General features: G+C 41.0%; 4 protein-coding genes across 5 annotated transcripts; all 4 read left to right on the top strand.

Annotated features, from left to right (window-relative positions):
* Positions 1 to 18,331: 18,331 nt before the first annotated feature.
* LOC134842961 (small ribosomal subunit protein uS19-like) lies at positions 18,332 to 21,196 on the top strand. The gene is made up of 2 exons (XM_063859504.1): positions 18,332 to 18,649; positions 21,071 to 21,196. The coding sequence occupies exons 1-2, from the start codon at positions 18,332 to 18,334 to the stop codon at positions 21,194 to 21,196; spliced, it is 444 nt and encodes a 147-aa protein (XP_063715574.1).
* A 16,229-nt stretch (positions 21,197 to 37,425) lies between these two features.
* LOC134842960 (uncharacterized) lies at positions 37,426 to 38,340 on the top strand. Its single transcript, XM_063859503.1, has one exon. The coding sequence runs from the start codon at positions 37,426 to 37,428 to the stop codon at positions 38,338 to 38,340; it is 915 nt and encodes a 304-aa protein (XP_063715573.1).
* Positions 38,341 to 39,262: 922 nt separating this feature from the next.
* On the top strand, positions 39,263 to 40,753 carry LOC134842959 (uncharacterized). Its single transcript, XM_063859502.1, has one exon. It carries the CDS (start codon positions 39,263 to 39,265, stop codon positions 40,751 to 40,753), a length of 1,491 nt encoding a protein of 496 aa, XP_063715572.1.
* Positions 40,754 to 54,398: 13,645 nt separating this feature from the next.
* LOC134841251 (ADP-ribose glycohydrolase MACROD2-like) lies at positions 54,399 to 68,196 on the top strand. Of its 2 annotated transcripts, none has more exons than XM_063857108.1 (6): positions 54,399 to 54,561; positions 55,666 to 55,827; positions 56,279 to 56,392; positions 66,154 to 66,240; positions 66,654 to 67,009; positions 67,234 to 68,196. In XM_063857108.1, exons 2-6 carry the CDS (start codon positions 55,674 to 55,676, stop codon positions 68,008 to 68,010), a joined length of 1,488 nt encoding a protein of 495 aa, XP_063713178.1. In that variant the 5' UTR covers positions 54,399 to 54,561; positions 55,666 to 55,673; the 3' UTR covers positions 68,011 to 68,196. The 2 variants fall into 2 exon arrangements, with proteins under 2 accessions (XP_063713178.1, XP_063713177.1); XM_063857107.1 differs by having other exon boundaries at positions 54,399 to 54,592.
* Positions 68,197 to 72,089: the final 3,893 nt, after the last annotated feature.

The following is a 72,089-nucleotide window of genomic DNA, read 5'->3' as shown; positions in this document are numbered from 1 at the left end:
CATCAATTCGTCCAAGTTGAAATTATCCATTCTGTTCTTCAAGTTCGATTCGGAGTGATTCAAAGGTTTGACTCAAGTGAGTAATTAAACGATCAATCAGGATCTAGAAAAAGGTTCACGAATATCACACTTGTCAGTTTTGCCTTAACTTCTCGTTAAAATTCATTTAAAAACAGTCAGCTAAAAAGATTCTGTTCTTAAATTTAATTAGTATCAATCAGCCTCTAAAATGTTGGAATTCGACCTAAGATTGGACAGTCCACACTTTTGATCTATTCCCAAGATCGTCATCCAGTTGTTCATGGTCACTAACCCCTTCTTACCCAAGATCTTAATAACATAACACCTAACATAACATAACACACATATCACACATATCACCCACTACACACAACTTAGTCTTTAGCCTAACACTCTCTTGCACGTCACTCAGCCTATACTTAGGTAATATTTCTTATGCAGATTTACTTGTATTTTAGTATCAGAGAACATCACGTGTACAAGCGCGTACAATTCCCGAGGATGCAGTCGTCCACTGTTTGGATCGTACACTGGAAGCGAGAGCTCCTTCAGGTCCATTTCCACGAGGAAATCTCTCAACCTCGTCAAGGACAAGACTAGGTTCTCTGGGTCCACGTGCTGCTTTTCCGTCGCCCTCGTTACCAAGAAGCATAGGTGTTTTCCCGGTATTTGTGACGCCGCGGGAGGTAAGGCTGCTACGCCCCCTACTCCTGGTCTTTGCCTTCAAAGGGATTCTACGTTTTTGTATTCTTTCTTAAAATTTGCCGCTAACGCTGTCCTAAAACTCATGTCTGCTGTGATTGCTATCGCACATGTTCTATTTGTGAGTATGAAATCACTGTCTGTTAATAATATGTTACTTGAATTTTCATTTGGTAGGTTAAAATATGACTCAACTACCCTCCCTATGTCAGGTTTCTTAGGTTCTTTGCCTGTTTCTGCTTCTAAATCTCCTGTCTCTCTCGCTATTCTTAATTTTTTTTATCAGGTTATCAGTGTGGGTAAGTCCCCGGACAAAAATATCCTTCGACGTCCCCGTCGATCGCATACCGGATATCAAGTCGAGGTTAGAAGCTGGAATGAGTAGTTGTCCTTCCTGGGCAGCCCAGGAAGGATCATCTCGTTCGGTCTTGATGTATTTCATGCTTTCACCATCTACGTCTTGAATCGTGACGCTGGTCTCCTCTGGGTCCGACTTCATTTCGTTCAGCCATTCTAAGACACGCAGGTTCGCCAAGTCTTGTTCATATGACTGCTGTTGCTCGTCGTCGAATTCTTCCTCTGGTTTCGACCGATCGTCGACCCACTCATCGTCGTGATAATCGACTATGTCAATGTCTTGTGACACAGTTATATCTTCTAGCCCCACTACTTCCTCCACTATCTTCTTCAGATCTATCCTATCCACTACAAAGTCGTCACCGTAACGGTTGTATTTCTTTCTGGGTCTTCTCCCGTCGCCTTGTCGAGTCTGTATCGTGAACGGGAGATCTGGTTCCAACTTTCTGGGAACCTCCGTCTGTTCGGGATCCTGCCAATCTTCCTCTGCGTAGGGTAAGGTTTCATCGTCCGCTTCGATCACCTCGTTTGGATCCAGGTCCAGCGGTGTATTCGTTCCTTCCTCCACGACTTCGTTTCCATCGTTCTTCTCCCTGGTGCCCTTCTCGTTGACCTCACAAGCAGGATCCATCATTAGATAATCCCCTTCTTCCATGTCTGCAGGTATACACCAGTCTTCTGTCGATGGATTGTGTGGCTTAATGTTCTCGTAGTGGGCGGCTCGGCCAGTACTCAGTCTGTAAAAGCGTCCCTCCTGATGCACTTCCGTAATCATGAAGGGTCCCCTCCACTTTTTAGGAGGTTTTTTGTTCCTTTTGGTGTTATAACGTTCTTAAATACCCATACGTAATCTCCCACCTTGTAAGCTTTTGCACCAGCTGCTTTCTTGTCGAATTTTTTCCTCTGCCTTGCCTGTGCTTGCTGAGTATTTCGTCTACATAAATCGTTCAACTCCTGTTGACGTCTGATCACATCCCTCACGTAAACCTGTGGAGACGTTTTCTTTCCCTCATATTCTGGGTAGAAAACGGTTGAGGGTAAAGACTTTTCGTGTCCAGTTAGCATCATGTGTGGACTGACTCCGGTGGTGAAGTGTTGCGTGCTATTATAGGCTCCCATCACCTGTGGAAGTTACCTGTCCCAATCGGTCATGTACCTGGAACAATATACCCTCAGCATCGATACTAACGTTCTATTCTGTCTTTCCACTAAGCCATTTGTCTGAGGGTGGTATGTCGTGGAGTGTGCTTGAGCAACCTGTGAGCGTCTCATAAGCTCTTTCGTAAGCCCTCCTCCGAAAGCTGTTCCATTATCTGATTGAAACGTCATCGGACAACCATGTCTCGCTATCCACGTATTGATCAGGTGGTCGCATGTCTCCTCCGCCCATCTGTTATGCAGGGCACGGCCTCTGCATACTTCTCGAAGTGATCTATCATGACCAGGACTTGGTTATAACCGCTGTCTGTCATGCATATCTTTTGGTGATCTATCTGCACCACCTCGTTGAATTCAGACGACTCGATCGATTGTAAAGGAAATCACAATTTCCTTGGATCATTGACCTGTTGGCATGACAGGCACGCTGTTACCCACTTCTCACATGCCTTTTTCATTCCAGGCCACTCAAAGCGCTTCAGGATCCTCTGATACACTTTGTCGATCTCTTGATGGCCCATCTGATTATGCGACCTGAATAATAGTTCTGTCTGATAGAGTTGCGGCAACACTATCGCGTTATACTTGTATAGGATTTTGTCTTCTTCTCCTCTCTTGCAAGCCACAATCCCGTCCTTGTTCAAATATAACCTCCCTTCCTTCTGCATGAAGTACTGTCTCAGGATACGATAACTATCTTCCTCGAGGTCCCCTTTATCCGGAGAACAATTCTCGATCCACCTTTTCAGGTTGCTTGATCATTTCTCTGCGCCCTTAGAAGATCCTAGAGTCTGTATCTCGCCTTCAAGTACGTCTTCATGACCCTCATCTGACTATTCAGCTCATTGGGCTGGTGTGTGTCTTCTTCCAACTTAACGCACCAAATCTTCGCCAACGGCTGTGTTTCTTGATTGAACGGCTGAAGATCAGCCCTGACTACCTCTTTTTGTGGCAACAGACTTATCGAACGTTTCGATACCGCTATCGTTTCCAAATCAACCGCTGCGTTGTCAAAGACTCTTTCGCTCGGTATGAGGTAGCGATCACTGTCAGGGTCCTGGTACACCTCTCTATCCAGATCCCTTGCTCGAATTTCCACTAGTAGTATGTGGATCGCTAGTTCTGACAGTTCTGATCCCGAGCTCGAGTTCCTGTCTGAGTAGGTATCAATTCCTGAGTTTCGGGAATTGTCATCTGTTGAAGAGTTTTTGATGGAGTCTGCACGCTCCTCCAGATCATGTCTGTGCCTTCTTCGCATCCATCTGAACTTCCCGGACAAAACCTTGTTCTCCAGGTCCTGTATCTCATCAGGAATTTTTTCATCTATCTCAGCCTCCCCGGACAAACTTTCTTGTCCCGGTTGCTGATCTTGTACTCGCTGGCTCTTCTCATCATTCGTCTTCCCGGACAAACAATCTTGCTGCAGGTTTTTTTCTACCTTCTCACCTTCTTTATCCTGGTCCACAAAGGTAACGGTTTTCCTTCGCGTACTGCTTCCCTGTTTTTTCCGTCCGTAAGAAGTACTGGTTAAAACCTTGTGTGTTATTGAGGATACTAGTTGCTGAACTATTGTCCTACAATCCCTCTCGTTCTCTTCGTGTTGTCGTCTGGATGGCATGATCTTCATCTTCTCCCTGATTGTTAGCGATGCCACTGCTGATGTCCACTCGGGGTCATCTCTGGTCACTTCTCTTTCTAACAATCCACCCAGCATCCGCATCACTTGCTGTGTGACCTGCACCGTTTTATCCAATAATGAGAGGCTGTTTATGTTCATGCGAGAGAGTTCTTGTTGGACCAGGTTTGAGCGCAGCAGCAGATCCAAGGGGACCGGGTCCTCCTTGGATAGGATCTTTATCTCGGCTGCTTTCTCTACAGGTAACTCAGGATGCACTGGAATTGGATGCCCAGACTTGTCCAACCATCTCGTTAAGGGAAGCGCTTCATAAGTTTTGATTGTCCAGAAGCGAGAATCCTTCCTTTATTTCTGCCTGATTGGCTTGCTTCTGTTCCAATTTTTCATAGAACTCAGTTTTCTTGCTGAGGTTGTCTGCATTCTGGTGTTTATCACGCATCCTGTGTTCGATTATCATATGGTAGCCATCCAATCTTACTATCCATCTACCAATATAACTCTGATCCATCGAGTAGGTCCTCAACCAGGATAACGCTCTGTTGTCCACGCGTAACGTAAAGGGAGCGCTCCCCAAGTATCCGCAGTATTTATCCACAAATGTGACCACTGCAAACATTTCTGCTTTCGGTGCACCATATTTCATCTCAGTGTCACTCAAAACTTTGCTGCCATATGCAATGGGACGGAGAACTGTTCTTCCGTTCCACTCTTGTTCCTGATGCAATATTCCTGAGATGGCTACTACCGACGCGTCTGTGTCAAGAACATACATGCCCTTTTCTGTAGGCATGCCTAGTACTGACGCTTCGCACAGTTCCCGCTTTATGTTCTCGAAGGCAACCTGTGCTTCATCGTTCCATTCGAACTTCTGTCCTTTGTTGCGCACCAGCTTCTGTATTGGATACACCTTGTCTGCATACCCTTTGATGAATTCACGGTAATAATTGGCAAACCCTAGGAAGCTCAATAGCTCAATAGCTGTGTGTCCATTCTCGGAGCCTTCCATGTCAACACAGCCTCTACTGCTTCCGGATCTGGCCTCACACCATGCCTGTCCACCATTCTTCCCAGGTACTTAATCGAATCCCTAAGGATTTCACCGTTTGATGGTTTGCACCTTTTGATGGATTTCACCTTTTGATCATTCGTCTCGCGCCTTCGCTGTGCGGAACGGCACCTTCTTCCAGTTCAGTTTCGTGATCGACGAAGTTACAGCAACCGATATCCGCTTTATGTTTTGAAAATACAACCGCGTTCCGATTTAAAACGTCCCGCAATTTTTGAAATCTCCCTCACCTATTTTCCCTTTTAAATGTTCTATCTCTGGCAAAACCGGTTTGCCAGATTCTAGTTCGTATGACGAGGGGCGTTCCGGAAAATTCGAGAAGCCGTCGTCCGTTTCGGATTTCATTGAAAACAATTTATGAATAGATTTTAATTCATCAACCCTCTTTAAAATTTTATCTTTGTTGGCATGATAAGGACAGTCTTTCGCATTATGTTTCTTCAAGTTTTGTGTCTCCTCATAGTCGGTCCTCATCGGCAAAGCGTAACCAAGCTTCTTTCCACGCTGGATTGAAACCGTGGTGTCCAGTGTGTTCAATAACACACTGACACACAGTCCGTTTCGCGTTACCGAGAAGCTCCGGCCTAAAATCATCGAACTCTGACTATTTGGATTCAGTACTAAGCAAACCTGTTTACTATCACTTAACGAATTCAAATTTCTCATTCTAAAATTTGCCACCACAGCTTGTCCTGGCTGTAGTTTTACTTTTCTATATAAAAAATTGGCACCTTGTTTTCGTCTGTTATTATTCTATTAATTGGTTTCTTAACATACTTCCGGTCCGGGTTTCTAATCCGTATCAGACCGTTGTTCAAGTCAATCATCACTTCAAAATTCCTGACAAAATCTCTGCCCAAGATGAATTGGTCGGCGTCGTCTAAATTCTCTACAACCAGGACGCTCATCCATAGATCTCGTCCACCCATGTGGAGAACTGTTATCGGCGTTCTTCCAGCTTCGTAAATCGCCTCTCAATTGGCGGCGGCCAGTCGGAGATTCGTTGGAATCAGATCTTTCCTCGTGAAGCCCATTCTTTCCCAAATTTTTATTGGCATCACACTCACTACCGCTCCTGTGTCCAGAAGCCCTGTGACTCCCATTTTCGTTCCGTTGGTGTCGAGCAGATGTGCGGTCACATCTGCTTCATACCCAATGTGTACTGCATCCTGTTCCATCATGGCGTCATGGCTTATCCTGCGGACTTTGAGTTCCTCCTCACCCAAATAGATCTGCCCTATCTGGTCACTGTCTGTTGTTACACAAGTCCTAGTGTAGATACTGATCCCATCCACGTTCAGCATCACTTGATACGGCCCATAGACCTCCAGGTAGCGTCCATGAAGTTTCTTTGTGCGAGGGCCACCTGTTATTAGTAGTGCTCGCACAGCTCTCGACTCAGTGCGTGGCTCAACCTGCCTCAGATAGTCTGCATATGTGTTCAAATGCATCAAAGTGAACTCGGATGGTTCACTCAGATTTCTGATTACCTGGTGTCCAGCCACTGAGATTATCGACTGTATCTTACTTCCTTGTGGCACCATGCCGAACCTCTGATCGGAGATCACATTAAGTTTCATGCTCAAACTGCTTGGTGCTTTAGTCTCCTCGACCTCCGTTGCTTCGAAGGTATTCAATTGCTCCTGTAGTTTCTCATTCTCCAGTTCGAGTTTCACTTTTTGTTCGATCTCTTTCGTCACCAGTTCCTGCAGCACTCTATTTAGAGCATCCCTCGCGGCTGCCCTATAATCAATCTTGAAGTCATCGGCCGCAGTCACTGGTTCCGGTTCACCTGTCTCTTCAGTTACCGCTTGCATTTTCTTCGTCGCCAGTTCCTGAGGTTTGTCTTTTCTGCGTGCCTCCGCTTCATTCAACAGGCGAGCCTTGCTGGCTTTCACTACTGACAAAGCTTATTCAATCCTTGGATGCTTGATGTCTGCCACTGCATCCCAGAATTGCGGACAATCTGATTTAAAATGACCTTCCAAGTTGCAAAAGAAACACCTCGGGCCGAATTTTGCAATTACTCCTCTCACGAACTCCTCCTGGTCCAATTCTGACGCATCTTCACTCTCGAGGCTGAAGCCTATTGCTTTCATGCCTTGTTTGTAAGTTGGGCATGCCGACACATGATGGTCTGTTGAACTGCAATTGGCACAAGAGCGTCTCTTGTCCATATCATCCCTTGGTTTGTACCAGTTGTTCCCTTGGTTTGCTGGCCCATTGTTAAAATTGCCATAATTGTTCTTATAATAACCAGATCTCGAAGGAGGTTTCAATAAAAGATATTCTTTTGAGTTGAGCCTCAACTCCTCTGGTGTTGGCGCATTGGTTGATAGTGGCGTGTAATGCGTTGCCAGCATTGTCCGAAGTTCATCATTCTTCACACCATCGATGAATTTTGAGGCTACTGCCAGGTTCATCCTTCGGTTTGACTCATCCGGTTGGCTGCGTCTTCTCAGCATTTCCAAGTCGTCTAGAAACTTGTCTATCGTTTCATCCTCTCGTTGCCTCCGTTTCTCGAAGCGCATCATCATCTGGTGCCCCTGCACCCCTGATCCAAAACGGTTTAACAAGATTTTGACGATTTTCTCGGCTGTGTCACGCTGATATTGCTTCTTGACCGTGACACAGTTCAGGGCTGTCCCTTCCAAATAACTGGTGAGCGCACTGCATTCTTGTCTTTCCGACAACTCCTCTTCCTCGAAATGCAGTTTCATTACTTCTATCCAGGTATCAATACAGCCATCAGATTCGTCTTTATAGCATCTTGGTTTCTTAAAGACTCTTCTGGACTTCTCTCTGCGTTCATTGGTTCTGGATAACCTTACAAGGAATGTCTCCAAAGACCTGTTTAGGGGTTCAAAGGCTGTGGCCATTGCCGTAGCATCACTTGAGTGTCCCGCCTGAGTGTCCTCACACCTTGTCAAAGGCTCTGTATTCGGTGCATCCCTGCAATCCGAATCGCCGTGAGTGTTTCCCCCTTGGCCCATATGACTCCTCCCTGGGCTCGCATGTCTCCTGTTACCGGAATCACTTCTCCCAGTCGCATGTGTGCCTTGCGTTGGTCGTTCGTTAGAGGTCTGTCTGTTCCCCGTTGAACTTGCTCTACTGTTCGGAACCCCTGTGTTCTATTGTCCCTTGTGGCATAGCCTGATGAACTGCCCCTACCTCTAGTGGATCTATATGTCCTCCTCCTTTTATGGTCATTGAAGTTCACCTTCGGCTCCCAGCTGGGACCTCCCGAGTTCGGTTCCCCTTCTTTTTGTCCACTCTTGCTGCCTAGTAGCCCGTCCAACCTATCCATGATAGCCTGAGTTCGCCTCTCCATCGTCGCGTCTATCTTTGTGTCAAGAGTCCCAAGAGACTGCTCTTGCTGAATTCTTAACTTCACCATGTCGTCTCTTAAGCGTAACTCTCTCTGTTCCGCTTCTCTTGTCATTCGCGACAAGTTCTTCGCTATGTGCTCGTCCGTTCTTTCTTTCAAGCGTTTTTTGCTCCTACCAACTTCTTGTCTTTTGCGGTTTATTTTTTCCCGCAGACTTTCCCTTTCAATGTGAACTGCTCTTTCTAGTTCACTCATTCTTCTAGACATCTGTTCATTTTGTTCTCCTATATTGCCCACTATGTTGTTCAAGGCTTCTTCTAATGCTGCCCCGTTATCCACGAGTGGCGTCACTAGTGGCGGTGTGACCCTGTCGGTCCCAGGTAGCTTCGTGCTGGTCGAGATTCGGGCCTAAACTCTCTGCCTCGACGTCTTTTCATTATCCACTTCAGGATCCGCCAATGCGTTGCCTAGCCCTTTATTTCTACTCTCCCCAGTTCGCGGCTCTGAATTAGTTATAAGCGCGAAACCTCTTGACTGGCCCGGTGTGTTTACCTCTTTGCTTATCGTTCTCACCACACCAAATTTGTCCATGTTTCCAGTCTCTCTTTCGACGTATGCCTCATTCTCCTGGGTCGAAAAATTGAGGCTGACTTGAGATCCAAAATCCACTTGTTCGTCTTTGTCCTCTTCTTCCTCCTGGGATTCACCTTCATTTCCTGTGCCCACTCCCATGGTGAATGGAAAGATGTTTCCTAAAGTGTTCCTCATTCTTTCTGAGAACGATGAGGACGTTGTCTGTTTCTCAGTCCCGCCTGCCATCATAGTGTTGTCTGTTGGAGATCTTCTAGCTCCCACTATTTCAGTTGAGATGTCGGACAGTTCCGACATCTCCTCTGGGTCCAATGTCCCGGTGGAAGTGGCAAAATCATGGCCTTATTCTACCGGAGTAGATTCACTTGCCAGCCTTCTGCCTCTCCCTTCCACTCCATGTACTTCCTGGTTGTCATTCATGGCATGGTCCGTATTGACCTCCACTTCTAACATTTCTTCTCGCTCTTCTGAGGACTTCTGACTCCTAGTTTCAACCATTCTGCCTGAAACCGTCTCCCCTTTGTCGGTCCGGGCTCGTTTGATCCAATCCACAAAAGGGTCGGTCATTGTTTCTCTTTGCTTTTTAGGTATGAGTTTCCTAGAGCTATTACCTCGTTTAGGTATCCATCACTTGTCTAGACTCAGTCTCAGTTTCTCACTTCTTAATGCCTATACACTCAGTCCGATTGCTAGTGACCTTATAGTTTGACTATCAATAATAATGACACAACACAACAAATTTCACAAGACTCTATTAAATAGTGACCACGAATCACTGTATATTATCAGAGTACAGCTCGTATATAATTTATTCACACTAACCGATTATCGGTCGTAAGATCTGAGTGCTAGCACAATATGATGATATCAGTCATCTTCAAAGATAGTGTACTCACTATCCAATCAAGCACAAATTACGTTGATTTTAAAATCAAAAACAACAAAAAAAATATATAATGACAGAATATGAGTACCTCTATAAAAACGTATGTGTATTGTACTTTTAGTCGATCGCAGTACAATAGTCGAACTTTTCTTCTAAAGAAAAAGCTTTCCCCGCTTGGTGCTGCACCAAACAGACAAAACTTTGAAGGCTGTAATTTTCTCAAGTGGGCGTCTATTGCACCCACCGAGTACTGTGTTACCTATCTGCCTCCGAACTGCCCGAGCTAGACCTACTAAAATCCTCAGGGCAGTCACTTCTCACAAAAACGTTTTGGGTTTCAATCCACACCAATGAATTACGCTCTTTTTGGTTTAGACTTAGTGTCGCGAATCTCCGAGTTCGGACCTGTTTTGTTTTGGTCTGGTTTTTATTGAAAGGCAAAATACCAGTGCAGTCACTGATTCCTAGCCTGTCTGCTAATAACCTATTACCTTTCACTGTAGTGTTTCTTCTGTTTACCTAAGTCTTTTAATAAAATAATAACCCTCCGGATTGGCAAAAATAGGACCCTTCCGGACTGGCAAGATTTAGACCCCTCCGGATTCGAATCCCTCCGGATTCGGACCCCTCCGAATTTGAAAAATTTTTGACCCCTTCGGGTTGGGACCCCTCTGAGTTAGCAAATACAAGACCCCTCCGGATTTGGACCCCTCCGAATTTAAAAAATTTTTGACCCCTCCGGATTGGGAGCCATCTGGTTTTGTAAAAGTAGCTTTTCGGAGATTTCCTTGTTTCAACTTATACCCCTCCGGATACGTTCTCCGATGCTATTTTGTTTTTTCAATTAACTAGGAAGGGTATGTAATGCTTTCCTAAACCCTTCCGGATTGAAGTTAAGCCTCTTATTTGACAATTCACGCTAACTGTGAAGGGTCTTATCGCTAGCCTAACTTCGGCTCGATTAAGGTTTTCCTGTGTCTTTAGCCATCCCTTTTTGTCTAGAACAGCCTAAAGTTACTTTATTCAACCGCTATTATCTTTTGGTTGGGGTGTAAGGGCTTTCCTAAAAAAAATTATAAAACGTGAAGGGTCTACCCTCCCAAATTGATGAATTTGCTAAAAACAATCTCAAAAACTTTTCCCGCTCACTTTTCCGAAAAACTTTTGTCCCTATCAGTAAGCTCGGCTAATTTCTGATCTATTGGTACCAAGATCAACTGGATATGCCCAGTAGTTCCAAAGTTATTAACCAAAACGTCTTTTTTCTAAAGTCAAGAAATTTCTCTCTTATAGGTTCCGCCTAACTTTTTCCGCAATTCTGTTCTTTTCGATCTAAAAATTATTGATCCGAGCTCAGAAGGCCTATACTTTTCTAGTTCAATGCAAAAGACCCGATCTAAAACGCTTTAGTTGAAAAATTTGAAAAAAACTATGCTACCTGTACCCCTCCGGATTGATGAATCCACCAAATCAAACACGTTAAGTTCGATTTCTCTGCAACCCGGAAGGCTTTCGGGAAGCGGGTTTTAAAACTTGTAGATTCACTAGTGGACGTTGTCCGAACAACTATTTTTACTTCCTAACTCAAAAATTTCAAAAAATTTTCTGAATTTATAGTGTTCCGTTTTCTCAAAATTCACGAAAATTCGGTTTTTGGTTCCAAAATAGTGCCAACCACTTGCGAACTAAACTTAACCGGTTCTATCTATTGTAGTAGTGCAGTTACAATGCAACACACTACTTTAGCGCTTTTTTCCGTTTCAAAAAATTATCGATATTTCAAAAATCGCGATTTGTGGGGGAATCAAAATATCGCTATTTTGACCCTAAAAACAGGTCTGCTCTCTGTGTTTTTCACTGAAAAACGATATAAGAGTATTAATATAGGTTATAAAAGTAAAAATATTAGTAACACTATACCCCTCCGGGTTTGTTCAATATACGAATTCAGGTGCTTAACTCGGATATTCGCATTTCGGTGAAGGGTCACTACAGTGCAGCACTGTCGAGGTCCCCACAGATTCCTATCTTAATTTTTTGTACCAAAAGGGATACAAAACTTGCTAACGATACCCAACAATCGATTTTTGTGGTCGTTGAACCCCTTCTTGTTACTCCTTGTACTGCTTGCCGGATCAGTCTTCTCCCAAGACCCTTCCGAATTGAGCGCAAATCAGCTGACCTTTCCGGATTGAGCGCAATTTATCATTAACGTGCTTAAATGCTCAAATAACCCTTCAGTACAAGCCTCACAAACGGGCTACAAAATTGATCGTAACGATGCTGACTGATATAAATGCCTGTAACAGCAATATATTTTTCAACAACAAACGGGTGGGGTCGGATCCCATCTTGTCTGGGGGGATGATTTCTACTGATTTTTTACTTTTTCTTATTACAGTTTTTGGTTTTTTCAGTTGTTTTTATGCTTTTTTTGTTTTTCTTGGGTACTATACTACATTTGTTTGGTTTCACATATGTCTTTAAGTGTTTTGGTCACGGACCACTCAAGAGATGACGGGACCGCGAATCACCCCACCCTTCCTGGTTCGTGACTTTTCGGTCTTAACTAGGTTAAAAAGCTATTCACGGTAATCCGAAAGGCTTCCGCGTTCCGAACTACCCTTCCACCCCGGCGGTTTCGGCCTATTAAGGGCGTTAATGTGAGCATCCGCTCGGCGCGGAGTGCTCGTTAATGTGACATTCGACCAGAATGGACCAAAATGCAGATTCAGCATATTCGAGTTTTTTAACAGCGAACCTTCCGAATTGACGGTTTTAAGCGATTAACGACGTTATTGGAACGATTAGTCAAACGGTGAAGGTCAAGATATTCTGGTCTCTTGAAATTTTAAAAATTCGAAGTATGACGTCATATTTCTGAGAAACGTCAGAAACGGCCATTTTGGCAGAAAATCGGAAGAAAAACACAACAACATTAGTTGCGATAGCGTGAACAACGAGAATTGTGCTTGAAAAACAACGACGAATTGCAGAAGTAGCAAGGCCGTTGCGAACAACGTTGAAGGGTGGAAGACAGCCTTCCGGAAGGAGAATAAAGGCCTTATTTCCCCGGATTCAGGAATCCGGAGGGGTCTCGGGACTGGAACTTTTATTAACTTATATAAACTTTTAGCTTCCCTGTCATGTCCTGATTTGAATATAATGAACATCTGAATTCATTCTACTAAGATGAGAAGCTAGGAGTTGGGGGAAAGGGTTGATCCATCTTCGATGCAGATGATGATTTTTATCTACTGAACAAAAACAAAAATATTTCAATAAATAGTAGTAGCCCTGACTTTAGGAGGGACCTCGTGGTCTGGGGATACTGAGACCCAGCCATGAGCTCACTTTTTCTGCATGTAATCTAGTTAATTTGAGTGTTTTGACCGAAGCCGAAAGCAGTAACATTTTTGTCGACCCGATGTTGGAAAGACCACCAAAAGTACTGGCTTGGGAGAGACGGTTAAAAAAATGTAAAGCAATGTTTAGACGTTAGACAGTCGTCTTAGGACTTAGTTTTATTTTCCGTCGATATGTATCTTCCGGGCGAATGTTACATAACGGTTCTGCCGGCCATGATGTTAAAAAAGAATAACAACCAGGAGCGCCAAAAAAACATCTATGTAACATTCGCCGGGAAGATACATATCGACGGAAAATAAAGCTAGGTTCTAAGACGACTGGCCAAAGTCTAAACAGAGCTCTACATGCTTTTCACCGTCTCTACCAAGCCAGTAATTTCGGTGGTCTTTCTAACATCGGGTCGACAAAATTGTTACTGCTTTCGGCTTCGGTCAGAACACTCAAATTAACTAGATTACATGCAGAAATAGTGAGCTCGTGGCTGGGTGTCAGTATCCCCAGACCACGAGGTCACTCCTAAAATCAGGGCTACTACTAATTATTGAATTATTATTATTTTTGTTCAGTAGATAAAATCATCATCTCCATCGAAGATGGATCAACCCTTTCCCCCAACTCCTAGCTTCTCATCCTAGCAAAATGAATTCAGATGTTAATTAAATTCAACTCAGGACATGACAGGGAAGATAAAAATTTATATAAGATAATAAAAGTTCCAGTCCCGAGACCCCTCCGGATTCCTGAATCCGGGGAAATAAGGCCTTTATTCTCCTTCCGGAAGGCTGTCTTCCACCCTTCAACGTTGTTCGCAACGGCCTTGCAAATATTGTAGCGACACAATAGTTGCAACTCGGAACGGTCTCTGCTAACTCTGCGATTTGTTGTGTTTTCTCCGGTTTTCTGCCAAAATGGCCATTTCTGACGTTTCTCAGAAATATGACGTCATACTTCGAAAATTTAAAAATTTGAAACACCAGAATATTCTAGCCTTCACCGTTTGACTAATCGTCCCAATAACGTTGTTAATCTCTTAAAACCGCCAATTCGGAAGGTTCGCTGCTAAAATCTCGAATCTGCTGAATCTGCATTTTGGCGCATTCTGGTCGATGGAGATGATTATTTTTATCCACTGAACAAAAACAATAATAATTAAATAAGTTGTGGTAGCCCTGATTTTAGGAGTGACCTCGTGATCTGGGGATACTGAGACCCAGCCATGAGCTCACTAATTTTGCATGTATCTAAGTTAATCTGAGTGTTTTGACCGAAGCCGAAAGCAGTAACGTTTTTGTCGACCCGATGTTAGAAAGACCACCAAAAGAACTGGCTTTGGTTGAGACGGTTAAAAGCATGTAGAGCTTTGTTTAGACGTTAGCCAGTCGTTTTATAGCTTGGCTCTATTTTCCGTCGATATGTACTTCCGGGCGAATGTTACAATGTTCGCAGTAATGTGGTGTACCAAATGGAATGTTCAAGATGCCAATCTACTACCCGCCAACTTGCCACAAGACTGAGCAACCATTCCACAATCAGTAATCCAGTTGGGGAGCACTTACAGACAGGTGGTTCTGCTCTTGAGAAAGGCGAAGTGAAGATTATAGACACAGCCAGAGACCTCTAAACTTTTGACTTTAGAAGCCTTGCATATCAAGCGGAAAAAGCCTCTGGTTAACAGAAACGAGGAGTTGTTGTTGTTGTTGTTGTGAATTTTCAGTAGGATACTGATGGGATGATATCCCCAAAGTTCTCAAAATTTTGTCCAGTTATTTCGGCACATGTTGCAGTCACAAAAGAGGACCCATGTGCACTTGTTTTGTTCTGAGAATTGATCGTCGAAAAACTTCCACATCGTCTGTATCAATCTTCGCTTTAAGCCTCGCATTTCTCGAAATTCAATTTTCTGATTTAGTCGGTTTATTAGACGGCACGTCCTGAATGTACACTCTCCTCTAGCTTTTTCAGTTCTGGTCTTGTTTAGGTTGAACATTTCTTTCGTTCTTCCTGGATATTCAATTTTTGCTGGGAGCATAATGTGATCGTTTTCTTCATGCATGAATTTCGCCATCATCAGTAACTCGTTCAGCTAGAGAAACAACGCAAGAGGCGGGATGTTTAACAAACTCAGCTGCTCTGTATAGTCAGAATTGTTTCCCGTGATCCATTCTAAGACTTTCTTTTGGAACCTTTCTAATCTCCCTAAGTCGCTTCTCGAGATATTGCAAATAATTAGACCATACGTTAGAACAGGAAGTATTAAGGATTTGTACAGACCAAGTTTTATGCGCATTTTGACTTTGAATTCTAAGTTTCTGCGGATGCAATAGAACGTTTTATTCGCTTTCGATATTCTTGAGTCAATATGGGTTGTCCATGTTAAATGTTTAGACACATGTATTCCTAGATCCTTTATCACATTCGAGCTTTCCACTGCTGTTTCACAAAGAATGAATTCGTGTTGATTTCCTCTAAATTCGACTTTAAAACATTTGTCCAGTGCCAGACTCATCTTGTTTTTGTCTACCCAGTTTTCAACGCTTTTTAGGTCCTGCTGGATGTCCTTTGTGTCTACATTCAATGCTAGTAATTTTAGGTCGTCTGCAAAGATAAATGGGTCACTAAATTTCAATACTTCAGGAAGATCATTTATGAAGATACAGAAGAATAATGGACCAATCAACGATCCTTGTGGTACGCCACTTGTAATTTCTAAAGTTTCTGATGAGAAATTGTCAGCACGAACAAATTGTTTCCTGTTGCTGAGATAGTCTGCGATTATTTCAAGGAAACAGCCTCCAACTCCAATGTTGCTCATTTTCTTTAGTAGTTCATAATGTGGGACTTTGTCGAATGCCTTAGAGAAGTCGGTATAGAATGCGATCACATGGTTTTCAGCGTTCTTGTCAATAGCTTCGTAGATTTCTTTCAAGAAAGATAACATGTTTGTAACAACTGAACGGTTTTTAACAAAACCGTGCTGACTTCTTGTGAGAAATTTAATGAAATGGTCATACAACGCTGGATACAAGCATTTTTCCAGGAGTTTACTCATGATATTTAGGAGTGACACTGGCCGGTAGTTTTCCATTAGTCGTTTGTCACCTTTCTTGTAAATAGGCGACACAGCCGCAACTTTCCATTTATCTGGTATTTTCCTTACGCTCTTGATGTTTTTAAAAACGCAATGCAAAACTGTGGTCATTTCTCTGGCCGTTCGCTGGAAGAAAATTGGTGGGAATCCATCTGGGCCCCGCGATTTTGTTATGTCCAGCTCTGTTATAATTTGGTTCAAATATGTTTTTGAGATACTGAAGTTACTCAATATCGTGTTTTCGCACTTCATATCACTGAGGTTGAAGCTTGATTTGGGCGAAAAGACAGAGTGAAAATATTCATTCAAAAAGTTCACTTTTTCTTTGGCTTTGGTAACAGCTATTTCGTCCTTGATCATAGTCTTTGGGAGAGTTTCTGATTTTTTCAGACTCTTAAAGTGTTTGAAAATTAAATGTGTGTTTTGAGAGGACATCAAGTTTTCCTGATAGTTTACTCTAACTTCCTCTACTGCTTCTTCCACCATTTTATTTAGAGATAGAATGAGATTTCTGCGGTAGCTTGTAGGTTTCAATTTGTATATTCTAGTTTGTGTTCGCAGTTTGTTCATGAGGTTTGAGGTACTTGGCGTAACCCATGGGGGAAGTGATTGGCGACGTCTCGTTCTTCCAGGCACATGTTGGTTTACCAAATTTTCCAATTAGTCGTAAAGTTCCTCGCACATTCTGTTGATGTTTGTGTGACATACTGGTGAGAAAGGCTCACTTAGTATTGATTTCTTGATTTCGTTATAGTCCACGCTACCGAAGCTTCGAAAGTTTTCAATAGCGACTTTTACCTCATGGTGAGGACATTCAATTAGAATGCTGATTGCTTTGTGGTCGGAGCAATTGTAAATTTTTGAGAAATTTTCGCCAGGAGTCGCATGAATGTGACAATTTTTGAATAATGTAATGTCTAGGGTGTTTTTGCCACAAGTTGGAAAATCTATTGCCTGTTCGAACTGATGTTGCTCGATTAGTTCAATTATTGAGTTTTCTTCATTTTCCTTGCTACTATAGTCAATCCAGTTTGCATTTGGAAAATTTACATCTCCGCAAATAATTGTTGCAGTTGATTGATTTGATTTCTCGATTTCATTTAATATTTGTGCGAAATCGCCCAGACAATAGCGATATTTGCTGCTCGAAGGTGGATTGTAAAAACAGCAGACAATAATTAGCTTATCGTTTATTTGGATGCTGCAAGTTAAACAACATTCAGGTTGCTTATTTGGCAATAATTTAGATGAAAATGTTTGTTTCACTGCCATTAGTACTCCACCATGCAAATTTTGATCTTTGGCTGTTTGTCGTTCTGATCTATAAATACTGTATTCATTTAGCATTAGTTCAGATGATTAAGGTAATCAGAAGGTCAAAAGTATTTCATTTAACCAAGTCTCGCAGAGACATATTATGTCATAGTTTGATGTTGCTATAGCATTTGCAAACTTCATTCGTCGTTCGAGATTTATGAGACTTCTTACATTCATTTGCAGGATGTTGAGAAAGCCTAGTCAAGCATCATCTGCTTGTTCCGCTTCTATCATCTCTTTTTTCCCATCATTGAACAGCTCGAAATTCCTGATTTTGATTTTCTCCTTGTGATTTTCTCCGGAGTGCAAGGCACGCGAACTTTCAATGAAGCTGTGATTACGTTGTTCCATATTTTCCTGGCTTGTTTCATCTAACACGAAGCGCTATTGTAGAGGAGGGACGGTAAAGATAAATTAATACGATGCATTTAATGCTGATATGTGACTTCATTGATACACTTTGCTGATATATATGCATTTTTATAACGCTGGCATAACCGTATCCAGCCGGTGCATTGACCGTAACTAAACGGAAGGTCCCCTTTTGCAACTTTTTTTTTTAAATAAAAAGACAATGAGGTAGTGGTTATAGGGCCTCGTTTTCTTAATCTCATATGGGACTAGAGTGAGCGACTCTTACAATGTGGAGCCTGGAGGAATATTATGTGGTGGTATTTTTATGTGGGTAGATATTAGAAGTATTTGCCTCACGTTACTAACTGGTGTCTATCTCTTTTAAGCAAGAGATGTGTGAATGAACTGTAAAACTATCTGTCATTAAGTTGCATTTCAGACTTGTCTGATTCGCGAAAATGTCTGATGCTCCCGTTGTGCGACAAAGACGAACCTTCAGGAAGTATACATACCGAGGAGTAGACTTAGATGCCCTCCTTCAAATGAAACAGGAGCAGTTGTCTCAATTGTTCGGATACCGACAACGCAGAAAGATGTTGAGGGGATCCAAGCAACGTCAGTATACGAATCTGCTGAAGAAACTGAGGAAGGCTAAAAAGAACACCAAGCCCGACGAGAAACCAGCTCCCGTCAAGACTCATCTGCGAGATATGACAATTATTCCGGAAATGGTTGGATCGATTGTTGGTGTCTACAATGGAAAGTTGTACAATCAGGTATTAATTGGATGAAATTATTTTTATTTGGGAATTAGTTGTTATTACCTTTGCGATAAGCAAGGGTATTGCAATAGGGTACTAGACTTTTTTTTTACCAGTAAAAAACTTTGTCCACAAGACGCATCTGGACTTGTGTATTTTAGGCCAATTTTTAAAGCAACTTCGTACAGTTTTTTTTCCATATTTTAACCATATTTTTTTTCAAGTGATTTAGCGCCCACAAAATTATGAGAAAAAATCATTCATTGTCTGATTAACTTAGCGAGCTCGCGAGGTCTGATTAGCTTCTTTTTTCTAACTTAACTCGCAAATAAAAGTGTTTATTTACTCGCATTAACTCTAACTTAACTCGCATCTGTTCTCTGCTTTATTTGGGGCTGGTTTTTGACGGTCATTAATGGTGGTTAGTGAGGTAGACTCATATTCTCTAGAATTGTGTTGTTGCTACTAATTGCGAAGCGCTGCTCCGCCTCCTTGTACAAAATTGATGATCTGTGAAGAAAAAAAGACGCTTTTAAAATAGTTTTTTTAAATTAAATATGTTATTGCTGTTTTAATAAATTTTATTTGAACATTATAATTATTATAATTTGTGTAGATTTTGCGGTCGACCGCAAGGGGTTCCCCTAATAAAAAGATGAGTTCAGTTCGTTAACAGTCTTCAGTTAGTACCGTCACAAAACATCTTCCAGGTGCTTGTGTGGTATTTATTAAAGTGGAGTTGGAAATGGGCCACAAATGTTCAATACAGGAATGTTTTGATTCCTGTCGTGTAGAAAATATTGACCTCTAGTATCAGGTTTACAAGACGTAGGCTACGATACCAGTAGTTCTGCTCCGCACAAGTCTTGGTTGGTCTAAAGCAATTAAGCAAATCTGGAACCACTACGGGCAGGGGCGGATTTAAGGGGGGGGGACGATACTTTTTAACAAATCCGTTTTTAGCCGACCGACTAAAAACAAAACCGTTTTTAGCCCCTATGATACTTTTTAACAAATCCGTTTTTAGCCGACCGACCCCAAAATTTTTCTAAGGGCGCCTTTGGTGCCGATATATACAAACTCTGAGGGGGAGCGCGCGCCGAAAAAACGCAATTTTTTTCGTCAAAATTTTCCAAACAGTGCCCAAAAACGTCTTTTTTGACCTGTTTTTTTTTCAATAATTTGCCTGGGCGCAGAAAGTTTGGCCAAAACAGCGTCTCTTCAGCGCTTTAGGAGAGCTCAGAAAAATAATTTGGTTGGTGTAACTACAAAAAAAGTTCGTCAAAATTTTCGAATTTTTTTTGAAAGTCCGCCCCTGACTACGGGTACTGAGCGTGGTTGAGCAAGATCGGGTGCTAATGTTATTGGAAAAGTCATTTAGTAGAAGCCATTTACTATTTTTGAGAATAGTATAAGGTCTACTGTTTGCTGGTAGTATGGGATGTGTAAGATGTTCAGGATAGTGAGGGCACCTTTATAATAAAAAAACAGATTACTTCCATTTTGATCTAGAGGTAACGCCGTCGTGCTTGCACCCTAAGTTATGCTGCTCGCGTCTCGGCCGGATGTTTTTTTTCTAAATATGTATGCAATTGAAAAAAAGTCTGGTATAAATTGAATTGCAGGACTTTAGTCTGTGTGCTTAAGTTTTGTCGCTTAGTTGCCATATCAAGGCTTTTGCTTACGCTGTTACCAACTTTCATTGTAGTTGCAAGTCCAAATGTTAGTCATTGTAATTTTAGGAGGGACTCAAAACTTGAAAGATTTTAAAAGTAAAGTCTTTCGTTTTCGGCCCAATTTGTTTCTGCGCAGATTGTAGGCTTTGTTTCGTCTTAGTAAGTTTTGTTCCGTTGCTGAGTCGATATTCAAATGTCTGGCATGGTTGCCTAGAAGGAACTTCTATCGAGACATAGAAATTTTTAAATTTTGGTAGACCTAGTTTTTATTTCAGTGTTTTGATTTCTTTTTCGACTTGTGTTTTTGTTGTGTAGCAAGTGTGCGAAGCTCCGCTTCGCCTCTGCAATTTTAATGTTTCCCCCTGTTTGCAGGAGTTTACTTGATGAAATTAGCTGCAGTTTTTTTGCTCAAAAGCATTTACTATACATATTTTCTGATTTTGGATTTTTTGTTTTGGTTATTTAATGAACTTTTAGTCACTGTTTTTGTTATTATGGATAAGCATATTGCTATCAACTGTGGCTAAATAAAAAATTGTGAAATTGTGTCTTCTTTCAGGCGAGGCTTATGGTCCAATTGAACAATTAATCAAAAACTTATCCAGATAGCTCATTATGTTTTGATTTTAAAATGTTTTAAAGAATATATGCAAGCTTGTGTTAAATTATCCCATCAGAAATATTACTTTTATTGAGTTTTATTTAATTGAAAGGCTTAAATTGTCAACTAGCAGAAATTCACCTGAAGGTTTTTTTACAGGTGGAGATCAAAGCCGAAATGATCAGTCACTACCTCGGAGAATTCAGCATGACGTACAAACCGGTTAAGCACGGACGACCCGGTATCGGTGCCACCCACTCGTCGCGGTTTATTCCATTGAAGTAGATTGGTTTCTCTGGAATTCCGTTTATTTACCCCCGTTTGATTATTGATGTAAAGTAATATGCTTTGAATTCAATGTTTAAATGGATATGTTTTGACTTCTTTGGACCCGTTATGTGATCACAGAAATGATATTATCGATTATCAAAATCCATTAAAAGTTTCGATTATTTTATGGGTTTTGAGACTTTCAACTGGATTCCAAAGTTCCATTCTATACTGAACCTCACTAAGGTTAACATGTGCAACGAACTGAGTTTTGCATGCTCATGGTTTTTTTCCGACTGCCTATCAAAACAAAAAAAAAACAACACAACGTGCCCGATAAAGATCATTACCTATGCTCAGAGCATTACTCAAGTCAGCCCATTTTAACAGATCATTACACATGCGAGCGTTTTTTGCAACTCAAGTCGCGAGTAAAGAAGCTCATTTATTTGATGTCACTTGCATCAATGAATTGAATTGGGTTTATTTTTTCTGCATAGCATTATATATCTTAATCATTTTCAAGTGACCATGGCGCAGATTATAAGACGTATGACTCGAGATCGAGGGATCGATTACGGCATACAGCAGAGTTTTTAATAAGTCTCAGTTCTTTCACTTTTACTTTTTTGCCGTTGTCTCACTTGTTCGCGAAGTAGAACTTCTCGATAAACCTCCGAAGTCTCTCGCAAACATTCGCTACTATTTGACCTGCGTGTTATTGAGTTGTTTTTACTGTGTCACTTGAGTGATGATGAGTGGTGCAACCGAATAATCGAACATTCGTGCAACGATAAACCTCCGAAGGCTCTCGCGAACATTCGCTACTATTTGACCTGCGTGTTATTGAGTTGTTTTTACTGTGTCACTTGAGTGATGATGAGTGGTGCAACCGAATAATCGAACATTCGTGCAACGATAAACCTCCGAAGGCTCTCGCGAACATTTGCTACTATTTGACCTGCGTGTTATTGAGTTGTTTTTTCTGTGTCACTTGACAGTGATGATGAGTGGTGCAACCGAATAATCGAACATTCGTGCAACGATAAACCTCCGAAGTCTCTCGCGAACATTCGCTACTATTTGACCTGCGTGTTATTGAGTTGTTTTTACGGTGTCACTTGAGTGATGATGAGTGGTGCAACCGAATAATCGAACATTCGTGCAACGATAAACCTCCGAAGGCTCTCGCGATTATTTGCTACTATTTGACCTGCGTGTTATTGAGTTGTTTTTTCTGTGTCACTTGACAGTGATGATGAGTGGTGCAACCGAATAATCGAACATTCGTGCAACGATAAACCTCCGAAGGCTCTCGCGAACATTCGCTACTATTTGACCTGCGTGTTATTGAGTTGTTTCTACTGTGTCACTTGAGTGATGATGAGTGGTGCAACCGAATAATCGAACATTCGTGCAACGATAAACCTCCGAAGTCTCTCGCGAACATTCGCTACTATTTGACCCGCGTGTTATTGAGTTGTTTTTACTGTGTCACTTGAGTGATGATGAGTGGTGCAACCGAATAATCGAACATTCGTGCAACGATAAACCTCCGAAGTCTCTCGCAAACATTCGCTACTATTTGACCTGCGTGTTATTGAGTTGTTTTTACTGTGTCACTTGAGTGATGATGAGTGGTGCAACCGAATAATCGAACATTCGTGCAACGATAAACCTCCGAAGGCTCTCGCGAACATTCGCTACTATTTGACCTGCGTGTTATTGAGTTGTTTTTACTGTGTCACTTGAGTGATGATGAGTGGTGCAACCGAATAATCGAACATTCGTGCAACGATAAACCTCCGAAGTCTCTCGCGAACATTCGCTACTATTTGACCTGCGTGTTATTGAGTTGTTTTTACTGTGTCACTTGAGTGATGATGAGTGGTGCAACCGAATAATCGAACATTCGTGCAACGATAAACCTCCGAAGGCTCTCGCGAACATTTGCTACTATTTGACCTGCGTGTTATTGAGTTGTTTTTTCTGTGTCCTTTGACAGTGATGATGAGTGGTGCAACCGAATAATCGAATATTCGTGCAACGATAAACCTCCGAAGTCTCTCGCAAACATTCGCTACTATTGGACCTGCGTGTTATTGAGTTGTTTTTACTGTGTCACTTGAGTGATGATGAGTGGTGCAACCGAATAATCGAACATTCGTGCAACGATAAACCTCCGAAGTCTCTCGCGAACATTCGCTACTATTTGACCTGCGTGTTATTGAGTTGTTTTTACTGTGTCACTTGAGTGATGATGAGTGGTGCAACCGAATAATCGAACATTCGTGCAACGTGAACCTCCGAAGTCTCTCGCAAACATTCGCTACTATTTGACCTGCGTGTTATTGAGTTGTTTTTACTGTGTCACTTGAGTGATGATGAGTGGTGCAACCGAATAATCGAACATTCGTGCAACGATAAACCTCCGAAGTCTCTCGCGAACATTCGCTACTATTTGACCTGCGTGTTTTTGAGTTGTTTTTACTGTGTCACTTGAGTGATGATGAGTGGTGCAACCGAATAATCGAACATTCGTGCAACGATAAACCTCCGAAGGCTCTCGCGAACATTTGCTACTATTTGACCTGCGTGTTATTGAGTTGTTTTTTCTGTGTCCTTTGACAGTGATGATGAGTGGTGCAACCGAATAATCGAATATTCGTGCAACGATAAACCTCCGAAGTCTCTCGCAAACATTCGCTACTATTGGACCTGCGTGTTATTGAGTTGTTTTTACTGTGTCACTTGAGTGATGATGAGTGTTGCAACCGAATAATCGAACATTCGTGCAACGATAAACCTCCGAAGTCTCTCGCGAACATTCGCTACTATTTGACCTGCGTGTTATTGAGTTGTTTTTACTGTGTCACTTGAGTGATGATGAGTGGTGCAACCGAATAATCGAACATTCGTGCAACGATAAACCTCCGAAGTCTCTCGCAAACATTCGCTACTATTTGACCTGCGTGTTATTGAGTTGTTTTTACTGTGTCACTTGAGTGATGATGAGTGGTGCAACCGAATAATCGAACATTCGTGCAACGATAAACCTCCGAAGTCTCTCGCGAACATTCGCTACTATTTGACCTGCGTGTTTTTGAGTTGTTTTTACTGTGTCACTTGAGTGATGATGAGTGGTGCAACCGAATAATCGAACATTCGTGCAACGATAAACCTCCGAAGGCTCTCGCGAACATTTGCTACTATTTGACCTGCGTGTTATTGAGTTGTTTTTTCTGTGTCACTTGACAGTGATGATGAGTGGTGCAACCGAATAATCGAACATTCGTGCAACGATAAACCTCCGAAGTCTCTCGCAAACATTCGCTACTATTTGACCTGCGTGTTATGGAGTTGTTTTTACTGTGTCACTTGAGTGATGATGAGTGGTGCAACCGAATAATCGAACATTCGTGCAACTATAAACCTCCGAAGTCTCTCGCGAACATTCGCTACTATTTGACCTGCGTGTTATTGAGTTGTTTTTACTGTGTCACTTGAGTGATGATGAGTGGTGCAACCGAATAATCGAACATTCGTGCAACGATAAACCTCCGAAGTCTCTCGTAAACATTCGCTACTATTTGACCTGCGTGTTATTGAGTTGTTTTTACTGTGTCACTTGAGTGATGATGAGTGGTGCAACCGAATAATCGAACATTCGTGCAACGATAAACCTCCGAAGGCTCTCGCGAACATTCGCTACTATTTGACCTGCGTGTTATTGAGTTGTTTTTACTGTGTCACTTGAGTGATGATGAGTGGTGCAACCGAATAATCGAACATTCGTGCAACGATAAACCTCCGAAGGCTCTCGCGGACATTTGCTACTATTTGACCTGCGTGTTATTGAGTTGTTTTTTCTGTGTCACTTGAGTGATGATGAGTGGTGCAACCGAATAATCGAACATTCGTGCAACGATAAACCTCCGAAGGCTCTCGCGAACATTCGCTACTATTTGACCTGCGTGTTATTGAGTTGTTTTTACTGTGTCACTTGAGTGATGATGAGTGGTGCAACCGAATAATCGAACATTCGTGCAACGATAAACCTCCGAAGGCTCTCGCGAACATTCGCTACTATTTGACCTGCGTGTTATTGAGTTGTTTTTACTGTGTCACTTGAGTGATGATGAGTGGTGCAACCGAATAATCGAACATTCGTGCAACGATAAACCTCCGAAGGCTCTCGCGAACATTTGCTACTATTTGACCTGCGTGTTATTGAGTTGTTTTTTCTGTGTCCTTTGACAGTGATGATGAGTGGTGCAACCGAATAATCGAATATTCGTGCAACGATAAACCTCCGAAGTCTCTCGCAAACATTCGCTACTATTGGACCTGCGTGTTATTGAGTTGTTTTTACTGTGTCACTTGAGTGATGATGAGTGGTGCAACCGAATAATCGAACATTCGTGCAACGATAAACCTCCGAAGTCTCTCGCGAACATTCGCTACTATTTGACCTGCGTGTTATTGAGTTGTTTTTACTGTGTCACTTGAGTGATGATGAGTGGTGCAACCGAATAATCGAACATTCGTGCAACGATAAACCTCCGAAGTCTCTCGCAAACATTCGCTACTATTTGACCTGCGTGTTATTGAGTTGTTTTTACTGTGTCACTTGAGTGATGATGAGTGGTGCAACCGAATAATCGAACATTCGTGCAACGATAAACCTCCGAAGTCTCTCGCGAACATTCGCTACTATTTGACCTGCGTGTTTTTGAGTTGTTTTTACTGTGTCACTTGAGTGATGATGAGTGGTGCAACCGAATAATCGAACATTCGTGCAACGATAAACCTCCGAAGGCTCTCGCGAACATTTGCTACTATTTGACCTGCGTGTTATTGAGTTGTTTTTTCTGTGTCACTTGACAGTGATGATGAGTGGTGCAACCGAATAATCGAACATTCGTGCAACGATAAACCTCCGAAGTCTCTCGCAAACATTCGCTACTATTTGACCTGCGTGTTATGGAGTTGTTTTTACTGTGTCACTTGAGTGATGATGAGTGGTGCAACCGAATAATCGAACATTCGTGCAACTATAAACCTCCGAAGTCTCTCGCGAACATTCGCTACTATTTGACCTGCGTGTTATTGAGTTGTTTTTACTGTGTCACTTGAGTGATGATGAGTGGTGCAACCGAATAATCGAACATTCGTGCAACGATAAACCTCCGAAGTCTCTCGTAAACATTCGCTACTATTTGACCTGCGTGTTATTGAGTTGTTTTTACTGTGTCACTTGAGTGATGATGAGTGGTGCAACCGAATAATCGAACATTCGTGCAACGATAAACCTCCGAAGGCTCTCGCGAACATTCGCTACTATTTGACCTGCGTGTTATTGAGTTGTTTTTACTGTGTCACTTGAGTGATGATGAGTGGTGCAACCGAATAATCGAACATTCGTGCAACGATAAACCTCCGAAGGCTCTCGCGGACATTTGCTTTTATTTGACCTGCGTGTTATTGAGTTGTTTTTTCTGTGTCACTTGAGTGATGATGAGTGGTGCAACCGAATAATCGAACATTCGTGCAACGATAAACCTCCGAAGGCTCTCGCGAACATTCGCTACTATTTGACCTGCGTGTTATTGAGTTGTTTTTACTGTGTCACTTGAGTGATGATGAGTGGTGCAACCGAATAATCGAACATTCGTGCAACGATAAACCTCCGAAGGCTCTCGCGAACATTCGCTACTATTTGACCTGCGTGTTATTGAGTTGTTTTTACTGTGTCACTTGAGTGATGATGAGTGGTGCAACCGAATAATCGAACATTCGTGCAACGATAAACCTCCGAAGGCTCTCGCGAACATTTGCTACTATTTGACCTGCGTGTTATTGAGTTGTTTTTTCTGTGTCACTTGACAGTGATGATGAGTGGTGCAACCGAATAATCGAACATTCGTGCAACGATAAACCTCCGAAGGCTCTCGCGAACATTCGCTACTATTTGACCTGCGTGTTATTGAGTTGTTTTTACTGTGTCACTTGAGTGATGATGAGTGGTGCAACCGAATAATCGAACATTCGTGCAACGATAAACCTCCGAAGGCTCTCGCGAACATTCGCTACTATTTGACCTGCGTGTTATTGAGTTGTTTTTACTGTGTCACTTGAGTGATGATGAGTGGTGCAACCGAATAATCGAACATTCGTGCAACGATAAACCTCCGAAGGCTCTCGCGAACATTTGCTACTATTTGACCTGCGTGTTATTGAGTTGTTTTTTCTGTGTCACTTGACAGTGATGATGAGTGGTGCAACCGAATGATCGAACATTCGTGCAACGATAAACATCCGAAGGCTCTCGCGAACATTCGCTACTATTTGACCTGCGTGTTATTGAGTTGTTTTTACTGTGTCACTTGAGTGATGATGAGTGGTGCAACCGAATCATCGAACATTCGTGCAACGATAAACCTCCGAAGGCTCTCGCGAACATTTGCTACTATTTGACCTGCGTGTTATTGAGTTGTTTTTTTTTTCTGTGTCACTTGACAGTGATGATGAGTGGCGCAACCGAATAATCGAACATTCGTGCAACGATAAACCTCCGAAGGCTCTCGCGAACATTTGCTACTAATTGACCTGCGTGTTTTTGAGTTGTTTTTACTGTGTCACTTGAGTGATGATAAGTGGTGCAATCGAATAATCGAACATTCGTGCAACGATAAACCTCCGAAGGCTCTCGCGAGTTTTCCTTATTTAACCTGCGTGTTATTGAGCTGTTTTTACTGGCTCACATGAGAGTGATGATGAGTGGTGCATGTTGAAGCCTAAAAAAAGACATCTCAGCTTTCTACTTGAACTAAATCTACGATTGAACTGATTTACTTATTTAAAACTGCATTTAACAAAAATCAATTGACTTCTATCTATAACTCATGAAATAATTTACACTCTTTGCGAATCACTAGTTTTATTCAGTCGGATTGGTGATTTTTCCTTTCCCAACTTTTGCTGCACAACATTTTTGGTGCAACGCGACTCACGAACGAACCAAAGATTAGAAACAAAGAGGAAAGTTAAAAATGTCATCACCTGCTAGTGACATTAGCAACGTGACGCTCACTCTTCGTGCTTTGAAGCGATCAAGAAGTGCTAACATCGGTGTCATTACCCGATCGGAAAATGCCGTCTCAGCAATCTTCAACAAAGAGGCATCTGCTCTAACCTACAAGGAAATTGGAACTCTCAAGGCCAATCTCACGATGTGCGATCGAAAGAAAAAGGAACTGGAAGAGCTTAATCAGCAAATTTCAAATGTTCTAAACGATGATGAAGATGCACTTGCAGTTGAATTGGAAGAAGCTGAGAAAATCTACCTTCAAGTAGATAGTTTGATGGAAATGATCACAACTATGTTAGATGACCGAGGAAAATTTTCAACTGAATCGGTCAAAGATGACGACAGCGCAAGCGGAACAGGATCCTACAAATACACTTCCCAACGTGGTGCTGGCCGAAACCAAGATACTTGCCTGAAGTTGCCGAAACTGAATTCGCCAACATTTAGCGGAAGGTATGATCAATGGCTACCTTTCTTAAATTCCTTTGATGGAGCAGTTCACTCAAATGCATCGCTGTCTGATGTTCAGAAACTGCAATACCTAAAGGGTGCCCTCAAGGATGAACCGTTTCGTTTGCTATCCCACTTGCCTACTACAAACGCGAACTACTCAGTCGCAAGGGAACTTCTAAAGGATCGATATGCTGATGTCAAGATGATCTCACACGCTCAATTGGAAGCAATTTTTGAATTCACTCCAATGAAGCATGAGTCATACATTCGCTACTATTTGACCTGCAAACATTCGCTACTATTTGACCTGCGTGTTATTGAGTTGTTTTTACTGTGTCACTTGAGTGATGATGAGTGGTGCAACCGAATAATCGAACATTCGTGCAACGATAAACCTCCGAAGTCTCGCGAACATTCGCTACTATTTGACCTGCGTGTTATTGAGTTGTTTTTACTGTGTCACTTGAGTGATGATGAGTGGTGCAACCGAATAATCGAACATTCGTGCAACGATAAACCTCCGAAGTCTCTCGCGAACATTCGCTACTATTTGACCTGCGTGTTATTGAGTTGTTTTTACTGTGTCACTTGAGTGATGATGAGTGGTGCAACCGAATAATCGAACATTCGTGCAACGATAAACCTCCGAAGTCTCGCAAACATTCGCTACTATTTGACCTGCGTGTTATTGAGTTGTTTTTACTATGTCACTTGAGTGATGATGAGTGGTGCAACCGAATAATCGAACATTCGTGCAACGATAAACCTCCGAAGGCTCTCGCGAACATTCGCTACTATTTGATCTGCGTGTTATTGAGTTGTTTTTACTGTGTCACTTGAGTGATGATGAGTGGTGTAACCGAATAATCGAACATTCGTGCAACGATAAACCTCCGAAGGCTCTCGCGAACATTTGCTACTATTTGACCTGCGTGTTATTGAGTTGTTTTTTCTGTGTCACTTGACAGTGATGATGAGTGGTGCAACCGAATAATCGAACATTCGTGCAACGATAAACCTCCGAAGGCTCTCGCGAACATTCGCTACTATTTGACCTGCGTGTTATTGAGTTGTTTTTACTGTGTCACTTGAGTGATGATGAGTGGTGCAACCGAATAATCGAACATTCGTGCAACGATAAACCTCCGAAGGCTCTCGCGAACATTCGCTACTATTTGACCTGCGTGTTATTGAGTTGTTTTTACTGTGTCACTTGAGTGATGATGAGTGGTGCAACCGAATAATCGAACATTCGTGCAACGATAAACCTCCGAAGGCTCTCGCGAACATTTGCTACTATTTGACCTGCGTGTTATTGAGTTGTTTTTTCTGTGTCACTTGACAGTGATGATGAGTGGTGCAACCGAATAATCGAACATTCGTGCAACGATAAACCTCCGAAGGCTCTCGCGAACATTCGCTACTATTTGACCTGCGTGTTATTGAGTTGTTTTTACTGTGTCACTTGAGTGATGATGAGTGGTGCAACCGAATAATCGAACATTCGTGCAACGATAAACCTCCGAAGTCTCTCGCGAACATTCGCTACTATTTGACCTGCGTGTTATTGAGTTGTTTTTACTGTGTCACTTGAGTGATGATGAGTGGCGCAACCGAATAATCGAACATTCGTGCAACGATAAACCTCCGAAGGCTCTCGCGAACATTTGCTACTATTTGACCTGCGTGTTATTGAGTTGTTTTTTCTGTGTCACTTGACAGTGATGATGAGTGGTGCAACCGAATAATCGAACATTCGTGCAACGATAAACCTCCGAAGGCTCTCGCGAACATTCGCTACTATTTGACCTGCGTGTTATTGAGTTGTTTTTACTGTGTCACTTGAGTGATGATGAGTGGTGCAACCGAATAATCGAACATTCGTGCAACGATAAAGCTCCGAAGGCTCTCGCGAACATTCGCTACTATTTGACCTGCGTGTTATTGAGTTGTTTTTACTGTGTCACTTGAGTGATGATGAGTGGTGCAACCGAATAATCGAACATTCGTGCAACGATAAACCTCCGAAGGCTCTCGCGAACATTTGCTACTATTTGACCTGCGTGTTATTGAGTTGTTTTTTCTGTGTCACTTGACAGTGATGATGAGTGGTGCAACCGAATAATCGAACATTCGTGCAACGATAAACCTCCGAAGGCTATCGCGAACATTCGCTACTATTTGACCTGCGTGTTATTGAGTTGTTTTTACTGTGTCACTTGAGTGATGATGAGTGGTGCAACCGAATAATCGAACATTCGTGCAACGATAAACCTCCGAAGGCTCTCGCGAACATTCGCTACTATTTGACCTGCGTGTTATTGAGTTGTTTTTACTGTGTCACTTGAGTGATGATGAGTGGTTCAACCGAATAATCGAACATTCGTGCAACGATAAACCTCCGAAGGCTCTCGCGAACATTTGCTACTATTTGACCTGCGTGTTATTGAGTTGTTTTTTCTGTGTCACTTGACAGTGATGATGAGTGGTGCAACCGAATAATCGAACATTCGTGCAACGATAAACCTCCGAAGGCTCTCGCGAACATTCGCTACTATTTGACCTGTGTGTTATTGAGTTGTTTTTACTGTGTCACTTGAGTGATGATGAGTGGTGCAACCGAATAATCGAACATTCGTGCAACGATAAACCTCCGAAGGCTCTCGCGAACATTTGCTACTATTTGACCTGCGTGTTATTGAGTTGTTTTTTTTTCTGTGTCACTTGACAGTGATGATGAGTGGCGCAACCGAATAATCGAACATTCGTGCAACGATAAACCTCCGAAGGCTCTCGCGAACATTTGCTACTAATTGACCTGCGTGTTTTTGAGTTGTTTTTACTGTGTCACTTGAGTGATGATAAGTGGTGCAATCGAATAATCGAACATTCGTGCAACGATAAACCTCCGAAGGCTCTCGCGAACATTTGCTACTATTTGACCTGCGTGTTATTGAGTTGTTTTTTCTGTGTCACTTGACAGTGATGATGAGTGGTGCAACCGAATAATCGAACATTCGTGCAACGATAAACCTCCGAAGGCTCTCGCGAACATTCGCTACTATTTGACCTGCGTGTTATTGAGTTGTTTTTTTTCTGTGTCACTTGACAGTGATGATGAGTGGCGCAACCGAATAATCGAACATTCGTGCAACGATAAACCTCCGAAGGCTCTCGCGAACATTTGCTACTATTTGACCTGCGTGTTATTGAGTTGTTTTTTCTGTGTCACTTGACAGTGATGATGAGTGGTGCAACCGAATAATCGAACATTCGTGCAACGATAAACCTCCGAAGGCTCTCGCGAACATTTGCTACTATTTGACCTGCGTGTTATTGAATTGTTTTTTTTCTGTGTCACTTGACAGTGATGATGAGTGGTGCAACCGAATAATCGAACATTCGTGCAACGATAAACCTCCGAAGGCTCTCGCGAACATTCGCTACTATTTGACCTGTGTGTTATTGAGTTGTTTTTACTGTGTCACTTGAGTGATGATGAGTGGTGCAACCGAATAATCGAACATTCGTGCAACGATAAACCTCCGAAGGTTCTCGCGAACATTTGCTACTATTTGACCTGCGTGTTATTGAGTTGTTTTTTCTGTGTCACTTGACAGTGATGATGAGTGGCGCAACCGAATAATCGAACATTCGTGCAACGATAAACCTCCGAAGGCTCTCGCGAACATTTGCTACTATTTGACCTGCGTGTTATTGAGTTGTTTTTTTTCTGTGTCACTTGACAGTGATGATGAGTGGCGCAACCGAATAATCGAACATTCGTGCAACGATAAACCTCCGAAGGCTCTCGCGAACATTTGCTACTATTTGACCTGCGTGTTATTGAGTTGTTTTTTCTGTGTCACTTGACAGTGATGATGAGTGGTGCAACCGAATAATCGAACATTCGTGCAACGATAAACCTCCGAAGGCTCTCGCGAACATTCGCTACTATTTGACCTGTGTGTTATTGAGTTGTTTTTACTGTGTCACTTGAGTGATGATGAGTGGTGCAACCGAATAATCGAACATTCGTGCAACGATAAACCTCCGAAGGCTCTCGCGAACATTTGCTACTATTTGACCTGCGTGTTATTGAGTTGTTTTTTCTGTGTCACTTGACAGTGATGATGAGTGGCGCAACCGAATAATCGAACATTCGTGCAACGATAAACCTCCGAAGGCTCTCGCGAACATTTGCTACTATTTGACCTGCGTGTTATTGAGTTGTTTTTTTTCTGTGTCACTTGACAGTGATGATGAGTGGCGCAACCGAATAATCGAACATTCGTGCAACGATAAACCTCCGAAGGCTCTCGCGAACATTTGCTACTATTTGACCTGCGTGTTATTGAGTTGTTTTTTCTGTGTCACTTGACAGTGATGATGAGTGGTGCAACCGAATAATCGAACATTCGTGCAACGATAAACCTCCGAAGGCTCTCGCGAACATTCGCTACTATTTGACCTGTGTGTTATTGAGTTGTTTTTACTGTGTCACTTGAGTGATGATGAGTGGTGCAACCGAATAATCGAACATTCGTGCAACGATAAACCTCCGAAGGCTCTCGCGAACATTTGCTACTATTTGACCTGCGTGTTATTGAGTTGTTTTTTCTGTGTCACTTGACAGTGATGATGAGTGGCGCAACCGAATAATCGAACATTCGTGCAACGATAAACCTCCGAAGGCTCTCGCGAACATTTGCTACTATTTGACCTGCGTGTTATTGAGTTGTTTTTTTTCTGTGTCACTTGACAGTGATGATGAGTGGCGCAACCGAGTAATCGAACATTCGTGCAACGATAAACCTCCGAAGGCTCTCGCGAACATTTGCTACTATTTGACCTGCGTGTTATTGAGTTGTTTTTTCTGTGTCACTCGACAGTGATGATGAGTGGTGCAACCGAATAATCGAACATTCGTGCAACGATAAACCTCCGAAGGCTCTCGCGAACATTTGCTACTATTTGACCTGCGTGTTATTGAGTTGTTTTTTCTGTGTCACTTGACAGTGATGATGAGTGGTGCAACCGAATAATCGAACATTCGTGCAACGATAAACCTCCGAAGGCTCTCGCGAACATTCGCTACTATTTGACCTGTGTGTTATTGAGTTGTTTTTACTGTGTCACTTGAGTGATGATGAGTGGTGCAACCGAATAATCGAACATTCGTGCAACGATAAACCTCCGAAGGCTCTCGCGAACATTTGCTACTATTTGACCTGCGTGTTATTGAGTTGTTTTTTCTGTGTCACTTGACAGTGATGATGAGTGGTGCAACCGAATAATCGAACATTCGTGCAACGATAAACCTCCGAAGGCTCTCGCGAACATTCGCTACTATTTGAACTGTGTGTTATTGAGTTGTTTTTACTGTGTCACTTGAGTGATGATGAGTGGTGCAACCGAATAATCGAACATTCGTGCAACGATAAACCTCCGAAGGCTCTCGCGAACATTTGCTACTATTTGACCTGCGTGTTATTGAGTTGTTTTTTCTGTGTCACTTGACAGTGATGATGAGTGGTGCAACCGAATAATCGAACATTCGTGCAACGATAAACCTCCGAAGGCTATCGCGAACATTCGCTACTATTTGACCTGCGTGTTATTGAGTTGTTTTTACTGTGTCACTTGAGTGATGATGAGTGGTGCAACCGAATAATCGAACATTCGTGCAACGATAAACCTCCGAAGGCTCTCGCGAACATTTGCTACTATTTGACCTGCGTGTTATTGAGTTGTTTTTTCTGTGTCACTTGACAGTGATGATGAGTGGTGCAACCGAATAATCGAACATTCGTGCAACGATAAACCTCCGAAGGCTCTCGCGAACATTCGCTACTATTTGACCTGCGTGTTATTGAGTTGTTTTTACTGTGTCACTTGAGTGATGATGAGTGGTGCAACCGAATAATCGAACATTCGTGCAACGATAAACCTCCGAAGGCTCTCGCGAACATTCGCTACTATTTGACCTGCGTGTTATTGAGTTGTTTTTACTGTGTCACTTGAGTGATGATGAGTGGTGCAACCGAATAATCGAACATTCGTGCAACGATAAAGCTCCGAAGGCTCTCGCGAACATTCGCTACTATTTGACCTGTGTGTTATTGAGTTGTTTTTACTGTGTCACTTGAGTGATGATGAGTGGTTCAACCGAATAATCGAACATTCGTGCAACGATAAACCTCCGAAGGCTCTCGCGAACATTTGCTACTATTTGACCTGCGTGTTATTGAGTTGTTTTTTCTGTGTCACTTGACAGTGATGATGAGTGGTGCAACCGAATAATCGAACATTCGTGCAACGATAAACCTCCGAAGGCTCTCGCGAACATTTGCTACTATTTGACCTGCGTGTTATTGAGTTGTTTTTTTTCTGTGTCACTTGACAGTGATGATGAGTGGCGCAACCGAGTAATCGAACATTCGTGCAACGATAAACCTCCGAAGGCTCTCGCGAACATTTGCTACTATTTGACCTGCGTGTTATTGAGTTGTTTTTTCTGTGTCACTCGACAGTGATGATGAGTGGTGCAACCGAATAATCGAACATTCGTGCAACGATAAACCTCCGAAGGCTCTCGCGAACATTTGCTTCTATTTGACCTGCGTGTTATTGAGTTGTTTTTTCTGTGTCACTTGACAGTGATGATGAGTGGTGCAACCGAATAATCGAACATTCGTGCAACGATAAACCTCCGAAGGCTCTCGCGAACATTCGCTACTATTTGACCTGTGTGTTATTGAGTTGTTTTTACTGTGTCACTTGAGTGATGATGAGTGGTGCAACCGAATAATCGAACATTCGTGCAACGATAAACCTCCGAAGGCTCTCGCGAACATTTGCTACTATTTGACCTGCGTGTTATTGAGTTGTTTTTTCTGTGTCACTTGACAGTGATGATGAGTGGTGCAACCGAATAATCGAACATTCGTGCAACGATAAACCTCCGAAGGCTCTCGCGAACATTCGCTACTATTTGACCTGTGTGTTATTGAGTTGTTTTTACTGTGTCACTTGAGTGATGATGAGTGGTGCAACCGAATAATCGAACATTCGTGCAACGATAAACCTCCGAAGGCTCTCGCGAACATTTGCTACTATTTGACCTGCGTGTTATTGAGTTGTTTTTTCTGTGTCACTTGACAGTGATGATGAGTGGTGCAACCGAATAATCGAACATTCGTGCAACGATAAACCTCCGAAGGCTATCGCGAACATTCGCTACTATTTGACCTGCGTGTTATTGAGTTGTTTTTACTGTGTCACTTGAGTGATGATGAGTGGTGCAACCGAATAATCGAACATTCGTGCAACGATAAACCTCCGAAGGCTCTCGCGAACATTTGCTACTATTTGACCTGCGTGTTATTGAGTTGTTTTTTCTGTGTCACTTGACAGTGATGATGAGTGGTGCAACCGAATAATCGAACATTCGTGCAACGATAAACCTCCGAAGGCTCTCGCGAACATTCGCTACTATTTGACCTGCGTGTTATTGAGTTGTTTTTACTGTGTCACTTGAGTGATGATGAGTGGTGCAACCGAATAATCGAACATTCGTGCAACGATAAACCTCCGAAGGCTCTCGCGAACATTCGCTACTATTTGACCTGCGTGTTATTGAGTTGTTTTTACTGTGTCACTTGAGTGATGATGAGTGGTGCAACCGAATAATCGAACATTCGTGCAACGATAAAGCTCCGAAGGCTCTCGCGAACATTCGCTACTATTTGACCTGTGTGTTATTGAGTTGTTTTTACTGTGTCACTTGAGTGATGATGAGTGGTTCAACCGAATAATCGAACATTCGTGCAACGATAAACCTCCGAAGGCTCTCGCGAACATTTGCTACTATTTGACCTGCGTGTTATTGAGTTGTTTTTTCTGTGTCACTTGACAGTGATGATGAGTGGTGCAACCGAATAATCGAACATTCGTGCAACGATAAACCTCCGAAGGCTCTCGCGAACATTCGCTACTATTTGACCTGTGTGTTATTGAGTTGTTTTTACTGTGTCACTTGAGTGATGATGAGTGGTGCAACCGAATAATCGAACATTCGTGCAACGATAAACCTCCGAAGGCTCTCGCGAACATTTGCTACTATTTGACCTGCGTGTTATTGAGTTGTTTTTTTTCTGTGTCACTTGACAGTGATGATGAGTGGCGCAACCGAATAATCGAACATTCGTGCAACGATAAACCTCCGAAGGCTCTCGCGAACATTTGCTACTAATTGACCTGCGTGTTTTTGAGTTGTTTTTACTGTGTCACTTGAGTGATGATAAGTTGTGCAATCGAATAATCGAACATTCGTGCAACGATAAACCTCCGAAGGCTCTCGCGAGTTTTCCTTATTTAACCTGCGTGTTATTGAGCTGTTTTTACTGGCTCACATGAGAGTGATGATGAGTGGTGCATGTTGAAGCCTAAAAAAGACATCTCAGCTTTCTACTTGAACTAAATCTACGATTGAACTGATTTACTTATTTAAAACTGCATTTAACAAAAATCAATTGACTTCTATCTATAACTCATGAAATAATTTACACTCTTTGCGAATCACCAGTTTTATTCAGTCGGATTGGTGATTTTTCCTTTCCCAACTTCTGCTGCACAACATTTTTGGTGCAACGCGACTAACGAACGAACCAAAGATTAGAAACAAAGAGGAAAGTTAAAAATGTCATCACCTGCTAGTGACATGAGCAACGTGACGCTCACTCTTCGTGCTTTGAAGCGATCAAGAAGTGCTAACATCGGTGTCATTACCCGATCGGAAAATGCCGTCTCAGCAATCTTCAACAAAGAGGCATCTGCTCTAACCTACAAGGAAGTTGGAACTCTCAAGGCCAATCTCACGATGTGCGAACGAAAGAAAACGAAACTGGAAGAGCTTAATCAGCAAATTTCAAATGTTCTAAACGATGATGAAGATGCACTTGCAGTTGAATTGGAAGAAGCTGAGAAAATCTACCTTCACTTAGATAGTTTGATGGAAATGATCACAACTATGTTAGATGACCGAGGAAATTTTTCAACTGAATCGGTCAAAGATGACGACAGCGCAAGCGGAACAGGATCCTACGAATACACTTCCCAACGTGGTGCTGGCCGAAACCAAGATACTTGCCTGAAGTTGCCGAAACTGAATTCGCCAACATTTAGCGGAAGGTATGATCAATGGCTACCTTTCTTAGATTCCTTTGATGGAGCAGTTCACTCAAATGCATCGCTGTCTGATGTTCAGAAACTGCAATACCTAAAGGGTGCCCTCAAGGATGAACCGTTTCGTTTGCTATCCCACTTGCCTACTACAAACGCGAACTACTCAGTCGCAAGGGAACTTCTAAAGGATCGATATGCTGATGTCAAGATGATCTCACACGCTCAATTGGAAGCAATTTTTGAATTCACTCCAATGAAGCATGAGTCATCCGCTGCAATACGTCGCTTGATTAATACCTACACGGAAAACACGATGGCACTGACAGGACTTGGACTAAAAATTGATCAATGCGATTTGATCTGGGTTCACGTTTTGGCCAAGAAATTAGATCCTGAAACTAGAAGACAATGGGAACTTTCCTGCGCGTGAAGTGACGTGCCAAAAATCAAACAGATGAAGAAGTTCTTGGAGGAACGATCTCGCGCCCTAGAAGCTACGAAGAACCTCCAGTTCAATTCATAGAAAAAATCATCAAGGAAGTTCAGACCAACCTGGAAACTCTAAGAAAGATGACAAGGTACAGACATACCACACAAATTCTCTTAAGACGATCATCTCCCCATGCTTCAGTGGTGATCACCGCGTGTATCAATGCTTAAAATTTCAGGAAATGTCTATTTCCAATAGAAGACAAGAAGCCAAATCAAAGCGATTATGCTTCAATTGCCTGTCCCTTGGACACCAAAATCATGAGTGCAAGTCGAAGTCAACGTGCCAAACCAGTCGAAAGGGTCATCACTCGTTACTTCACATCCCTTCAGACCCAAACAAGCAACCGGGACCTGAAAATAAGTTTGCGGGTCACGGGGGTACTACCGGTGCCACTACCATACCGGGAACTGTACTAATTGAGGTGAAAACTGCAAATGGCGGTTATCACAATTGTCGAGCCTTACTGGACAGCGAATCTGAATGAAGTTTCGTTACAACCAGCTGTGCTAACCGACTCAAGCTACCAATCAAGAAATTAACTCTTCAACTAACTCGAGTTGGCGGAGGAGCAAAAACTGTGAAATCTGGTTCTGTCAATCTGGAAACAAAGGATTCTAAGAATCAATCTCTACATATTGAAGCCTTCACTCTTCAAAAACTTCCTGGCTACCTGCCCAAAAAACGGGTGAATATACCGAACAGTTTGGTTATCACACGTCTTAAGCTCTCGGACCCAGACTTTGATAAACCAAAGGAAATCGATATAATCCTAGGCTGTGATGTCTACAACGACATTGTTGGCTGCGAAAATATTAAGCTTACAGACAAGCTTTATGCACGTGACACTCTATTTAGTTGGATGATTAGCGGCAGAACACCCGGTCCTCCAAGAACCTTCTTCAAGTCATTTCATGTGTCAATTGACGATAGTCCAAGGAAATTTTGGGAACTAGAAGAAATTCCTGATTTCAAAAAGACAACAACAGAAGAAGATCGATGTGAATCTCACTTTAAGGAAACAACCATACTACAAAATGGACGATTCACTGTGCAGCTGCCTTTCAAGCCCAATAGTCAACTTGGCGACAGTTTAGCACAAGCAAAAGGCAGATTCAATTATTTCGAGCGACGACTGGAACAGAATCCAGATTTAAAAGATCGCTATACCGCATTCATAGACGAATTTCTCGATATGGGGCATATGGAGTACATACCGCCTGGAGAAATCGAAAAGCCAGTTGATAGCGTATATTATCTGCCACATCACTGCGTTTTCAAGGAAGATTCTACTACCACAAAGCTACGTGTAGTTTTCGACGGATCTGCAACAACATCAACCGGAAAATCACTCAACGACACTTTGATGGTTGGTCGCACGGTACAAGACGACCTCTACTCGATAATCATGTGCTTCAGGTTCTACCCAATTGCTTTATCAGCAGATATCGCAAAAATGTACCGACAAGTTGCTCTAGAGGACAAATCGAAGGATTTCCATCGCATACTTTGGAGATCAAATAAATCGGATGAAATCAAGCATCTCAGGATGACACGTGTTACATATGGAATAGCTTCGTCAGCTTGTCACTCAACAAGATGCCTCAATGAAATAGCAGATCAATCTAAGAACCCAATGATCAAAGAAAGTCTCAAAAATTGTTTCTATGTAGACGACTTTCTTGGTGGCGCTAATGATAAGCATGAAGCAGAAAGACTCATCTCTGATTTATGCGAAGAGCTGAACTCTCATGAATTCCCTCTACGAAAATGGACTTCAAGCAAAGCTAAAATAATTGAAGGATTGCCAGAACATCTCCGCGAAAAATCGGATGTGCTGGAACTTTTTCCTGACGAATACCAAATCAAGGCGCTAGGAGTCAGTTGGAAGCCCAATAAGGACATCTTTTGTTTTTCAACTGCCTTATCAGAGCTGAAACTGCTTACAAAGAGGACTCTTCTGTCCACAATTTCAAAATTGTTTGATCCGATGGGATCGCTAGCTCCATTCATCATCAATTTCAAATGTCTCATGCAACAGCTATGGGTCCAAGGTTTTGATTGGGATTCTGAAGTCGATCAGAAAACCAGGGAAAATTGGTATGAGCTCACCGGAACTTTGCCTCAACTACTGGAACTACAGATACCAAGATCTATGAGCTCACATCCAATAAAGGAGGTTCAACTTCACGTATTCTGTGATGCTTCCGAAAAAGCATATGCAGCCGCAATCTATACAAGAATTACCAATGATGATGGCAAAACTTTTGCGTATCTACTGACCTCCAAAACAAAGGTTGCTCCGGTCAAAGCAATCTCTGTTCCCAAATTAGAGCTCTGCGGTGCAAGTTAAGCTACCAAACTTCTTAAATCAGTTCATTCAATTTTGAGGAAAACAAATCTCAAGATAACTTCACACGCCTGGACTGATTCAACAATTGTCTTGCAATGGCTTGCTCAACTTCCAAGAACGTGGAACACTTTTGTTGCAAACAGAGTTTCACAAATACAAGAGACCCTACCCAGAAGTGATTGGAAACACGTGCCAACAGCAGTAAATCCAGCTGATTTAGCCTCTCGTGGTGTATTAGCTGACACATTAATATCTTCCTCACTCTGGTGGAATGGACCAGATTGGCTGACCAAGGATGAAAGGCACTGGCCCAACCTACTACCATCTCTAGTTGAAGCACCTGAAAAACGAACCGTCAAAGCCAAGACTAATGCAGAAAGTGAACAAATTCGAACTGTTCTCGCAAATCATGCTCAAAACGAAGAAATGACGGATGGAATTTTTCGTTTAAAGGACTACAACACTTGGAACAAGACAGTACGCATCGCATGCTATGTACTATCATTTGTTCAACATCTTAAGCATAGAATATCGACAAACTATCGGAAGCGGCTCAGATTTAAGCGGACATCTGATGTACAACTTGAAGAAGATTGTCTTAGTCCTAAAAATAGAATCATGGCAAAAATGCTAATTCTTCGTTTAGACCAAGAAATACACTTCAAATCAGAGCTAAATTGTCTGAAGGTGAAAAGGGAGCTGAGTAAAACATCGAAACTACTCAATCTTAGTCCGTTTTTCGACAAGGATTACGATCTACTAAGAGTTGGAGGCAGACTTTCACAATCGAACTACCCAACAGACAAGAAGTTTCCAATACTCGTTTTGAAAAAATCTGATTCAGTATCCCTACGCAAATTTCATGAAGATACTCTTCATGGCGGGGGGCAATTAGTACTGAACACAATGAGAGAGGAAATTTGGATAATCGGAGGCCGTGATCTAGTTCGACAGTTCATTAGAAGATGCATGAGATATGTCCGATTTAGTCAGCAACCTACTTCTCAATTCATGGCTGATCTTCCTACAGAAAGAATAACACCCGCAAAACCATTTGCTCAATGTGGAATAGATTTTGCTGTCCCTTTCAAATTAAGGAAGCAGGGGTCTCAAAAATTTATGTTGCCGTCTTTGTTTGTCTCGCGACAAAAGCTATTCATTTGGAAATGGTTACTGGTCTAACCAAAGAAGCATGCATCCTTTCATTGAAACGATTTACTGCAGGCCGTGGCAAACCTGAGAAGATCTTAAGTGACAATGGAAGCGCTTTTATCGGGGCTCGAAATGATCTGATCAAAATCAAGGAACTGCTCGACAAAAAATGGAACGGACAAATCAGTTGTTAGTTTCGTCAATAGCCAAGGAACTGAATGGGTCAACATCCCTCCTCGTGCTCCTCACTTTGGAGGACTCTGGGAAGCAGCTGTGAAAAGAATGAAGAGACATATGCGAAAAGTTATAGGACTGCAACGTCTCAGTTTTGAAGAATTTCTTACAATGTCTTAAACTCACGACCATTGTATCCAATGTCAAGTGATCCTAACGACCCAACTCCGCTGACACCCGCTCATTTTCTGATAGGGGAATCATTGCTAACTCTTCCTTCTGCTGACATCCAACTTTCAACCAATGTACGATATCGACTATTACAGAATATGATCAAGGATTTCTGGAAAGTTTGGAAAAGGGATTACCTCATAACGCTAAAAATACGGAAAAAAATGGTTCACGGATGGCCCAGAATTTAAAGTTGGCAACCTAGTCCTACTTGCCGAAGACAATGAACGACCGCTAGAATGGAAAACTGGACGAATCATAGAAGTTTATCCTGGAAATGACTCAATTGTTCGAGTGGTAAAAGTGAAGACCACAACTGGTGAATAAATATGCCCAGTCGCGAAGCTGCGGAAGCTACCAGTATAACAACCAAGTCATATCCAATGTGCAGTTCATTTAAAACAAGAACTTTAGTGCTATAAATCGAAAAATATCAAAAATGTTCAGTTTTCAAATTTCAAGTGGTAGTACCCCCATGACCCTTTTGAAAGTAGGAACTTAAATTACCCCCTATGCAATACTTTATGGTCTGAATCGTTCATATTGACCACTTTCATGTAAATTCCCAATTTTGTAAATTCCCAGCATTAAAAATTCGTATGAGGTTATACACTCATGACCCAAAATGTAATTATTGTCTGAAAACAGCTAGGACAAACTTTCGCTCATGACTCGTACCGTTGATACTTCACTTGTATACTCCTTACTTATGGTGCAGTCACATATAGTTGATTTATTGAATAATTGTTTACATATTTACTGTTGAACAGTCATTCGCTGTCATGCGATTCGCTGTCATCTGGTCCTCTTCGCTTATTGACCCTGCAGTGTTGCTGGCAGCGCTTCCACGCAGATGCTACCAAGGAAAGTCGAGTTTGCATCTCCGCATAGTACATGCAGCAGACCCTCTCTTCGTCGCAGAGAGTCAGAACTGCATGGCACCACGCATATGGAAGATACAAACTTTTCCCCTTCTCAAGAACACCATAGCGGACCAGTTTCTTCTGCTGAGAACCAAGGTTCCTCAGATACTTAGCAGCATCAGTGAACCCCATCTCCGAATCATTGCTACCAGCCAGTGCACAATGACCCTTCTACGCTGAGGTCACTAATACGTTTAAGACCTCTAAGTTGCTTCTAAAACAAAAACAATTGATGCACACCCGCTATACTCTACTACTATGATACAATGGAATAAATGCTACTCACAGTCTCAGCTTTCGGAAACCGCAGAACTGCCCTATCCACGATTGCAGCTTCCTTCCTTGAAGACTGGATCTCATCCAACGACTTTACAGGAATCGGAGTGAAACCCAGATCTCCTCTGGTCACTGCATCGAAGAAACCCTGCAGGTCCTCCCGGTCGACAGCGCCCCGCCTACTGGACCTTCGCACCTCGCCATGTGGAGGCAGACGTGGTGCTCTACCCGACTCCGCCCTACTCTTCCTCTCCTTCGTCTCATACACTGTAAATGGGTAGTCATATCCAGACATAATAACGATCTGAAAATTGAAGACACTTCAAGTGAGGCGGAATGTTGAAGCCTAAAAAAAAGACATCTCAGCTTTCTACTTGAACTAATTCTACGATTGAACTGATTTACTTATTTAAAACCGCATTTAACTAAGATCAATTGAATTCTATCTATAACTCATGAAATAAATTACTTTCTTTGCGAATCACTAGTTTTATTCAGTCGGATTGGTGATTTTTTGTTTCCCAACTTTTGCTGCACAACAGTGCAACCGAATAATCGAACATTCTTTTGACGATAAACCTCCGAAGGATCTCGCTAACACTCGCTACTATTTGACCTGCATGTTGTTGAGTTGTTTTTACTGGGTCAAATGAGAGTGATGATGAGTGATGCAATCGAATATTCCAACATTTGTTCGACGATAAACCTCCGAAGGCTCTTGCGAACATTTGCTACTATTTGACCTGCGTGTTATTGAGTTGTTTTTTTTTCTGTGTCACTTGACAGTGATGATGAGTGGTGCAACCGATTAATGGAACATTCGATCAATGATAAACTTCCGGAGGCTCCCGTGAACATTCCTTATTTGACATGCGTGTTTTTGAGCTGTTTTTACTGGGTCACATGAGAGTGATGATAAGTCGTGCAACCAAATATTCGAACTTTCGTTCGACGATAAACCTCCGAAGGCTCTCGCGAACATTCGCAATCAATTGACAGGCGTGTAATTGAGTTGTTTTTACTGGGTCACATGAGAATGATGATGGGTGGTGCAATCGAATATTCCAAGTTTCGTTCGACGATAAACCTCCGAAGGCTCTCGCGAACATTTACTATTAATTGACCTGCGTGTTTTTGAGTTGTTTTTACTGTGTCACTTGAGTGATGATGAGTGGTGCAATTGTTAATCGAACATTCGTGCAACGATAAACCTCCGAAGGCTCTCGCGAACATTCGCAATCATTTGACAGGCGTGTTATTGAGTTGTTTTTGCTGAGTCACATCAGTGTTGATGAGTGGTGCAACTGAATATTCCAACTATCGTTCGACGATAAATTTCCGAATGCTCTCGCACTAGAACATTCGCTACTCTTTGACCTGCTTGTTTTTGAGTTGTTTTTACTGGGTCACTTGAGTGATGATGAGTGGTGCAACCGAATAATCGAACTTTCGTGCAACGATAAACCTCCGAAGGCTCTCGCGAGTTTTCTTTATTTGACCTGCGTGTTATTGAGCTTTTTTTACTGGTTCACATGAGAGTGATGATGAGTGGTGCAACTGAATAATCGAACATTCATTTGACGATAAACCTCCGAAGGCTCTCGCTAACACTCGCTACTATTTGACCTGCATGTTGTTGAGTTGTTTTTACTGGGTCAAATGAGAGTGATGATGAGTGATGCAATCGAATATTCCAACATTCGTTTGACGATAAACCTCCGAAGGCTCTCGCGAACATTTGCTACTAATTGACCTGCGTGTTTTTGAGTTGTTTTTACTGTGTCACTTGAGTGATGATGAGTGGTGCAACCGAATAATCGAACTTTCGTGCAACGATAAACCTCCGAAGGCTCTCGCGAGTTTTTTTTATTTGACCTGCGTGTTATTGAGCGGTTTTTACTGGTTCACATGAGAGTGATGATGAGTGGTGCAACCGAATAATCGAACATTCATTTGACGATAAACCTCCGAAGGCTCTCGCTAACACTCGCTACTATTTGACCTGCATGTTGTTGAGTTGTTTTTACTGGGTCAAATGAGAGTGATGATGAGTGATGCAATCGAATATTCCAACATCTGTTCGACGATAAACCTCCGAAGGCTCTTGCGAACTTTTGCTACTATTTGACCTGCGTGTTATTGAGTTGTTTTTTTTTTCTGTGTCACTTGACAGTGATGATGAGTGGTGCAACCGATTAATGGAACATTCGATCAATGATAAACTTCCGGAGGCTCCCGTGAACATTCCTTATTTGACATGCGTGTTTTTGAGCTGTTTTTACTGGGTCACATGAGAGTGATGATAAGTCGTGCAACCAAATATTCGAACTTTCGTTCGACGATAAACCTCCGAAGGCTCTCGCGAACATTCGCAATCATTTGACAGGCGTGTTATTGAGTTGTTTTTACTGGGTCACATGAGAATGATGATGGGTGGTGCAATCGAATATTCCAAGTTTCGTTCGACGATAAACCTCCGAAGGCTCTCGCGAACATTTACTATTAATTGACCTGCGTGTTTTTGAGTTGTTTTTACTGTGTCACTTGAGTGATGATGAGTGGTGCAATTGTTAATCGAACATTCGTGCAACGATAAACCTCCAAAGGCTCTCGCGAGTTTTTCTTATATAACCTGCGTGTTATTGAGCTGTTTTTACTGGCTCACAAGAGAGTGATGATGCAACCGAATAATCGAACGTTCTTTTGACGATAAACCTCCGAAGGCTCTCGCTAGCACTCGCTACTATTTGACCTGCATGTTGTTGAGTTGTTTTTACTGGGTCAAATGAGAGTGACGATGAGTGATGCAATCGAATATTCCAACATTTGTTCGACGATAAACCTCCGAAGGCTCTCGCGAACTTTTGCTACTATTTGACCTGCGTGTTATTGAGGTTCTTTTTTCTGTGTCACTTAACAGTGATGATGAGTGGTGCAACCGACTAATGGAACATTCGTTCAATGATAAACTTCCGGAGGCTCCCGTGAACATTCTTTATTTGACATGCGTGTTTTTGAGCTGTTTTTACTGGGTCACATGAGAGTGTTGATAAGTCGTGCAACCAAATATTCGAAATTTCGTTCGACGATAAACCTCCGAAGGCTCTCGCGAACATTCGCAATCATTTGACAGGCGTGTTATTGAGTTGTTTTTGCTGAGTCACATCAGTGTTGATGAGTGGTGCAACTGAATATTCCAACTTTCGTTCGACGATAAATTTCCGAATGCTCTCGCACTAGAACATTCGCTACTCTTTGACCTGCTTGTTTTTGAGTTGTTTTTACTGGGTCACTTGAGTGATGATGAGTGGTGCAACCGAATAATCGAACTTTCGTGCAACGATAAACCTCCGAAGGCTCTCGAGAGTTTTCTTTATTTGACCTGCGTGTTATTGAGCGGTTTTTACTGGTTCACATGAGAGTGATGATGAGTGGTGCAACCGAATAATCGAACATTCATTTGACGATAAACCTCCGAAGGCTCTCGCTAACACTCGCTACTATTTGACCTGCATGTTGTTGAGTTGTTTTTACTGGGTCAAATGAGAGTGATGATGAGTGATGCAATCGAATATTCCAACATTCGTTTGACGATAAACCTCCGAAGGCTCTCGCGAACATTTGCTACTAATTGACCTGCGTGTTTTTGAGTTGTTTTTACTGTGTCACTTCAGTGATGATGAGTGGTGCAACCGAATAATCGAACTTTCGTGCAACGAAAAACCTCCAAAAGCTCTCGCGAGTTTTCTTTATTTGACCTGCGTGTTATTGAGCTGTTTTTACTGGCTCACATGAGAGTGATGATGAGTGGTGCAACCGAATAATCGGACATTCTTTTGACGATAAACCTCCGAAGGCTCTCGCTAACACTCGCTACTATTTGACCTGCATGTTATTGTTGTTTTTACTGGGTCAAATGAGAGTGATGATGAGTGATGCAATCGAATATTCCACGATGCAATCGAATATTTGTTCGACGATAAACCTCCGAAGGCTCTCGCGAACTTTTGCTACTATTTGACCTGCGTGTTATTGAGTTTCTTTTTTCTGTGTCACTTAACAGTGATGAGTGGTGCAACCGACTAATGGAACATTCGTTCAATAATAAACTTCCGGAGGCTCCCGTGAACATTCCTTATTTGACATGCGTGTTTTTGAGCTGCTTTTACTGGGTCACATGAGAGTGTTGATAAGTCGTGCAACTAAATATTCGAACTTTCGTTCGACGATAAACCTCCGAAGGCTCTCGCGAACATTCGCAATCATTTGACAGGCGTGTTATTGAGTTGTTTTTACTGAGTCACATCAGTGTTGATGAGTGGTGCAACTGAATATTCCAACTTTCGTTCGACGATAAATTTCCGAACGCTCTCGCACTGGAATATTCGATATTCTTTGACCTGCTTGTTTTTGAGTTGTTTTTACTGGGTCACTTGAGTGATGATGAGTGGTGCAACCGAATAATCGAACTTTCGTGCAACGATAAACCTCCGAAGGCTCTCGCGAGTTTTCTTTATTTGACTTGCGTGTTATTGAGCTGTTTTTACTGGCTCACATGAGAGTGATGATGAGTGGTGCAACCGAATAATCGAACATTCATTTGACGATAAACCTCCGAAGGCTCTCGCTAACACTCGCTACTCTTTGACCTGCATGTTGTTGAGTTGTTTTTACTGGGTCAAATGAGAGTGATGATGAGTGATGCTATCGAATATTCCAACATTCGTTTGACGATAAACCTCCGAAGGCTCTCGCAAACATTCGCTACTATTTGACCTGCGTGTTATTGAGTTGTTTTTACTGTGTCACTTGAGTGATGATGAGTGGTGCAACCGAATAATCGAACATTCGTGCAACGATAAACCTCCGAAGGCTCTCGCGAACATTCGCTACTATTTGACCTGCGTGTTATTGAGTTGTTTTTACTGTGTCACTTGAGTGATGATGACTGGTGCAGCCGAATAATCGAACTTTCGTGCAACGATAAACCTCCAAAGGCTCTCGCGAGTTTTCTTTTTTTGACCTGCGTGTTATTGAGCTGTTTTTACTGGCTCACATGAGAGTGATGATGAGTGGTGCAACCGAATAATCGAACATTCTTTTGACGATAAACCTCCGAAGGCTCTCGCTAACACTCGCTACTATTTGACCTGCATGTTGTTGAGTTGTTTTTACTGGGTCAAATGAGAGTGATGATGAGTGATGCAGTCGAATATTCCAACATTTGTTCGTCGATAAACCTCCGAAAGCTCTCGCGAACTTTTGCTACTATTTGACCTGCGTGTTATTGAGTTTCTTTTTTCTGTGTCACTTAACAGTGATGATGAGTGGTGCAACCGACTAATGGAACATTCGTTCAATGATAAACTTCCGGAGGCTCCCGTGAACATTCCTTATTTGACATGCGTGTTTTTGAGCTGTTTTTACTGGGTCACATGAGAGTGTTGATAAGTCGTGCAACCAAATATTCGAACTTTCGTTCGACGATAAACCTCCGACGGCTCTCGCGAACATTCGCAATCATTTGACAGGCGTGTTATTGAGTTGTTTTTACTGAGTCACATCAGTGTTGATGAGTGGTGCAACTGAATATTCCAACTTTTGGTCGACGATAAATTTCCGAACGCTCTCGCACTAGAACATTCGCTACTCTTGACCTGCTTGTTTTTGAGTTGTTTTTACTGGGTCACTTGAGTGATGATGAGTGGTGCAACCGAATAATTGAACTTTCGTGCCACGATAAACCTCCGAAGGCTCTCGCGTGTTTTCTTTTATTTGACCTGCGTGTTATTGAGCTGTTTTTACTGGCTCACATGAGAGTGATGATGAGTGGTGCAACCGAATAATCGAACATTCATTTGATGATAAACCTCCGAAGGCTCTCGCTAACACTCGCTACTATTTGACCTGCATGTTGTTGAGTTGTTTTTACTGTGTCAAATGAGAGTGATGATGAGTGATGCAATCGAATATTCCAACATTCGTTTGACGATAAACCTCCGAAGGCTCTCGCGAACATTTGCTACTAATTGACCTGCGTGTTTTTGAGTTGTTTTTACTGTTTCACTTGAGTGATGATGAGTGGTGCAACCGAATAATCGAACTTTCGTGCAACGATAAACCTCCAAAGGCTCTCGCGAGTTTTCTTTATTTGACCTGCGTGTTATTGAGCTGTTTTTACTGGCTCACATGAGAGTGATGATGAGTGGTGCAACCGAATAATCGAACATTCATTTTACGATAAACCTCCGAAGGCTCTCGCTAACACTCGCTACTATTTGACCTGCATGTTGTTGAGTTGTTTTTACTGGGTCAAATGAGAGTGATGATGAGTGATGCAATCGAATATTCCAACATTTGTTCGACGATAAACCTCCAAAGGCTCTCGCGAACATTTGCTACTATTTGACCTGCGTGTTATTCAATTGTTTTTTTTCTGTGTCACTTGACAGTGATGATGAGTGATGCAACCGAATAATGGAACATTCGTTCAATGATAAACTCTCGTGAACATTCCCTATTTGACATGCGTGTTTTTGAGCTGTTTTTACTGGGTCACATGAGAGTGATGATAAGTCGTGCAACCAATTGTTCGAACTTTCGTTCGACGATAAACCTCCGAAGGCTCTCGCGAACATTCGCTATCATTTGACAGGCGTGTTATTGAGTTGTTTTTACTGAGTCACATCAGTGATGATGAGTGGTGCAACCGAATGTTCCAACTGTCGTTCGACGATAAATTTCCGAACGCTCTCGCACTAGAACATTCGCTACTCTTTGACCTGCGTGTTTTTGAGTTGTTTTTACTGGGTCACATGAGAGTGATGATGAGTGATGCAACCGAGTCTTCCAATATTCGTTCGACGATAATCTTCTGAAGTTTCTCGCACTAGAGCATTCGCTAATATTTGACCTCCGTTATTATTCAAGACTTACTACTTCGATGCAAAAAGTTTTCTGAGTGCCTCGTCTGAGCGTTTTTTTTCCAGAAGTGCTGGAAACGTTGTTACCAAGAAAAGGACAACACTTACTGGAGATCGTGTAATAATGCAAAATATTCAGCTTGAAAATTGGAAAATTTTCAATTAAATATTGATTTAAGTTTTATTCTCCAGAATACAGAAAAATCCAATGAAACATCGAACGTTCGAAAAAGGTTCGAATGTTGCTGACGAACATTCGAAGGCTATTTTGGAACGAATTTTGCACCACTAGTGATGATTATAGCTACATAATGGGACCTGATATAAGCTCATTGCTCCAGTTAGCGTTCATTGCCAGGCTTTCACCTTTAAGTCTAGAGTCAGTCGAGTCGTGGCCAGGGCTGTCATGTTATTAACAAGGTGTTATTAACAGACCTATATTTAACATGTTAATAACACCTATTGGTACCATTGTTTTTAACACATGATGTACTAACAGCATGCGTCATACACTAACAAATATTTATTTCAGATTGTGTCATGCCGCGGCAGAAGAAAGACGTGTGGTACAGCTTCAAAGAGATTATCGTTGGCGGCGTTAAACGGGCCAAATGCAAGACCTGCGGTTTTGAGGTTGTGAACAATGCGGCACGCATGGAGAAGCACATGAGGGATTGCCGGAATGTGGACGATGACGATGACATCCAGGAGCAATCCACATCTTCTGCCACTACAACATCATCTGCTCCGCCGGCTCCAAAGAAGAGACAGACAGCTCTCAATGTCATCTCCACTAATCCCACGAGGCAGCATGAGAGCGATATCCTTGTGACTCGATATTTCATCGCAACCAACACTCCGTTTAATGCCGCGTCAAACAAGCATTCGGGGTTACGTTGGACAATTTGCAGAAAAATTCTTGCACTTTGTCGGAAACATTCAAGCTCTGGAAAAATGTTGCCGGACAAGCACCAATTCAGTATGCAAGTGCCGTCGCTAAGCGAGTTCAGCAGGCCATTCTACCCGTCGTCCTAGCGGCTAATTTGCTCGATCACAAGTATGCCGGAGAGGACCAGAATCCGGATGAAACAAGACAAGCCATCGACTACATCCGTGAAACGGCTGGTGAAAATATCATGCCGGAGCTCACAAATTACATGGCAAAAGTTCCTCCCTATAACGAATACCTTTTTGCTGAGGGTTACAAAAAGGTCGAGAGTGAAGCTTGGTGGAGAAGTGGACTTCGACTGGGATTCTCGAAAGAATTGGTCGACTATGCATCGAGACTGGCCAATGCTATCTCCTCCAGTGCAGGATTGGAGCGGTGTTTCTCAACTCTCGGACTCACTTATGGAAAACTCCGAAGTTCTTTGGGCGTCGAGAAGGCTGGAAAGCTGGCTTTTCTCTTTAAACAACTCAATGAGTGATTTTAAAACTCAATTTTGTTTTTAACGTGTTTTTTTCATATAATTAACATGTTAACATGTTAAAAACGTTTTAGTTAACAATATGACAGCCCTGGTCGTGGCGCAAATTTTAATTGAAAACAAAACAAGAGTGGTAAGATCATTATCATTAATTTTTCTCTCTTGTCCTTATTAAGTTCTGAAGACTACTGCGTGCTATGCAAATTGATATCTCCTAAAATAGTCCTCATATTCTAGATGTTTGACGGAAGGCGTTTTGGGTTGGGTGGATCGCAGCTGGTGTATGTGAGATGGATGTATTCTCCATCAACATTAATGAAGCTGTTTTAGTGTTTAATTCAAATAGTATTGTGTTCAATGTCGGCGTCATTAGTAGGGGAATTATTAAGTTTTCATACCTAATTTAATTGCTTGCGATGAAGGCAATTCGTCGTCCTTTGTCTCTTGGAAATCGGATCTGGGCATTTACCTGAAATTCAAGAGGATTTCAAATTTGGTCTGATTCATTTTGCAGGGTTTCTTCCAAGGATAATAATTCTATGGAGTGGTGAATTATGTAATGTGTTATGTTGTCTAATTTAGTGTCGTGTTCCGTTTGCATATATTTGTAGGATATTGAAGTCCGCAGATTTGGGTTCCATTAGAGGTTGGCTGGTTCGATGTTCACTTGTTGACTCCAGTTTTGATTTGATTTGGCAGTTGTGTGTGTGTGAGTGTCAGTGTGAGTGTGAGTGTGAGTGTGAGGTGCACCCAACCACCGAGATGGCATCCGATACTAGTCGCTGTTGAGATTCTTGATGCAAATATTGTCGCATATTGTCCTTTTATGGTTGGGTTGTATTCGTCTTTGCATTAAGAGGCATTATAGACAGATCCCTGGCGCTAAGATGATGCGGAACAGTGAGGGCTCCATTAAAAAGCCTCGTCTTGATTGAAGAAACATGTTGGGCCTATGGTTGTTGGTTGGGCCTCGTGGTTCTTTTGCAGAGAGTTGTGTTGTCTTTGGTCAAAGCATTTAACAATCAATAAATTTGCTCAGCTTGTTTTGATTGAATTTATTTTTATTGTGGAGAAATGCAGATAAAGCTAGACAGATCTAGTTTTTTGAAATTCCTTTTCAAACTTAGAGACTTTGCTGATAATTTAGGCCGCATAAAGTGTGATGCTATAGAGAGTTGCAAAAAGTTCGGACAAACAGAATTAATTAAAAAGAGCAACTGTCTAGACATCAACTGAAATTAAAACTGAAATGAACATAACATCGAAAGTTCATAAAGCCGAGTTACGGGATCTACTTAACAATCCCCACTTTCAAGAAAGGGGAGGAGATTGTTAATTAGATTACTGGCAGCGAACTTTCGACCAATCAGAATGCAGCAAAATTCGAATTTACATACAATGCTCTAGTGCGAATTTACTGATTTATTTACAGGTGTGGATATTATTTAGTAAATACAGTAAGGGAAGGGAGGGGGGGGGGTGGATGAGATTGTTGCCACGGCGCGCAATTGCATCCGAAGCGTCTAGCTGTTTTATAGTAAAATCTGGATGTTCATCGCAGTATTTAAAATTTAGGCTAGCATAATCATCGGACATCCGACAATCTCGCATTTTGAATTTGGTCTGATATTATATTCAATGCATTGATATTGAATATCCGATATCAACAATCTCAAAACTCAAGTGTTTTATTCATTATTACATTGATGATGACAAGCAGTCGATTAATTCTAGCGTTTTGGCAAAAAAAAGTTCATCAAGCTGCAAAGAAAGCATTAATATAGATTTAGTAGAACACGATCAAACCAGGAGATTTTTTTGTGATAGGTTTAACGGATATTGGCAAATCCTGCAGAATTTCGAGTTACGTGTAGTGAAAAATGTTCACAACTATAAAATAAGTATATCTGAACGAGATGTTAAATTTTTGTCGCTCCTCTTATGTAGTTTATGATAAAAACTTGGTTGGGTGGGGTGCACCGCTTTTTTAAGAGCAAGAAAAATGCTTGCTTGTAACGCATGTGAGCTGAACAACGTGGAGCTGAGAATTTTTCTTGTTTTGGCTGTTTTTTTGTTTGTTGAAACATCTCGAGAAAACTCTCCTTGACCGCTTTTCTTATTCTCACCTCTCTATTTGGTTTGTTTCGAACCGAACTTATTCGAGAAGCTTGTTTGTCATCATGATTGTCACTTTGTTTATTTGCAATTTGGAGATGAGTTTTTCATTAAAATCACAAACCCTGATTTCTTGAACCCAGCGAAAATCACCAGATCCTGTGTTCCATTCTTACGATAGCATTGACATTTATATATGCTCTCATCAAATATAAGTCGCCTTGCACCCGGTTTTTGACCTCTTGTCAAACGAAAACACAAAATTTGTTGAAAAACAAAATTCAACCTCAGTCGATTGATAAACAAATAGTTTAGTTACATTTTCAGTCAAAATGAATGAAATAAAATTCCCATAGGGTTCAAAATCTCTGTTTGCTAAAATCACCGGTCGCAAGATCATTCCAGTCATTCAAGATAAATTCAGATTCGAAATCATATGTTTGGCATCTCAAAGTCGGAGTTACAATCGTATCATTTGGCATAGCTAGCCAGTCCTAAACGGTCTTTTCAGCGACGTTTCAAATCTCTAAATTTAATAAACGCGCGATTGTAGAGCAATAGTTCAGTCGATCCTTCATTACTACCTCGTAAGAGCGCTTTCAGTACCTTCTTTGTTCTGTAAGTTCATAAGGTTTAATGAAATTGTATTGTATCAACTGATTTGCATGCAAATTTGAATTTTCAGGCGACCCTCAGACATAGATTTAGTCCTAAATATCAATTTTTGCGTCCAAGAAGTTCTGAGTTAAATAAATGCTATTTTTTTGAAATCGTTAACAAGTTTTCTTGAAACCTCAATGAATAAAAAGAAGCAAAAGTTGGTATGAACAGAATCACAAGCAGAGTCTCAAGGTCAAATTTGATTCAAGGTCATTCTAATTTTGACCAAAGTATATTGCATGCTGAATATTATGCTAAAAATTTTATGAATAATTGTTATTTCCGATTGTTTTAGAGAGTTGCAAAAAGTTCGGACAAACAGAATTAATTAAAAAGAGCAACTGTCTAGACATCAACTGAAATTAAAACTGAAATGAACATAACATCGAAAGTTCATAAAGCCGAGTTACGGGATCTACTTAACAATCCCCACTTTCAAGAAAGGGGAGGAGATTGTTAATTAGATTACTGGCAGCGAACTTTCGACCAATCAGAATGCAGCAAAATTCGAATTTACATACAATGCTCTAGTGCGAATTTACTGATTTATTTACAGGGGTGGATATTATTTAGTAAATACAGTAAGGGAAGGGAGGGGGGGGGGGGGTGGATGAGATTGTTGCCACGGCGCGCAATTGCATCCGAAGCGTCTAGCTGTTTTATAGTAAAATCTGGATGTTCATCGCAGTATTTAAAATTTAGGCTAGCATAATCATCGGACATCCGACAATCTCGCATTTTGAATTTGGTCTGACAAAAAATTCAAGGTTGTTCGGCTTCAGATTTTGCATGCAAAAAAGCGTCGAAAAACACTGATTGCTCATTTTAATTAATTCTGTCTGTCCGAACTTTTTGCTACTAATTATATGTTTGTGTTGTGTTACATGGCAAGCAGTCAGAAATTTCACTGCGCCTCTGTCTAAATTTCGTTCAAATTTTTAGACTGAAAAATGAACATCTTGAAATGACGACTTCGTAATTACATATGTTTACTCGTGTAGCTTTTCGCCGAGGTATATTCTTATTCGTAGCTTCCAAAATGCCTTCGGAAGGAGCCAGTCCTAAAAGTGGGTCCTCAGCAGAATCATCTGGTGGCAGCAGACAGGCACTGCACATGGTCAAAAACGAGTCTTTGCCAGCGCCTCACTCTCAAACGATGACCAGCCCCCCGTCCATGAGACGACATGTTTCAGGTATGTTATTCAATATCAGTAGCGGATTTAGTGAAAGTGGCGGACACCACCCCCACCCCCAAGGGATTCGACCACCTGCCGACCCAAAGGGTGCCCCCTTTGTACTATTTTGAGTTATCCATATTTGGCTGACTGACTTGAAAATTTTTCTTAAGTCGCTTTTGGCGCCAGTCTATACTAATTTTGAGGGGGGAGCGCGCGCCGAAAAACGCGATTTCTTGGTCGATATTTTCTAAAAAGCGCTTAAAAACGCCTTTTTTGGCCTTTTCAAAAATTTGCTTGCGGCATAGAAAATTTGGTCAAATTAGGGTCTTTAAAGTGGTTTGGGATAGCTCAGAAAATCAATTTGGTCGACCTGAAAAAAAAGTCGAGAAAAAATACAAATCCTATATGCAACCCTGGCCTAAAACATGTTTTCTTTTTCAAAACATCCGAAATCGATTCGTTCCAGATCATCACGAGGGACGAGCGCAGTCGAGAGAGGAGAGGAGGAAACGATACTTGTGTGGGGATAAATTTGTAACAGAAAAACAACTGACAAGGTGGAGTAGACAAAACACGACAGGTACATAACAGTGATATTCTTAATTGATTAACTTATTAATTGCTCAACATCAGTTTTTTTAACAAGAGGCGGCTCAAGCTCCGTCGGCTGTTGGTGCAGCTGAAATATTTCGGTCTGAATGCGTATTAACGCGGGCACTTGTTTCGTGGCATGTTTTCCTCTACTCGATTTTTACTCGAGTCAAACATCAAAATATTTTGTGGTAGTTCTTTCTACCTTTTTTTTGAACTGTTTTTTTTTCTCAGTGACTAGGTGGCTTTGACCACAACAATTTTTTCCGCTAGCTTGATTGATTTTTGAGTAACGAAATTTTTTTGATGTTTAAACTGTTTCAAAGCAGTAATTAACATTATTTGATAAGCTATTTAGTCAATTTCTGATGTACATTTTTATTTCCACAAGATTTGAGCCTCTGTTATTAGTGTATCAAGAAAATCCATACTTTTTGTTTTCTTGCGATAAGCAAGGGTATTGCAATAAAACACTCAGGCTTTTTTCCTGTAAATAACTTTGTTCACATAACTCATCCGGACTCATTTCCTGGAAGCCTCTGTTATCAACAAATTTACAGCAACAGGCATATTTTGGGCATGTTAGCATTTTGAATATCTTGCATATTTGAAGTTTACTTTTAGTATTGGTTGTAATATACCAACTCGATTTCTTAGAGTGTCATTTTTCTGTTTTTCTCTTCCTGTTTTGCTTGATACTTAGTTGCCGCATAATGCATCCTTCTAGCAAAAAAAGTTTTTGTGTGTGGATTACGGGGCTATGGATACTTAATCACCTTTTAGTCGTCTTAAATTTTGTATTCGGCTTCTTACGCCTGCAATTAGGGTAACAGCTACTTTAACAAAATCTGTTGAATCACTTATGACAATGCTGACATGCTCAAATTCATGAAAATTCAGATTTAACTACATGGTTCTAGTTACTACTGGTAGCTGCTATATCTAGAATCAAACAACTGTATGTGTAATTATAGAATTTCGATATTGATTTTCTGCTGATGGTTTTCGGCTTCAAGAGTTGTCGAATTAAGCTCCGTCGGTTTAGTTTCCAATATTTCTGGCCCACTATGCATACGCTACTTAAATAGCTATCGTGGATCCTATGTGGGCGCTACATGCCCAATTGGAATTTTTACCAAAAAGTTCAGGCTGATGATTAGCTGTCGGCTTTAAATCTGTCGGCTTTTTAACCGATTTTTTTACTTGAAGTTTCCAATAGTAATTTTGACATCGATGAGAATTTGCACCTGTTTTTGAATGCCCAAGTTCACTTTAACTAGGACCTCTTCGAAAAACTTCAGTTTACTTCTTTTTGAGCGTCATGGCGCTTTCTTTTGATTATTGTATCGCAAGTGGAGTGAAGATCAGCTTCGCATCTAAGTCAAGTTTTTTTTCGGCTTAATAGGTTTCGGCCTTTATAATTTCGGCTTAGTGGCCTCATATTATTTCATGTGACGAGCGAATAAATTTGTTGTAGTTTGAGGGCGAGGGGTACATTTGACTTTATTACCGCTTGATACGTTTTCTTCCGATGCGATTTCTACATTACAGTGTCCTGGCTTCTTTTTGTTTGGAAACTAGCCTTATTCTTTTTAATAGATCTATTTTTTTTTCGACATTTTTGAATTTAAAAAAATTAGATTCCGTGGCTTTCTTGTTTTGTTGCACAAGTGGTGCGAAGCTCAGCTTAGCCTCTGTCTGACATTAATTTGAGTAGATGTTTTTACCCTTGCGATAAGCAAGGGTATGGCAACCGATTACTAGACTTTTATCTTCCCGTAAACTTTTTTGTCCACACACTTCGCTCGTGCGTTCGCACATTTTTCACTGCACAGATATAAAGATGCATTTAGCACGTGCATGTTAGGTATATGTTTTTTGTGCTTGTTATGAGTTCCTTTAATAGTATTTTTTCTGCCAAAAAGTTTCGGTTTTTTTCGGCAGGTGAGTGTCGGCTGTAATTCCTTCGCCTTATTTTCCGATTATTTCTGTTTTCAATTAGTTCTTGTTAGTTTTTAAAAGAAGGGATGAAGTCATACAAAATTTTTCCGACAAATTTAAATCAATTTCTCAGACCCTTCTTAATAAAAGTGAAAACATAAAAAGTGAAAAAATTAGAATGTTCGATTTTTTTCTTATTAATTTTTTTCGTTTTTGATGTTAGTTTGCACAATAACTTTGGTCCTAACCTTTTAAGCTTTTGTTTGTACAATCAGCTGTTTTTATTATATTTTTCTGGTGTAGGTAATTGAGTTCCGCATTTTTTTTTGCTTATTTTTCTCTAAATTTCTTCTACAACAATTGAAAATGTTTTCTCACTGCTTTTTAGCACATATTCTTTTGAAAAGTAGCTGTTTCAATAGAAAAACGAGAATCAGGTAAGCTTGAATTGCCAGGAAACCAGAAATATTTAAATTTAATGTTTTTGATAATTTGAAATAAAGTTTCAATCGTTTTTTACTGATCTATTTGAACTAATAAAAGATACGTTTTTGAGTTGTTTTGGAATTAATTTTCCTACGTTTTGCGAAATTTTTCATTGTCGCTAGTGTTGTGATGTGTTTTTATTTTTTTCAGATCCCATTTATTGTGTTTCTAATTAATTAGGATTCTTAAAAAATGAATAGTATTGTTCGGTATTCATGTCTTTCATTTCCTTATTCAAACTCAAATCAGAGTTATGAATTCTGTTCTTTCATCAGTGCAGCAGGCAGGTTGAAAAAGTAAGATATAGGTAGGCTGATTTTGTTGCTTGTGTAATTTTAAAAAATGGTTCAGCAATCTTTTTGTAATATGATTTTTTGATAATTTTTCTTGACTCACAGTTTTTGCATCGCAAGTGGCGCGAAGCTCTGCTTCGCCTCTGCCTTTTGTTTTTACTTACGATTACACTTTTCCGGTCTTGATCTTAGGTTGCAAGTTCATCTTAGGTTGCAAGTTTTGTTTTTCTTCCGACCGTTGAAAATGGGGAAGAACTTTGTCTTCTGGTGTTTCGTTTTTCTTATTTTTGTTTTCCACACAAAACCAAGTACCACATATCAAATGAAAGCGCTTTCAGTTATTATTTGAACGACTGTTTAGAATTTAAAAAAATTCCCTGTCTCGAGAAAAACCAGTTTTGAAGTTAGATTTTCGGTTTCATTTCTAGCGATTGAGGTGAGCGAGAGGGCTGTACCGCAAATCGTATTGGATGGAGTGATATATCATGCAAAAGCCATTTCAGTCCTGATTCAAATAATTTTTTTTAAAAATTTCAAAATATGTCCCAGTATCGAAAAAAACGGCTTGGAGTTTTTGATTTGTAGTCGAATTTCGAGCGAGTAAAGGAAGCGAGCAGGCTTATTATGTTTTTAGCGCCATCTTCGTATGTTAATTTTCCCATAATTTGTTCATTTCATTCACTCGCAATTTACAAAAAGTAAATCATCATTAATTCAATTTTCATACGATACAGTCGCTTTCCAGCTATCGGGAAGTATTCATTGTGGTCTGCCTCATAACCTAAGGAAACTAAGCTCACTGGCTGAGCCTACTACAGAAAGTCTAACTCCATCAGCTATGGAGAAGCTTGAACGAGCTCAAAGAAACTGTCTGCGAGTTCTGAAACGGCAAATTTCTCTCAAGTCAGAGACCGTTGTGCTAGCCTCAATTGTAACGAAGATGAGTTAAGCGATGAAACAACCGGGTTTGAGCATTGATTGGCTCAATCCTCATTTGCTAATCACGAGCTGCTTGACGCTATCACCAGTGATGCAGAATACGATCAAGTATTCTATCAATGTTAGAACACACAGCAGGCTTCTCGCCAAACTCTACAAACCGCCAAGAGAATGATAGCCGCATCAATTCAGCTCATCAACCCTGTTGCAACTATGCAGATTGAATCTTTAAGGATTATACCAAGGTTGCCGCAGATCAATCTGCCTATCTTCAGTGGCGATTTCACTGACTGACTAAGCTTCATTGATCAATTTCAATCAATTGTCCATGACAATGACAAGCTGGCACCGGTTCAAAAATTGATGTATTTCAAGAGTTGCTTGACGAGCCATGCTTCCAAACTCATCATGATTTTAGAGATGACAGAAAGCAACTCTGAGGTAGCGCTTCAATGCTAGAGCAGAGATACAAAAACGATCGAGTCATCTTCTGAAAGTTTTTGTCACGAATTCACGGCTTCACTGCAGTTCGAATGGAGAATGTGTCTCAGCTTTGTCAGCTACACTTAGTCGTCAATGAGACTTCGCAGTCCATCAAGGCATTCGAAGGGTCAGTAGAAAACGATTTGTGGCATTTCCTTGTCATCGGGAATCTTCATCCTGAATCTCAGAAGGCATGTGAAACTGCAAATGATGGGACTGAAGCTCTTGACTTCGATCGAATCATAGTGTTCTTAGACTACAGAGAATTCAAGACCCCACAAGCCAGAGCGTGAGCAGCAGATGTTCTTGACAAAAAAGACCGATCTCATAAGAAGGGTTTTTCTTTTACCACAGTGTAAAGTTCAAACCTTCGATGAGTGACATCCAATATAGCAGTGTGCGAAATGCAGATTGACGACAACATCAGAAAGAATTTCGTGAGCAGCATAGGATGTGCTTCAATTGCTTGTCTACCTGCACAGCATTCAGCATTGTCCTTCAACATCACTGTTCAAGACATGTCAAAAGAAGCATCACACAATTCTTCATGGCAATTCTAGTCAGCCCAGTCCTCATAACGCAGCGACAATAGATGCTCTCTAGATCAACCGAAGTTCCAACGGCAAACGTCAAAGTTCGATCTCAGAACGGTCGAATTTATCAATTGAGGGCGCTCATTGACAATTGTGCTCAGACGAATGTCGTTACCCTACAGGCCATGCACCGTGTTGGCATCAAACCAACAGAAGCTTCGGATGGCATAATTACAGTGAACCAGAAGAACGCTATGTCTACCCATGGTCGAATGAATCTCCCAATTCTACCAAAATCTGTCAACAATTTCAAAGTTTCTTGTGTGGTGTTGGACAACATCACGAGCATCCAAACACCCGAATCGCAGTTACAGACCTACAAAATGTCAGCAACTACGACTTAGCAGATCCAGCTTTCGACACGCACAACACAATTGATCTCCTGCTTGGACAATCCGTCTACATGCACATTATGAAGTCAAGGAATGTAAAGGAAGGAACTATACTGCTAATGGGACAATCTCAGGTGTCGCTGATACCGATCACACAGTCACAACACGAAGACACTCGCCACGATATGCAATCAACTTCCTTGACAGCCAGTCCACCACATTTGACAGATTCTGGGAAATTGCAGATATTCCTCCATCTCCAGAATCCCAACACGCATCCAACGAACTTGAGTGTATCCGACACTTCGATCAGATTACAATGTATGGCCCAGACGAACGAGCTATGATAAGATTGCCAATCAACAATTCACAGGGGATCTATGACGAAATCAACCATGAATGGTTGCCCGATATTGGTCACTCAGCACGCAAAGCTTTCCGGCAATTCTTTTCTAATGAAAGGAATCTACGACAGAACCGTGCAGCCTAGGACCAATACAACGACTTCTTCCAAGAGTTGACTGACACTGGCCATATCGCGAAGGTACCTCTGTCAGATCAATTTCTGTCAGTCGGGAAGTACATCATGCCTCATCGTGCAGTTTGGAAGAAGGACGCAACAACAACAAAGTGCAGAGCTGTTTTCAACTTAAAATGGAAAGTCGTTGAATGATTGTCTACTGTATGTTCCGAAGCAGCAGCTAAACCTCTTCAATATCCTTGTCCGGTTCCGATTCTTCAAAATTGCTTATCTGTTGACATCACCAAGATGTATAGGCAAATAGAACTACACCCTAAAGACAGAAATCTACATCAGCTCTAGTGGAGAAAAGAAGAAGAGGATTCAATTGAAAAGTACCGGATGAAACGTGCCATCTACCGTATAGTTTCAAGTAGCTTTCACGCCATACGAGTCTTGTCAGACACCGCCGACACAACAGAAGATGAACAGACAAAGCTAGCATTTCGCGAGACGATTACATTGGTGGTACAGATACTGAGGAACAAGCCATCATAATGCGCCAGAGTCTCATTGGGCAAGCAACATCAAGGTTGTCATGAACGATTTATTCGACAAATTGCATGAAAACAGAGTTATTCTTAGTAGAAAACGACCACAGCGTCAAAACTCTTGGGCTCAATTGGCATCCAGTTTCTGATTGTTTCCAGTAACGGTGCATGGATAAATTGGGCTTAGTGAAGCCTATAGGCATGCCCCAAGGCACCACAAACCTTATCAATTCCCAGCAAAAGTCTTGAGTCTTTATTTTGAAGCAATTCCAGTTTTTGCCGAAAAAGTCAAAAATGTGGCCAAGTTTCCCCCGCCAGATGACAAGGATGGAGGAACCTTTGGAAACCAGGACCAAGTGCATTCAGACCTCAGTAGATGCTCGATGTATCGCCTTGATTTTTGCCAAGGATAAAAGTATTTATAGGACAGATTTGCCAAGGTCGTAAATCACACTCGGGTCAACTCCTGACGCTTGAAAAAGGCTAAAAAAGAAAACAAAGAGCAACCAAAACTTGACAGTTGCATTCACCGTGATTGACCCAACACGACTACTCATGAATCAGAGTCAAAAAATACTTTTTCAAGTTTCGAGGGCGATTTAAGCCAAAAAGTGGCCACTTTTGGACGAAGTTTTCTGACCGAAAAAATCAAAAATCGAGAGCAAACCGGCTATGAGCACACTTCACTGGCTTGCCCCACTGACAAGAATCATCAGCATGCCTCCTAAAAAAATTTTGCGAAAATCAAGACGATTTCACAAGAGCCATAATGTGATCAATTTCGAAAGAAATTTTCAGTGAAAAATTCCAAAACCAACCCCTCAAAAAGGGCAAGGACGCGTTTCAAACGAGTCCCAAGATATTTCCGGAACAAATATCAAGAGTTTCACCCAAAGTTGTTGAATTGACAGAAAACACAAACAAGACTTCACCCAGCATCCTCTGGTCAGCTAAATCGCGCTAAAAAGAAGAGAAAGAAACACAGAAACACATCTACAATGATTGAGAACAGCTCATTAGCTTTGCTCGAGAGCATTCGAAGACCCACAATCACTCGCCGGATGATAGCAAGCAACTTGGGACGATTTTTTGATCTCCTTGGACTAGTCACACCTGTAACGATAATGCCGAATAGTCTAATCGAAAAACTTGGGATGGGGATTTGTAATGGGATGATGATGTTGGGGCACATATAGCGAACCAATTCCAACACTGGATGGATAGCTTAGGATTTTTGTCTTCCCTGGCAGTACCTCGTTACTTGGCCAAGGACAGCTTTCAACAAGTCGATCTTCATCTCCTCTGCGATGCATCGGAGGTGGCTAATGGAGCAGCTATCTATGCCAGAACAACTTCAGACGCAGGAATCCACACTTCCTTGCTAGCCGCCAAATCACTACTTGCACCAAGGAAGACAGTTTTTATTCCAAGTTTTGAGCTTTGTTCAATGATTCTGGGCTGCATGCTCCTGATGTGTCTTGAAGTCAATCCAGACTTTGCAGTTGGTGGTAGATGTCAGCGCCTGGATTGATTCAACAATAGCACTTGCTTGGATCAGATCAACTCCAAACAGGTACTCTACCTTTGTGGCCAACCGTATTGCCAAAGTTCAACAGATGCTGCCAGCCAACAAGTGGAAACACGTTTGGACTCATCAAAACCCAGCCGATCATACAAAGCGACCAGTAGCAGCAGCTGAATTACAAAATTTGCAGCTTTGGTGGTGAGCGCCCTCTTGGTTGCAGACAAATGAAGTTTCTATTTCATCACAATCAACAATTCTCGAAGCAAATGAAGAGAAGAACGAGCTCAAACTGTCATTCGACGAAACCATCCTACTCACTCAGGCAGCTGGCGGGGAGGAAACCATGCAAGCAGCAAAAGCAACCAGGACAGACAAAGAGCGGAAAAATCTTCGTTTTGGAACGATGGGGATCTTTTGGTAAAGCTCTACGCATTGGAGCTTTAGGTGCAAATTCGCCCCGAAACTTCTGAAGAAGAAAACCGACGATTGTAATCAGGCTTTAGGTGCAAATTCGCCCCGAAACTTCTGAAGAAGAAAACCGACGATTGTAATCAGCTTCGAAAAATAGGACGAAACCTTTCTTCTGTACGAGACGAGACGTTCAGGAGCAGCCTTTCGACGAAGAAATGAAAGCAATCAGAAATGAACAAGATATTAGCCGGACATTCAACCTCCTTCAGCTATATCCATTTGTGGACGATAGAGTGTTAGAGTATAGTGCGATATGTAGAGACAATAGTGTTTCATCTCCATCTGAAATGTGAAAAGATTGATCAAAGATCAACGGGGGCGGCAATGTTGGAGCAAACAAAACATGTTATAAATGGCAAGATAATTTGATCACATGTTAATTCTCCCATAGTTTTTTATTTTTATTTACCCGCAATTTACAGTAACTAAACCATCATTAATTCAATTTTCATACCATACAGTCGCTTTCCAGCTATCGCGAAGTATTCACATCACAGACAATACTAATTTGAAAAAAAAAAACATGAAAAAGCGTTTTGTTTCAAGATTATCGTCGGACATTCTGTGGTTCTTGCACAGTCACCGGCTGTCCTAGTTGTTTGTATGTAATTGTTTTTTTTTGTTGTATGTAGAGCCAAGGCTTTTTGTTCTATTTTTATTTACAATAATTGAAAATCCAGTACGTTGATTTATTTAAGGCAATGATTGAGGCTGCAGAAATTACTTAGCTTATGTTTCTCCTAGAGCGAGTATTAGAGATTAGTACTACACAGCACTGTTTTATTTTATCCGGACAAACTTATTAAATTGTAGAGTTTTAAAACACTTTTTTCTCAATTCGGGTTGACTTTGAACAATAAATTATGAAGACAGAATTGGCTTAAAATTTTTGGCAAATTTTTCATGATTCAATTAATTATGCAAAATGTGGGCGCAAGTTTTTCCCCCAAAATTAGATATATTCGACTTTTCTATTCAATCAAACATCGCACCGAAGTTACCAGTTTAATATAGTGTTGTCATCAATGAATCGGTGATTTTGACGTATTTTTTGTTGATTAAAAAACCAAAAACGATCCGTGTGTAGGTTGAAATACTCAGCTAATTGTGTCTTCATCATTGTTGGTTTGAAATCAACATATTTTGAGAGAAAGTCCTTGAAAAGTTCAAGTCTTAATCATTTGGTCAGGATAATTTAAATCAGCCTTGTATCTGTGTTTGTTAATCACAGTTGAATCTTTATTCAAATCCATAGTTTAATCATTAGAAATTTCGCATTTTCACGCTATTTGTTTTTGGCTGTTTTTCATCTGCTTGACGCGGGGAGTCGAAATAATCGTTTTTCACTTTCTTTTCAATATCAGTATAACTCGCGCAATTTCACCTTTCTATTTTGTTCTAGCTTGTTCAGTTCTTATCGTAAGTTCGTAAGTAGTTTTCCATAGTGTTCCAAAGTATATGGAGTGAAGTTGAGATAATTGAGGTTTTGATTGTCCGTTTTGGGGCGTCGGATTTTTTCTCCAGTTCTTGCCTCTATCGTAAAAGGTGCGTCGTATGTATGTGTGTGTGTGTGTGTGTTGATTATTTTATCTTTTTTTTGGGGGGGGGGGGGTGGTGTAATACAAACTTGCGGGTTACTGTAACCCTTCAGGCGCATAATGTCTAAACTGTTTTAGAAGAGTCTAGGAATGGCATAAATGAGCGGCTGTGTCTGTATAAAGGAGACATAACTCATTTGGAAATCGACGCAATTGTTAATGCAGGTAAATATACTGTAGTGAGTGAACTTTTGTAGATGCAAGATCAAAACCGAACCCTAACACTATTCAATCTCAGTGTTATGTTAGGTGGTAACTCCTCGGCTGAACTCCAGGCAGGCAAAATTTATGTTAAATTGAGCCAACATTCTTTTTATACTTTTAGGTTAGGAATGAAAAGTGCAAAAAATCGTCGTTCTTTTTAAGTGTACTTATACATTACAATTAAGTGTACAACAATTTTTGGTTGGGTCGGCTAAAAGTGGATGCCAGAAAATAGTATCAAAGAGAAGACTGTCTCAGACCCCCTCCCCTCCCCTCCGCACCCGATTACTGCTACTGCTATTAGCGCATTGGGATGAAAGGGAATTAGTGACTAATACATGTTGTCTCAATAGAGTGTTTTAGTTGTGTTTAAGCAAACGAGTGCCTGATGGGCGGCGGAGGTGTGGATGGGTCCATTCATCGGGCAGCTGGAAACAAGTTGAAGGAGGAATGCAGACGCGTTGCCCCCTGCCCCACCGGCCATGCCAAGGTCACGAGTGGGTGTCTGCTGCCGGCAGACTACATCATACACACAGTAGGACCAATCGGACACCATCCAGAGTTGCTGAGAAGCTGCTACAAATCCTGTTTTGAGAGAATGCTCGAGAAAAGTTTGAAAAGTGTGGCCTTCTGTTGTATTTCGACGGGAATTTACGGGTTTCCCAATGAGGACGCAGCTCATATTGCACTAGAAGTCACGAAATACTATTTGGAAAATTACCCTGATGAGGTAATTATTATGTTTTGTGAATCAGCTTTAACTGTTTAGTTTTTATGTTGATGGGTTCAAACAGTTAAGTTCCTAAACTATAACATTTTTACAGAGTTTCTTTTCTGTATGTAATTTGGTCGTTTTTCATTGGGCCAGCTAACTTGATATTTATTGAATTGTTTGCCAGCCAGAACTCGGGCTGTCAGAATAATTTGATAGTTTTAATGGGTTTTCGTGTTTAGATAAAGCTGGTAATTTTTTGTTGCTTCCTGCAAAAAGACATCGAAATCTACGAGCGATTAATGAGAACAACTTATTTTCCATTAGCTGATGCAACCCCAGAAAGAAGACCTTTGCCGAAGAGGTCGGCGAGTCACGAACCTGGAAAGTGTGGAAGTGAATCGAAGGAGAAAAAAGCGCCATGTGAAGTAGGTTCGAGAAAGCAAAAGGATGCAGTAGCGAACAATAGTTGGAAAGCGAAAAATAATGGGAAAAAGGAGGCTGAAAATGGAAATGAGGCTGAAGAAGTTAAACCCTCTGAGAAGGAAAGCGGGGGTGAAAAAAGCAAAACAGACAGCAAAGGAGGAGATAAAAAGGAATGGAATAATGGAAAACAAGTTGAAAAAGCGAAGAGCAGTCCGAGTTCGAAAGCCAAAAAGCAACCAATCAAGAAAGCTGATGTAACGAGAAAGAGTGAAAGAGACGATGAGGGAGGAAAAAAAGAAATGGAAGTGAAAACGAAAGAGGACATCATAGGAGGAGACAAAGAGAAGGAGAGCAGTGAAGCCCCTACTGAGTCAGAGCCCCCCCGCACTAGTTCCAAATACGGAGGAGGAGGAGGAAACAGTTGGGAAGAAAAAGGGGAAGAGAGAACGAGAACCAGCTCTGAAACAGTTGAAGACGTTGAGGTGAAAGAAAGGGAGCCAGAAACGAAGATGGAAATCGAGGTAAAAGATGGAGAAAGTCTTGCGGAAGTTAAAATGAACTCAAATGAAGGAACTGATGAAAATAGCAAGTGATTTTTATGAAACTGTTTATGAAATGAACTTGAGCTTTGCATTCAATTTTATAGCTCGGTTGTATCGTCAATGCCTTGCTGTCAGTTGATGCGACCAAGCGATAAATTGCATTTTTGCATCTCTTGTTCGCTATAACCGCCTGTAAATAATATTCGGATTTCAATTTACCCACAAGCTTTTGATTGAGCCTATCGCATTTTTTCAAGTGTCGACTAACGAAGCGAACAAACTTGTTTAGGTCATCTGAGTTTTCCGATAAAACTTCCAAAAAATTGTTCACGCTTTTTTGCGGTTTGTTACCTATTCGTCGTGTTTTTCCTCAAAAGTAACTTCATGCAAGGCTTGTAAAAAAAAATTTGGCTTTATAATTTTTCATTATTTTTTTCATTGAAACTTTTTCAATTTCTTGGGCTACGTTTTTTAATGCCGTTCCAGATATTCATCTTTTTCTGATCAAAGCTTACAAATTTTCTTTTCGGTATTCTCATTAAGTTTCGCTAGTCTGATGACTAAGTACGTTAACGAATTCTAAACAAGTCAAGCATTGAGCTGCAAAGTATCATTCACTGTAGTATATAAGTTGCTTCTACTAGTTCTTAAGATAGTTGCATGCCTTCATTCAAACTGGTCCATTTTCTATTGTTGTTTTTTAACGATTTTTGTTTGTTAATTTTTGCCTTTTTTTCTGTAGTTTGTGAAGTGCATGAAACCTTCAAACGTTTGAGGTCCGTTTTTTAATGTTTATTTGGGTAAAAGATGGAGGTAAAAGATGGAGAAAGTCTTGCGGAAGTTAAAATGAACTCAAATGAAGGAACTGATGAAAATAGCAAGTGATTTTTATGAAACTGTTTATGAAATGAACTTGAGCTTTGCATTCAATTTTATAGCTCGGTTGTATCGTCAATGCCTTGCTGTCAGTTGATGCGACCAAGCGATAAATTGCATTTTTGCATCTCTTGTTCGCTATAACCGCCTGTAAATAATATTCGGATTTCAATTTACCCACAAGCTTTTGATTGAGCCTATCGCATTTTTTCAAGTGTCGACTAACGAAGCGAACAAACTTGTTTAGGTCATCTGAGTTTTCCGATAAAACTTCCAAAAAATTGTTCACGCTTTTTTGCGGTTTGTTACCTATTCGTCGTGTTTTTCCTCAAAAGTAACTTCATGCAAGGCTTGTAAAAAAAAATTTGGCTTTATAATTTTTCATTATTTTTTTCATTGAAACTTTTTCAATTTCTTGGGCTACGTTTTTTAATGCCGTTCCAGATATTCATCTTTTTCTGATCAAAGCTTACAAATTTTCTTTTCGGTATTCTCATTAAGTTTCGCTAGTCTGATGACTAAGTACGTTAACGAATTCTAAACAAGTCAAGCATTGAGCTGCAAAGTATCATTCACTGTAGTATATAAGTTGCTTCTACTAGTTCTTAAGATAGTTGCATGCCTTCATTCAAACTGGTCCATTTTCTATTGTTGTTTTTTAACGATTTTTGTTTGTTAATTTTTGCCTTTTTTTCTGTAGTTTGTGAAGTGCATGAAACCTTCAAACGTTTGAGGTCCGTTTTTTAATGTTTATTTGATGTCTATTCTCATTATGAAGACACGAGATCAAGAAAAACTTCAAAATTTGAATTTGTCTTGACAGGTGCGTAGCGATTTCCTATTTGCTGAATTCTGAACCGAACGCAAAATCAACGACGAAATGCGAACTCCCTTCCAGTTGACTGGGGATTTGTTTGTGTGAGCGCTCAGTGCTGATAACTGCCAGGCGTTCTAAGCAGCTCGTCTATCTGAAGTGGAAAGATCGCGAGACATCAGCTCTAATGTATTATCTGCTGATTTCGTATTCGACCGAATTCATTTTTCCCTATTTTTTTTGGTATCGCAATTATGATATTTGCTATTTCAAAGCCTCAAGAAACTTAATTTTGACTGGCTGGTTTTAAGGTTCAACCACGAAATTTGTAACTGTAGGTCTGAACTTTGATTCAAGTCTATCGAATTTTCTTTTCAGAAATTTAAATTAAATGTTTAGCACAATTATTTGCAAAATGATTTTTCGAGCATATCGTGTTTTATTGTCAGTCTCTATTTCTAATGCATAATTTGCAGATTTCATTGCAAATTATATGCAAAGAACATGTAATCACAGCCTTATAAAAAACGTTCTCATTGCTGGTTGGAGTTTACTACTCCAAGTGGTAATGTAGTATGAAGTTTTGCTTAAATTTCATCGGTGGTGTGGCATTTTGTCCAATGGGAAGCAACAGGTCGTTATTAGTCTTTTTTGGTATTTCCTGTTGATACTAACGATGCTTGTGTTTTGTTATTGTTTTTATATGATTGTTTTTTGACACATTATGATTGATTGTTTTTTGAAAAAAACCAGGTGTTTTGTGTTGCTTTATTAGTGAACCTTTATTAGTGACTTTTTTCTCTGTATGTATGAAATTGAGAACATTTTTTCCGGGAATAATTGAGTTGTCGGACTTATCTTGTCTGCTTTTGTTTTTGTGACTTAGTTGCAAATCGGGGACTTTAATCGTGCTCTCAGCCAATTTTTTTTAATTTAATCCTGTATATTGAAAAAACTAATGACCCTGTCTTTGTATATTTTCCTTGGTGTTCAATTTCGTTTCTTTTTCGCTAAGAAGCTTTATTTAGCATAAATGGTTTCGGCTTATGTTTTATCTGTCTTTGTTACCTTATTTTGTGTCTTTTCAAGCGCAAAGAATGATCGATTGTGTACTATTAATTGTTCGAAATGTTTTTATGACAACTATTTTTGATGGAATATTTTTGTTGTCAGCTGAATGGGCGTCTTACCACTCGTTGTCGGCTTAGTGGCCGCGCGGTAGATTCTAGAAGCTTATTTAATAATGTTGGTTGTGTTTTGGACTGTTTTTCCGAAATGTTTGTAAACATTTTAGTTTCAGTTAAGCTATTTTAATTAGCTCTTGGTATTTTTGCCTCATAGCTTCTGATTATTCTTCCATTTTTTGAAGAAATTGACGGAAGATATGAGCTGCGTATTGACTTTGTAAAATTTGCTCCAGATAAATTGACCATTGACAAACGTTAGTAAAATGTTTTGCATTAGTAAAATGTTTTGTAGCCCGTTCTCAACATTGGAACTATATTTTGCCCGGAATGAATTTTGATCCAGTTAAAAGAGGTAAACAATGGGCAGTTTGTGATAACTCCGAAGCGCTTTTCTATCAGTTTCCTTAATTACGTGTCTAGTGCATGCCAAGGAAAAATCCAACTCAAAATGGTTCTGAGTTAAAACAAGGCAAGCTGTTGATCTGGTTATTGATATAATGGGTGCAAAATTTATGTTTTCATACTAAAAATGATAAGAGGGATAGTTTTACGCTAGAGGGATAACTTGTTTAGTATTGTCACGTGGCATCTTTGTTCATAATAAAATAAATTATAAAATAAACTTTAAGTAGCCACCCCGGCTAATGATAACAATACGCCTATCTGATCACCTGAAACAGCACCCGCAAAAGTTCAAATGCAACCAATGACCATAATTAGCTCAACAAGCCAAATCGACACAAGTATCGTATACAGCTCGGTACACTCTGTCTCTAGTTTTGAAGGTAGACAACTATGTCAACCATTCCACCAAAGCCCGAAGCAATACATGAATCGTCAAAAAACAATTAATGTCGAAACCGTGAACAAAGAAAAAAGGATGGCCGGTAACTACAAGCTGCACAATGTTCCGACCATAATCTTGAAAAAAAGATGCAAAAAAAGTTGATTCAAATTAGTTTAGTTGTTTTCTGCGTGCTGTGAAAAAAGGTCTGAACATAGAAAATAGAGCCTGGCCATACTCGACAGTCATACTGATATAGACCTAATAGAAGACAGTTTTTACAGCAAAAAAAAACACGAAAGAAATGCTTTATTGTTTTATTCCTAAAACTATTTTATTCCTAAAATTGCGCTAAAAACTCAGAAACTAACTTTACTAGAATGAAACAATTTTTCACGGCTTAAATTGAGCATAAATAAGCTATTGTAAGCCTGCATGCTCGATTTACTAGCTCGAAATTAGATCAAAA

The sequence above is a fragment of the Symsagittifera roscoffensis genome, chromosome 3 (assembly GCF_963678635.1).
Source record: "Symsagittifera roscoffensis chromosome 3, txSymRosc1.1, whole genome shotgun sequence".
NCBI classification, from domain to species: domain Eukaryota; kingdom Metazoa; phylum Xenacoelomorpha; order Acoela; family Convolutidae; genus Symsagittifera; species Symsagittifera roscoffensis.
The sequence above is the reverse complement of the archived record's forward strand: the minus strand, read 5'-3'. Positions and strand labels throughout refer to the sequence as shown.

What these genes read in the sequence shown, in the direction of transcription:
- LOC134842961 (XM_063859504.1), top strand. Translation starts at nt 18,332, where the DNA reads ATGTCTGATGCTCCCGTTGTGCGACAAAGACGAACCTTCAGGAAGTAT. An exon ending in ATGGAAAGTTGTACAATCAG is followed by an intron (nt 18,650 to 21,070) that starts GTATTAATTGGA and finishes GTTTTTTTACAG; the next exon opens with GTGGAGATCAAAGCCGAAAT.
- LOC134842960 (XM_063859503.1), top strand. Translation starts at nt 37,426, where the DNA reads ATGTCATCACCTGCTAGTGACATGAGCAACGTGACGCTCACTCTTCGT.
- LOC134842959 (XM_063859502.1), top strand. Translation starts at nt 39,263, where the DNA reads ATGATTAGCGGCAGAACACCCGGTCCTCCAAGAACCTTCTTCAAGTCA.
- LOC134841251 (XM_063857108.1), top strand. Translation starts at nt 55,674, where the DNA reads ATGCCTTCGGAAGGAGCCAGTCCTAAAAGTGGGTCCTCAGCAGAATCA. An exon ending in GAGTAGACAAAACACGACAG is followed by an intron (nt 56,393 to 66,153) that starts GTACATAACAGT and finishes AAACTGTTTTAG; the next exon opens with AAGAGTCTAGGAATGGCATA. An exon ending in TGGAAAATTACCCTGATGAG is followed by an intron (nt 67,010 to 67,233) that starts GTAATTATTATG and finishes TTTCGTGTTTAG; the next exon opens with ATAAAGCTGGTAATTTTTTG.